We start from the raw sequence: 72,089 nt of genomic DNA on the forward strand, positions 1-72,089 counted from the left end.
TCTTCTCGTCAAATGCGTCAACTTTTGACTTTCCACTGATTTACTCATATTTACCACTTAGTTTCTTCAAAAACAAATTTAAACGGCACTAAAAGAAATAGAGATAATATTGTGTAAGCAAGTTATCCATATTTAATATATATTCAATGCTGGTGGAAAGAGTTAGCAAAGTCAACTCCACATTAAAACACTGTGTATACATATACTAGTAGTTTGTTGTAGACCGTATAAACATAAATTGGTGGGTTTATAGCTTGAAAATAAAAATATTATATATGTGGTCTAGGAATAATATTTGAGGAAATTAGGTGCGCGTATAATCAATGCTTCATATCTAAGTTAATTAGAACAAAACATAAATCATATGAGAAGTATATCTGAAGTGAAAGCCAGGTGAGATTGAGTGTCAATTATACTAGTAGTATAAAATATTGTATTGCTACAAATTTCAACATGTATAAACTAAGAATTGATACAGAAAACTAGATAGTAGCGTTTCTACCTATTTATAACCACATCAAGAACCCAATATAATAACATAAGTTGTGTTTTCCCACGTGATTATCTTTTGTTGTTGGATAGAAGTTGTAAATCCTAGGAAATTATATCTAGTTTTGGATGCTGATACCTATAAAAAAACTAATAAGCTCCCTCTCTTCTCAATCACAAACCATCGACGAAAATTGTATGAATGAAGATGTTAGGAGTTTTAGATTACCAAGGTCCTCGAGAACCGAATCATGTAGTTGATTGTAAACAATGATTTCATAATCCATTACACTAATAAATAAAGTTTAGAACGGTTTCAAATCAAGTAACTGATAACGGTTAAAGTGCATGCGTTTTAATTTTTTTTTTAACTTTTCATAAAATAAATTAGATAAAGAAAAAAAAAGGGTTCCTCCTGACTTTCTCATATTTTGTGGGAAATCTAAAAAAGGAATCGGATTCGCAAAAGTTAGAAAAAAATAAAAAATTAAAAGCTTTAGTATGGAAAGTTGATCTTAAACCACCGACACCCTTTGACCGGTGGACCCAGCAACCGTTTACTATGAAGAAACTGTGCCAAACACGACGACGACGTATTAGTGCGATGGCGTCATCGTTCCTTCAACATGAGAGTTTCATATTTCATACACTTTTTTTTAAAAGATAGATATTCTCCGCGTATTATATAATATAACGATTATATCCTGGATAAAAAGGAAAAAAAAAGAAAAAATGAGAGTTGTGTTTATCGTTATATTCAGTATAAGTCCATTTTCTGTGGTTTAGATTCTTGTTCTCACAACATTTGAGGGTGATAAGATTTTACTACATTCACACGCACTCTGCTCAGAATAAACTGAAGAGGAAAGAAGATTATGAGAAACTCGTTGTTTCATGGCGTAGGAACTTTGAAAATAACAGAGATAGCATGAATAATTTCACTACAACCTTGATTTATTAAGATATGAAATATAATGAAGAGACGTGAGATCACAGGATGAATTGTATAAAAGATTTTCGAACATGTGAAACAGGTAAAAAAAATCTATATTTCTTATACGGATAGTGGAAAAAGATCCAATTTTTCCAGATAGATAAAAAAATTTCCCACATCAGCATCTTGATTTTGTAGAGTGGATGAATTGTAGGGTGCACCGTTAACCGTTATAAAAGCTTTGATTGAAATATTGTAAAGTGTGCACAGCACAATAATTGTATTTGATCTAGTTGAATTGTGAGAACTAAGAACAATAAGTAAGGGTCATTGACCTTTGGGTTGAGGGCATTTAATTTTGATTGCATGCACAGTGCACATGGAATTTGTAACATGAGCGTCATCAGACATCAGATAATGCTTTGGTAAATGTGACCTTTTAAGTTTGAGATCAGTGATCCATAGGTCAGTAAATGTGTTCATCCATAGGCTGAGTGAGAATAATTCTGTTAAGACCACAGGTTTAATGATTAATTAGATCTTACTTATTTAATAAAAAAAAGTTAAATTTTAACTTTAATTTATTAATTCAATAAATTAAGTTTGGTGGCATCACAAAATCGCTAGGGATGTCAGTTAGCCGGTTTCATTTTTCCTCATCTCGCATCATTAGTCTGCCAAAATAGTCAGTCGTAATAAGTGTGTTGTTTTTAATAATGATAGTTTGATTTTTCTTTTAATTTATTATTTTAGTACTTTTTAAATTATCTATTTTAATTTTTTTTAGTAATATAATATAATAATTTAAAGATAATTAAAGTGTTGAATTAAAAATAGATTAAAAAATATTGTCAAAATATTAATATTTTAAATTGTTTTACTCGTTCTTTGATCCACAAACATTTGACATCTAAACATCTGTCATGCATAAAGTTTCAATAATTTTATTTTTATTTAATTAAATTAATAAAAATAATAAATTTTTTAAATTCATTTTTTAAAATAAATAATATTCATAATTTATAATTTTTAAATACAATTATGTTAAATGTATATAAATAACAATGAAAATTAAATTTTGTCAATAGAATCAAGAATAGATAAAAGATCAAAAGTAAACTTAATTAGTAACAAATTTAGAACACATTTTTAAGACAAATTCACATAATATATATTATTTCATCTTATCTTATTCATTGTCATTTATAAAATATATTAATTTCTAAAATATGTTAAGTTGACTACATGTTTATTTGTTTATGTATGACAAAAAAAACAATAGACATATTAGAATTTCGTACATAATATTTTTATAAATTAAAAATATCCTATTATAAATAAAATAAATATTCAAGATAAAAAATTATGATTTTAAGTAGTTTTTATTATTGAGTTTATAGTTTATGACAAGTTCTATTGAGTCTCTTAACTCACTATTAGACTCTTTAAAATTTTACACTATAGCTATTTAAATCTGTTGTGATAAAAAAGACCCTATAATACACTAAATTCGGCTTTCGGAAAAAAGTTACCTGTAAAAAAAAAACAGTTTTCATATACTAACATCTCAAGTTGAGTATCATTTTTTTTTTATAACAAGTCTGGATTTATTTATATAAAGTTCAGTTTGATTTACTCTCATCCCTACTCGTCTTTTTCTTAATAAAAAAGAAAAAGAAAAATATAAAAAAGTGAAGATAAATGAAAACCAAAATAAATAGATAAAGATGACTATTAAGAAAATTGTTCACCAATATTATTAAAATGTATTGGTGAGCACTTAGTGCATAAACAAATCAAAGAACAAGAAAAACACAATATTAATTGTAAACCACATTAAAAAAGGACATGAATAAATAATAGACAAAATAAAATAATTATAGATAATAGTGTCATTATTAAACAAATAACACACAACACACAAAGATACTCTATTCTTCACGTTAGCCACAATAAGTATAACTACTTGTGTATAAAATAACAAAAAACAAATAAATATTAGTTAAAGAAAAAAGAAGGGCTACAAATATATAGAATATTTAGAATGAGACTGCTCGAAGATTATATACAACTGAATCATTATATATATTTAATTTGTACTATGAAATGCATCTGTAACTACACAAACTAACACACAAAGATACTCTATTTTTTACGTTAGCCACAATAATTATAGATGATAATCTCATCTATTAAACAAATAACACACAAAGATACTCACTCTATTTTTCACGTTAGCCACAATAAGTATAACTACCAAACTAAGCTATATCTATGGAATCCGACTATAATATTTACAATTTAAATAACAAAAAATTCTTAATAGATAAATTACAAGGAGACACTTTAATATATGAGTAATATATGAGCCATGTCACTATTTATATCAGTTGCTTTTATGATTAATGTAAAATGAATTCTAAAATTAAAATTTTATTCTGCAAGTTTTCTGTTATTATACTCACAATTGCAATGCAAAATTTTTATTATATTTTTCACTCCTAAGTGTGACGATTCTTCTTTCCCACTGGCACATCCACTATATAATTCTTTTTCTACGCTCTTCTTCTCTTATGTGACTTCGTCCTTTTACACCACGTCTTCCACCACCATCATTGTCTTTATATATATATATATATATATATATATATATATATATATATATATATCCAATTTACATAAAAAATTAACATACTTTTAACTTAAAATCTTAAAATAAATAAGTTTATATAAATCTCTTATTTTATAAAATATTTAACTTTTTCATATTTATTTAATATAAGATTTAAACTCACATTTAATTTCTCAACCAAATTTTGTTTTTCTTGATCACATTTGGACAAAAAACAACAGCTCACGGTAGCACAAAGTGACAAGAGAATACAAGTTCTACGCATTGCCATTGATTTACAACCACTATATATAGAATGAAACTATCAAGAATTAATAAGCAGACCTAAAATACATTATTACCCAACCCAAACATATCAGACCTAAAACACTGAACATATTATTTATGTAAATAAATTGAATTCAGACATTTACATTCCCCTACACGTGATTAAGTAACGAGAGTAAGTATCAGAATTTGCGCATATGTTTAAACTATGATTCTACACAGATTATGCTTTTTATTCGAAATAAATATTCATGAGAGACAAATCTTTGTTTAGTTCAATTCGTACAAAATTATAGACAACAAAGTTCTCTCCAAATGTTTCATATTGAAGACGAAAATAATTTTATTTTAACTAAAGAGGTTATGCGAATAAGAAATGAAGGAATATTATATATTGCGATGGAATTATTATGTACGACATGTGGTGGCATTATCAAATGAGAATTTGAACAATGATGAAGCTGATGATTGCGAGAAGAATATAAGGCTACAAGAGAAGAGGGGAATAGTGTGGAGGGAAACAACCATGATTAGGTTTAAGGTAGCTGATGACTGTCGCGAACATTATGATATTGATGTTGGAATTAGTGGTGTCATTTTCCACCAAGGCAGCATTCATTTTATATTTCCTCGTCGCATTTTCACGTTAACAACACTTAGGATACAAGTGAAAAAGATGTCAGTCTTTTTCGAATTAAAATAACGAAACTCAATACAAACTACAGCATGTGTTTGTTAGGTTAATATTTTTGTTTTCACCGCACGTAAACTGAAACATCACTCTTTTCAATGCATGACAGATGCACCATTCCTTTGTTGAGACACAGTACTAAATTAACTAAATTAGGTTACTGTGCTTAAGAGATTTTAAACAGAAAAATTTCTTAGATCGGGTATTTTGGTACAGTAATCATAGTGTTGATTTTGTGATGTGCACTATATGAAGCAGAGAAAGAGCCAAATGGCAAGCACTGGAAGACACAGGAATTGAAACGAAACTTAACCTAACTGTTAATGGGGACCAGCTAGGTTGGGAAGCCATGCTAGGTCAATATTTGAGAGATGCAAGGTTAGTGCTTGTGACCCATTGTGAAAGGACGTGCCTTTTCTAGTTCCTCTAATTATTCAGAATTGGCGTGTGTGTTGACTAGACAAAACCCTTGTCTGAAGTGGGACAAAGTGCAACGCAAACACAAATCTGATTCTCTATTTCTCTTTCACTTCACAGTGTATAACAGTGTTGTTATATTTGTTTTCGAAACAGAGCTAATTAATAATTTTCATTCAGAAGAAAAACATAGATAGGACAAACGAAGTTAATTTAAGTAAAATAAAAATGAAGAAAGTGGAAGAAGAATATGTAAGTTAAATAAACTACTGCAGAATCCAGCGCTTTATGCGAAATGATAAGGTTTTAGGCATGTTAGTGGAAATACCAAAAGTGAAATGACATAAAAAGATTAAAGATAATAGATCCCGGGAGAAAAGAACTTAATTCACATTCTTTCAGGCTTTTAATGTTCTCCATTCCACATCCGTTTCATTGTTCTACCTATTCCAGTACACAAAATTTTTCAGTCCTTCTAAAAATCTTTCTTTCTGTTTTCTTCACTGTTTACACCTTTGTATCGGCATGCATTCATCATGCGCCAAACCATTATATTCGCATTATTAGAATTCAAGCCACAGATATATATAAAAAACTCTTTCTGCCACTCTTTTCTATCCATACAGGTAGATATGTTCTTTCCCATATAATTAAAATATATATATACTATACATTGCTGCCACACTTCTTGATTCCCATTAAAATTTATAGAATATTTTTTCGTGGGCATTTTAGATTTCTGTTTGATTACAGTGTGCAGAATGACTCAAAAGGATGAAATAGAATAGAGAGGGAAATATCTATAAATTGTATAAATTCTCAATCTTTTCAGAACTCAATTAATGTTCTATTTGACCTTTTTCTGCCATTGCAGTTACTTGTATCCTTTTTAAGTGCATATTTTGATCTGACTTTTCACCTCATACACGTATTTATGGTATCTAATTCGAAGCTAAAAGAGAAAACAAATTATTCTGACAGTATAATATTTCATCAAGTTACCCTTTTGTTGGCTCATCATTGGTGCTGATCAAGTCATCTTAAATAGTAGCAATTGCAGAAGTAAACTGTATGAAGCTACTGTTATTATGCATGTGTCCTCCTTTTCAAAGTTGTATTTTTTATATAACAAACATCTACATTTAGCTTAACAAGGTGTTTTCAATATTCTTTTGTGATAGAAGAATCGGTGCATTCTTGTTAAAAAGAAATAAACCAAGACTTTAGCCGTATCCGTCACGGGTGTTTACCTTCCAATTCCATGTTCTAAACAGCAACCTCGAGCTACGAGAACAAATCTCAGGTCCACTGTGGAAATTCTATGGAGTTTGATTCTCTGCCTGCAATGCTTTTTCATATACCGACTTAACCCACTTATGGATTTTCTCTTGCACGTACAATTATGCCCACCTTCACTTTTTCTTGCCCAATTTCTTTCCATCATTCACTTTCAATGTGCCACAATTTTGATAGTAATGTCTCGTTAGACACAACAAATATAAATTTTACATTCATTTATATTTATATATTGTACATTCATATAAATTGAGTCTTATGTTAGAAGTGGGCTTTCAAGCTATGTTAGAAGTGGACTTTTTAACTTCACTCTGATATCATGTGAGAAGTGGGTTTTAAGTCTAACTCAACCCCTACAAAATCGGCTTGTAAGGTGAGGTTTGCACCTCACTTATATATTATGAATTAGACTTATCTCTAGTCGATGTGGGACTTCCAACATCTTATATTAAATAAAACTAAAAATGTTTAATCACATAAAATAAAATTTCTCAATCCATTGTTTTAAAAAGTTTAGGATCGAAGATGATGAGATTTTCTTTTCTTAATTTATGCAAATCATACTCTTTATCTCCCAAAATCATAAGAAAATTTAAAATAAGATTTTCAAAACATGATTTTTATTTCATTAGTTCTTGTATTTCTGTTGAAAAAAATAAGCCAATAGGGAAAAAAATAAAAATAAATATTTTCAAACTTTTTTTTTTCAAGTTTTTCAATCATACATAACTTCTCTTCTCTCAGCGGGACCAATGGTATATAATGGTAATAATTGGAGTGATGGTCCTAACACACCATAGCATAGCAAAATAAATACGACATGTCTTTCGGCCTCTTTTATTTGGCAGGATTGACTTTCATTCCTTAAATTCTGTCACTTTATTTAATATTCGAACTATATTAGTAATTAATCATCAATTTGAAATGAGTTACGTACATTGGAATCTAACAGCTTTTTATAATCAGAAAAATTATTTGTTTTTTTTATAATTGTTAAATTATTCTCTGCTTGATTGTTTATTTCCATCAGACCGCTAAACTAAAGTTCCCTGCTTATGACGTTAATTTATAACACTTATTCAGATTTTTGTAATGTAATGTTTATTCCCTGACTTGCATGGTGGCAATATAATAAAAATTTGTAATCATTCTCTAATATTATAATGTCAATCATATAATAAAATAAAAAAAAATAAAAATATAATAAGATAAAACAGTTATATATTAGTCATATAAATTATTTTCTCACTCTCATACATTTTATGATTTTCATAATAATTTCTTAAAAACCCATGTTAATCGTATTTTTTATTGCTTCACTGTATAAAATATATAAATTAATCTTACATTAGCAATAAATTTTAATATAATTTTTAATTTTCTTTACAAATCCTAAATTTGTATTAAATCAGCTATTAATATTAATGTGATATTTTCTTGATGATTATATATATAGAAAATTTGAATTTGCAATCAGTAGAAAAAAAATACTTTAAGTCAATTGGTCTATGATATAATTATATTATAAGTTTTGACTAGCATAGCATCGTAAGGTAGATACTTGTTTTGTTAATAACAACTACCATGTTTTCAAGATATTATTCGATTTGAAGTGAGGAATTCTTTTGCAGTTTTGTCCTTAAAAAGTACCTCAGAGAGTAGAGGGAGGTAGGAGTATTTAAAATGCACTTGACCACAACTCCTAAACGGTGTGAGACTTATTGGGTGTACTGGAACAAACCTCCTAGTCGAGGGCAAGGAAAGTTGTCGGTCCCCACAGTGGGCGTCAATGTTCCAATTCGACTAAGTTCGTCCGGCAGCTATCTTTAGGAACAACCACCACGTTGCATTTTTGAGGTATTGTCTGTTTTGGAACTGTCACGGTTTTATCTTTAAAAGGCATCTCAGAAGGTTGAGGGAAGTAAAAATATTTAAATCGACCACATGATTTAAATACCTCGAAAACACGATGATTGTTCCTTACAATGACCGATCGAACTTAGATCGAATCGGAACAAATTTCATTCTTGAAAAGAAAATTTTCAAAATATCTGAATATAAATTTAAATCTAATGTTAAGTAAAAATGAGAGGAAGATTTAATGACATATAAGAAAGATGACCTGCAAACCTATTATTTATAGATTGATATCTTATCTTATTAGTAGTATCTCTCTGATTATCCTTTCTTAAAAGACTCACAAATTATATATATATATATATATATATATATATATATATATATATATATATATATATATATATATATATATATATTTATATATTTTGCAAGGTCCACAGAGAGACAAAATGGTGTGCTTGTGCATATGCAGGTGATTAAAGAAAGTATATAGCAGAAGGTCAAGGTCACCTACCATGAATGAAGTAAGGCATATGTGCCCTAGTCAGGTTTGGATAACGACAAATAATAGTGACCCACTTCTGCAATATCAACAACTTGCCACAAAATCACTCCTGCTCGATTCTATATTCTCTATGCAAAATTCCACTCATAATTCACTTCAAACAAAATAATTAAGATGCCTCCTCACAATTTTAAATATATATTTAATATTCTTTCTCTTATTTATTCCTAATTATTACCATTCGCAAAAATAATATATATCTGCCTCCATAATGGAGATTACTTTTTAAGACAAATTAGTAAACTCAATCATTCATTCATAAAAATATACATAATAAATTCCAAATGTCTTCAAATATTTAATCTTCTTATCAATCATTAAAATTACTTTTTATTTGTTTTAGAGGTGTTACATTGATTTTTAAAAACAGACCATTGAATTAAAATGAATAGCAGTTATAACCAGTCGTTAATTTCTACTTTGAAACACAGCAAACAATGGAATAGGTGACTCTGGGTTATCACCGTGTAAGAAATCTGAGTGAGTCAATATTATTCCTTTTCAACTTTTTAGAAGTTATATGTAATAAATGATAAGTTGGGAAAATGTGCATGAATTTGAGAAAGTTGGTGGAAATTTACGAATTGTTTTTAGGGTGAGTAATTAAATAGAAAAAGGTTGTAACTGGTGAAGGTGTGTGAGAGGGTTGGGAAGGGGACTCCATATCTCACACACATCAAAGGTTCAGAACTGTGTATATCGGAAAAGAAGAAAGGGAAATGTGTTTCATTTCTTGTCGGCATTTATCAACGACACCACCAAATCACCAAATTCCAAACCTATTAAGTATTCTTAATGACGTATATCATTTTGTAACCTAATTAATCAACCTAGGAAAATTAGAAATAGGTTGATTAGTTAGCATATTTGTGTTTTTTTTTTAACAATTACTAGTATTTTTCTAAGGTACGTACGGCTACCGTATGTTGTCGCTAGATACTAGCTAGATGTTGATGTACTGGATTTTTAGACGATTTAATTAGTATTTTCAACTGTAAATAATATTAAAAACTAGGAGTATCGTTAAAAAAAATTAATTATCATAAACACTATTTTTTGTGCATATTTTTACGAAGAATATTTTATTTTTAAAATAAAATAATTGCAGAAAATAAATGTTGGAATTAAAATTAAAAATAATTGCAGAAAATAAATGCTGGAATTAAAATTGAAATCCATTGAAATGTATTTCAACATTGAATGTTTTAATGTAAATTTAAATAAAAGTATAGAACAAGGATGATAAAGAATGCATAACAATTGATCAGAATTAAAGTGAAACATAATAAATATATCAGCAAAGGAAGAGATTTTTAACGAAAACATATATATGCTCTCTTGAGTTATATATTTTTCCTATTTTATATGGAAGTTACTTTTATGTGAACTCTCCCGCTTTTTCCTGTCTTTGTATTCTATGTACTTATGTTTTATTTAGACTTCATCTACCTAATTTTATAGTGATTATTTTTATCTGTTTTATAAGTTCAAATTTACTTTGTATAATGTTTCTAATACATTACAAGAAAATGCTTTGTTAGTAACCAATTTTAGTGACCAAAAGTTGTTAGTTACTATAATTACTAATTTAGATACAAGTTTATAAAGTAAAAAAATTATTGGTTACTAAAATAGTTACTATTATGAATAAAAAATTTATAATTGGTCACTAAATTGGTTTTTAAAATTAGCTACCATAGTTTTGGCTACCAAAGAAAACTGATCACTAAAAATTAACTACCTAAGTTTTGTCTACCAAAATAACTTAGTTACTAAATGACTCTCTAATTAATTAATGACAAATTTAGTGACCAATTATAATTTTTTATTTATATTAGTGACTATTTTAGTAACCAATAAATTTTAATTTTGTAAATTGGTATCTAAATTAGTCACTATAGTGACTAACAACTTTTAGTCACTAAAATTGGTTACTAATAAGACATTTTCTTGTAGAATATTCATTTAAACTAAGAAAAATAGTTGTTGCAACTCGCTGTCATTATAAATCTCAGTGCCTTAAGTTTATTTGACCTGATGAATAAGGTTTTTAATAAGGAATACAAATTCAATTAATTAAAAAAAAATGGATTTAAATGAATTATTAAAACTTCAAACAAAGTGGAAACAAATTAGTACACATTCTAGGAATTGATACATTATATCACTACGCTGTTTATTTGAAGTATTCACCAACTTGTGAATTATTAATTTTTTCAGAAAATGTGGTTTATGATCTTTGACGAATTCATTCTTAAGTAATAACAATTTTTGCCGTCTTTAAAATTTGAATATAAAACATTACTTAAAAAACTAAACTCAAATTCACTTAAATAAAATACGTGTCACTCAATTGAAAATTAGTTGTTTGTTATTTTTAAAATTAGTTATTATAAATATCGATAATTTTATAAATACACGATGATTCGTAATTAGGTTCAGGGTTCAAAGTTGATTTTACACTATATTCGTTTAAAAGCATTTCATTGTAGAGGTGCACACACGTTAAGATGACAATAAAAAAGTTAATTACTTTAACAATATGATTCTCACATTTGAGACAACAAAATCGCAAACCTACTAGAAATGATATGAGCACAATAATGTAAAATTATTATATGTATATTTAACTTCAAATCAGAAGTTTTATATTCAGAAAATTAATATAGAATTACTAAAGTGGTATTCTATTAATTAGTACTAATTATTCGCTAAGCACTTCCATAACTACATCTTCATGTTCTAGAAGAAATTGACCTGCAAAACCAGACAAGAATGACATGAAGTCACATTTGCACTGAGAAGTTATGAGAAATCGTAATTAAGAGCCCTTTGCATATGCATATATGATCGAAGCTTCGTGGGACCAAAAGATACACATTTTTGTATCCCTTGGAAAAGTGTGGAAAAAGAAGAAAAAATGGAAAGTTAAAAAAAAATAAAAATCTAAACTTTGGTTTGAAATTGATGGCTCCTACTACATAAACTTTTGAGTAGGCTCACACGTGGCGAGTGCCGACATCAAAAAAGCCTCAAATAGAAACTTGAGTGTGTTCATGAATATGAATTGTGGTGAGTGGTTACTCACGTGTTACAAAATCACTGGTTGTAATAACTGCTATTAACATTAAAAATAGTTATTATATAATTATACAAAGGTGGTTGGTGGGTGCAATTAGGCACACCCAAGTAGCTTTTCACTTTTTAGTATAAAAATTAATTTGAATAATGAGGTGAATTTTAATATTGTTTGAATTAGTTAACTATATTTATTTATTCGTTATTTTTTTATTAACAAAAATCAGTTTCTCAAACCTGTTTCGTCACTGGAGTGAATTTATTTGTATTTTCTGGATGGGAATAGATAAAGTTTTGCACTACTAAAGTTTTGGCCGGTTGAAAGCATGACACCTTACTGAATTAAGTTATATGATTTTTTTTGGTAGTTGAAGATAACAGTTAAAGTATATGAATTGATCACCCCATTTACTTTTTTTAATGTAAGCTGGAAAAATGTGATGAAATTGATTTTTTTTTTTTTATATCGTACCTAAGGAAAGAGACCTAAACCAACTTATTTTTTCCAAAAAATAAGAATTAAAAACTGTTACGACGAAAGCTCAAATTAGTGAAAATTAGAAAAATTGAAAAGTTTTGAGACAAATGTATTTTAAAGAATTTTATTAACGAAAGTAAAATATTCAACTCATTAATTTTTTTAAAATATTATGTATTTAAGATTTTATCTGACTAATTAGAATAATTTAATAAAATAAGCAATAAAAATGTATTCATAATATATATATATATATATATATATATATATATATATATGGTATTTATTATGTTATAGATATTTAGAAGAAAAAATAATCTTTATTCATGAAGACAATTCGTAAAAGTTAGAAATATATAAATATCATAACTTGTTTCCTTGTAATTTTAAATACAGATTTTAATGTAGTTTAAATAATATAATTACATATTTATGTTTTCATGATATTAATTATAATGTCTTCACATGATTGTTTACTTTTATAGATTAAGGATTATCTCAAAGCAGTCTCTCTTTCTATATATATTAAGTTGATTATTGGAATAATCAATATAAAAAAATGTTCATTTAATTTATTACTATAACTAATATAAGATTGTTGTTACATTTTTTAAAATTTGAAAATTATTATTTAACTGAGGTACGTTTTACTTGCAATTTCGGTTCCGAATAGAAATCTATACATACAAGGAAATCAGATTTCAAAAAGGTTTACTTTTCAACTTCACCTCTTTTAACATTGATTTTGAGATGGATATCGAATACCTCCACGAATCATCACTAAAAGTGTTATATACTGTAGCTGCGTGAATGTATGACTTTCCTAATTTACATTTGGACAACTTAAGTACCGTTAATCATATAAGAAATTATAACTTTTGATCAGTTTTACTTGAAAAATATACTTCAATAATATATTTTATTTAATTATTAAATTAAAGAAAAATTACAACCCATTTTTTAATATTTATGTAGTAACAAACTAAAAATGAGAATGACAAATGCTTGGAGTGTTAATTGATTTTTTTTTTATTTACATGAAATTTAGTTAATCTTGTGCCATATATAAATATATAATTTATGAATCCGATTCGTATGTGTTGGAGAACAAAATGGCATTGCTAAGCCACTTTTTGTATGGATACAAGAAAGACGTGATAGGGAAGAATATCTTCTTCCTAAAGAAGCATAGGTACATATAAATAACAACCCACTTTTAAAAAGGTTCAGGCAATTATCAACTTATATATTCCTTCTCAATTTGAGTTAAATCACTCTAATGTCATGCTACAATATTGTGTGTTTTTAAACCCTGCACATATCCTTATCTGATAAAGTTTACCAAACAAAGAAACTTCTTAACAATCGAACAAACACAACATATGTGTGTTGTGTATACGACGAATTTCAAATCGAAATTTTGTTCTCTTTATGTAGGTTCATACGCGTTTAATTAGTTATACCCTCCTTACCAATTTTTTTTTTTCTCAAGGATTAATAAGATTTAAACTCCTTAAAAAAAAACATTTAGGTATTTAGGTATCAGACAGAGTGAATAATCTCATACATATGAATGAGGAATCATGTGTATACGTAGGTATATATGTGGTGAATGCCACAGAATTCAAAAGTTGTTAGTTACGTGTGATTATGGTTTCTCTGGAAGGGTCTTGGAAAGTTAATTAATGTCTGCTGTTGATGACAGTTATACCTTGTTTTCAAGGTGATTCCTCAATCTGGTAATCTCCCAAACTATTCATCATCAAAATTGATGTTTTGATGTTTCTTATGTTAGGCTCCACCATTTGATTGTGATCCGATTTGTTTGATTTCTCTCACGGGATAATTGATGTTATCTGTAATAATTTTTTTTTAAATAATTTTTCTACTAAAAATTTCATTTTTGAACTGTGATTTGATTCGTCTAATCTCTGTCATGAGACAATTATGTAACCCTCAACATCTGATATCCGTCATAAGATAATTATGTAACCCGTAAGATCTTATTATTTGGAGAATGAGAAGCACATCGGCACCATCTTTTGACCAGATTAATTATAATAATGGTCGGTGGAAAGTGGATAAGAGATTAATCTTACAGTTTTCTGAGTTTTGGTGACACTCATATTCATTAGGTAGACTTTAATAGAAGAAGAAAAAAACTCAGAATCTATACCTACATATCGTCCTACAATGGTATACGTACTTTACTTTAATCTATGAATGAAGAAATTAATACTACACACGTGGAAGATGGAGTCAATTACTACTCTTCTGTGTCAACGGGTCAATTAATTATGAGGAGTCGAAGACTGTGTTGGAGATAACGTAGTTTACTGCACTATCATCACACAACATTCATTGTAAGATCACTGCTTACGTAATTTGGCGTTGGTATCATAAACTTATCCTTTTGCCATGAATGTTTAGTTCTTGAAAAATACGATGGATAATTAATTGTAGATAACCTATTGTCGGTAAATTTTAGTTCATCTAATTCGAAACCTTCTGTGCCTATAATTAAAGTATGTTGGTGACGGAAGCCCCGGAAAAATAATTGGAGGTTAGAGAAGAGGGTGAAAAATAATATTATCTTTCAACAAAGCGTGTAAATTATGGTTAATAATCCCGTGAAGTTAAGTTTAGAAAGATTAAGCATGATGGAACAAGTGTTGTTCTCATGAAAAATGAGCATTGTCAAATTTAATGAAAATTCATGAAGTACGATGTAAATCAATTAATGTAAAATTGTTTCAACTCAATCAAGAATTGAACCTTCATTCTGGATAGCAGAATCGAAGTAGTGAATTTTTTAATATCTTCAACTACCATCTTGTCAAATCAATTTACATGACCACATCATGTATGGTTGACTCTATTAGATAAGCTCTCCCAATAATTATTAGATGACGAGAATTGCCCGAACTCACACCTCAACCACTTTAACTAGTCATGAACACCGAGTCAATTGTGGTGCCAACATCTACATCAAGGTCATAAATAGTTGTTCCATGAACTCTTGTTTTCATAGATCCTCTTGAATAGGTAGGACAAAGAGTTTCTATGAAATTTCTTCGCATATATCCACACTAGATGCAACAATATTATACAATCAAGGTGTGCATCAGTGCTAATAATCAAGGTCAATATGTCTTAGGCCATGAGAAACAAAATATCCTTGTGAGCTTTGATCAATTAAGACATCCTATAAACAATAATGTTTGAAATTAATAATAACATATCATAAAAACTTGTAACTTAAGAGATAGGTGAGATTTGTGAGGTACAGAGTCCTTTTGGTATCGTATGTGGTCATTATCAAGGGATGGAATAAAATGATCTGAGACAGAAATATGCATATAGATGCCATTACAGATCTGATGCGATGAAGTTGTGAAATGGAGAAGGTGGTGGAGGTAGTTTCCACGTAGACATGACATTAGTTTTGGTAGAATAGTTGTATATACTGCATGTGTATCGTGGAGATGAAATGGTAGCATATATCTGATGTTGTGACATAGGTGGTCGGCGATTAAGAATGTGTGTTACGTTACGTTGAGAAGTGATTAAGAGGAGAGGAGAGGTATCAGGTTCTGAGTGAGTAGTGGTCACAGCGCACTGTTACTAACCTATGTGGCTTCTATATCAAGGCTTCACCATTCATATCTTAAGAGGTAAGTGAGGTATTTTTCAAGGATGACTTGGCCCACTCTGCATCACTTATCTCACACTGCTATTCTGTATCAGATATATATTTATATCCTTTACCTTATTCATAAATCACAGTAAATAATTGATAATGTTACTGGAGAGTGATAATGCAGTAGGGTTATCATCAAGACAAATGAAAGATATTGAATGAGTTTAGTTTGGTTTAATTTTAGACTTCATAGAATGGAATAGCTAAGGTTTCTTCTGTTTTCTAAGCAATTCATTGCAACTTTAGTTCAGGTTTGGTAATTAAACTGATTGATTAAATAATAATATTTTTTACAGTTTTTTTTTTTTTTTGTCTCAGTTTAATTTTAAATTTTTATTTTAATTTCTAAATAAAATATTCAGAAATTTTAATTTATTACACATACATTTTAAAAATAATTGTTCTACAACGAAAAAGTATCATAGTGTCAGTAGCTGACATTTATGTGAGTCATCATATCGTTAACTTATCCGGAATAATTTTGTTTGGTAAACTAAGTTTTCGATTTAGACTACTAATATATAGTATAATATTAAATTAATTTAGAATCTTTTAAACATAAGAAAAACTAGTAGTTTGACTTGTGTACTTTTTTTAATATCATGTACATCAAATATAAAATCAATTTATAATATATAACTTTTAATTTTAAAAACTAATTTTATGAAAATGAATTAGATTTAAAGTGAATTAATAATGACATTTATAATTTAACTAAGATCGCTTATTTATATGTGAAAAAAAAAAGGAGAAAAATAGTAGAGATATTCTTTGATTCGCTAGCGTAACATAAAAACTAAATTCTATTTGATTAACCATTTGTATGAAACTTTGCTATTGTGCTTCTGAAATGCATGTTCCTTGGTACATTGTTAAAGGACAAGAGAATAAGGTGTAGCTAGATTATACAGATAGATATATACACTAATTCAAACAAGCAACCTTTAAAATGTAGATGGAACCTGTTCCTCTTCAACATCTCATCTTTCTCTTTACTCGTCTCTCCATAATTATTAACCTTACAAAATTTCCATTATTATTATCAACAAAAATAAATCAATACGCTAAAACTAACAATAAAAGCAATTTATCACATAAACAGTCTATTTTCAAAACCTAGATCCGACGCTATGATTCAAATTTCAGAGACCAATAATAGAGTGTTCTTAATTAAAAAAGAAAAGAAAAAAAATCAGGGTTAAGTCAACAGCTAATATTCGAGAATAGATCCTACATGGGGAGTGCTCCATGAAAAAAACACCATAATGTTATAGTAATTAACTATTTTGATTTGTTGACAATAACTCTCTTAATATTTTGTTATTCTTTGTTTGGTCAGATATAAGTTGGTTTGATCTGTTATTGATGCCCCTTTGTTAGGTGTTAGGCAAAGTTTGGAGATTACTCATCTTCTGTTGTATTGAAGCATATCAATCTGCTTCACATTTTTCGTATTTAATGAAATTCATTGTTCGATTTGTAGCAGGTTAAGGTTTGGTCACGATGATTTTATTTTTAAGAAGTGTTTTGAAGGATGGAGGAAGACAATAGTATTTAAATTGCGTTTGATTTCAACTATTAAGTAATATGAAACATATTAAATGTATTAAAATAAATAATTTTATTAAAATTGATCACATTATTATAAGTTTAAATTAAAAAAAAAATACTTAAAGCTTTTATTAATAGAAGTGGAATCAAATTGAATATAAAGAAAAAATGAAATTAAAGAATGATTAAACTCTATTTTATGTATGAGAAAGGAAGTAAAATAAAAAGAAACAAGAGTAGTGATGGAAGGTGGGTGTGGATAGTAGTCTAAGGTCCAAAAATGTGATATTGGTTTTTTGAGGCTCCCTTTTAAAGGCCTTGCCTCATTAGCCTGTAAGCACCTGTCAAATTATTTTCCAGAAAACATTGTGAACAGATAAAAGAATACATGATGATGATGATACCAAATGTTTATTAAAATTCATCAAATGTAAGAGAAATAAGGATATGCATACATGTACATATTTAACAATAGGTAAATTAATTAGCCACATGTGTATGTAATTCGGAAGCTTGAAAATTATATTTGATAGTTTAATGCTGATATTTCCCATTTATCATCTGCGCTGTCACAGAATTAGGATCAATATATATTTTATAGTATGTTAATTTGAAAACATTTACTATTCAACGAAAAGAAAGAAAAATAGTTCTCTCGGCACTATTTTGTTGTTTTAATTATAAAAAAATCAAAAATATTATTTTAATATTTAAGATCAAAACTAGTTTGTTTTTTCTATATAATTTATAATTTGTTAAAGATGAATTATTTTGATAGTCAAAAATTTTGACTCTTATAAACTAATTCACAAATTAATTATAAATTTTTACTGATAATAAAAATTATTTTAATTATCATAATTTTTAGTTTATAAATTATTTTTTAAATTGATCACTATAATAATTAATTATTTTTTAACTAAAATTAATTATTATTTTAAAAAAATTATAACTTTTTAACAATTCGAAGATTTATTTTGATGACCGTGAGTACAATATGAGTCTTACGTTTTATTTTATTTTCTTCTAATTTCTTTTTTGTTTTGGACTTTTCAAATGTTTATAAGAAGCTAAAATTTACTTCTTCTTTTTTTAGGTTTGAAACCAAACTTACATTTATGTTTATGTTTGAATATTTATTATTTGTATATTTCAATATCTTTTTTCTTTTTTATTTCTATTCTTATTGTGAGTTAATCTTTATGTTTGATACTTTTTAGTACGAGGATGGGAATCCTTTATAAACCTAAATCTGAAGTTAAACTCCCAATAAATCTAATGTATCTATAGATAGAACTTGGTTTATTATCCATCTTTAACCTCAAACCTTTATACAAATCACTTAATTAATTTCTGAAGAAGTCCAAAAGGGAAGTTAGGTTGCTAACCAAGAAGTAAAGGGATGAAATGAAAAATTACTTTTTGACTTATTTTTTAACAAATTTTACAAAGTTTCCATAAATAAAATTAATATAAATTAATATTTTATTTTTTAATCAAAATAAAGTAATAAAGTAATATATTTTTTACTTAAATAGATAGTTTGTCTGTAAAAAAAAACTTTGTTAAACTTTTATTTTCTGGATGAAATACTATTGTTATAGGTTGATGTTATTGTTGGAGTATGAAATGAATGGCCATGAGAGGTATACGTATGGTGAATTCAAACCCCCAACGTCTTATTATTATTATCATTATTTTTATTAAACATGTGTTTTGCTTCCTAGCTGTATGAAAAATTACACAAAGAAGTTTTCATTTTGAATTTCATAATTTCATTATTACAACATTTTATAACGTTAACAAAACTAATATATGTTATTTAAAAATTTTGAATTTTTTTTTAATAAAAGGTTATGATTGATCAAATATCACTATAGAATAAATAAACGCAACCAACATCATCATAACCCAAAGTTTATTCACTATTTACACGTAGAGACTATATAAAACGTAAAAAAATAGAACATATAATCGTGAAAACTAATTAAGAGAAATTGAAAAGAAACAAGCTAATGAAATGATCCTACAAGACCAAACTTTTTTCTCCGATTTTTCCGGCACCTTTATAAATCATATTGTTGGATATGTGTTCCTGTTCAATGAAGCCGGAGGGGGACATATATCTGCAAAAGACGTTATTGATGTCATATAATGTAATTCAGTTATCTGATTATAATTTTTGAAGTGCTTCAGTTATATTTTTAATGAAAATGATATCATGAATTATATTTTTTTTACTTTCATCTTTTATTGTTTGATGTGGTTTAATATGAGTTATTGATTAGTGTATTGTTATTTTTTTTTTAAGAATCAATGTCTCATATTAAATTAAATCAAACAACAAAATATGTAAATCAAGAAATGGAAATCATATCACAATTTTTCATATTTTTAATGTCAAAGTTATTATAGTAATTAACATATAAGAAAATAGAGTAACAGAATATGTTGCTTGCGGAGCATGGCATCTAAAAAAAATTGAATATGTTTATGTGGAGAGAGACACAGAAACCTGAAATTACGTTTGATATGCTGTCAAAGGCACAAAAACAGAAAAAAATTACGTGGGAATAATCTCTTGCGAATTAGGTGGATAGTTAACTTCATGACATAATGGCTTTTCAAAGCAGGCAACCTTCGAGCTTTTCATCACTTTGGATAATGTTATTGTTTCCCTCTCATGCTTTCAACAGGAACACACACCAACAACACGCATCTTTTAACATTTTGGCATCATCTCTTTCAATTGCATAAAACTTAATCTCATCTTCTATGGATTAATTTCATCACAATCTTTATTAGGTAAACCACATATATAGAGGGAAATTTCAGAATACTGTCCTACAATCTTATATAAATGTCATTTTTATATATCTGTTTACATTATCTTCGTGAAAATCTCACATCAATTATAGGTGAATTAAGTTCAGTGCATGGGTCCTCTCTCACTTGATAGTGGCTCAGTCTCGCAACAGAATCTTATGGACAAGCTAGCAAAGTTTTTTGTTTGTTTTATCAGTCGCAAGAATAATCTAGCAAAGTTTAAAAAATAGAAGCTTTATTTAAAATGTTCATATAATGTATAACATGAATACGTAAATGTCGCAATTATGACAATTATTTACCAACAACATCTGTATATAGATAATGGAATAAATTTTGCAGAAGGAGACATGGGCTTCGATGCAAGGATGATATATACCTTTTTTTTACATTCTTTTGTGCTCATTCGGTTGTCGTCATATAGGATTTATGAATATACTATGTCTGAGATGAGATCATTATAGCATTATAGCATCTGTGATTTCTTTCAAGTGGAGTGGAATATATTGTTGCAGAAGATATCGATCTACTCTTAGAGGTAAAGTGGAATGGGTAACAATTGAATCGTGATATTTAAATTATTATATTTTTAAATAAAAAGAGTTATATCATGACTAATAACTATAATTTTTTGTCTGGTTCGTTCTTAATTAATATATATTTATATATAAGGTTAAATATGATTCTGATCCCTCAACTATAAATAAAAATTGGAATTAGTCTCTCTTTGAAACTTGAACTCAATTCAGTCTTTCAACTTTAGAAATGTGTGAATTTAGTCATTTTAACCAAATTTTGTTAAGATTGTTTGACATTTCGAACACATTTCTTAGCTAACATTCAACTAACATTGAGGTAGAATTGTGTCAAATGGTGCAAACAATTTAAATGTTATCATGAAATGCATTCGAAATGTCAAATAAACTTAACAAAATTGGATTTAAAGGACTAAATTCACTTGGATCAAAATTTCAAAGAAAGATTAATTCCAATTTCTACTAAAAGCAGGAAAAAAACATATTTAACCCTTTTATATATATATATATTAATTAGTAAGCATTTTTTACGTACAGAATAGAAGAATCTCTGACATGTCCCAACTATGACTGGAATTATGTCTGGGAATCAGTTTGTTTTGCATCAGGTTCTCATGTTCTATTAGGTTCTTGGAGCATTCTTGGATATTGGATTGGAAGCAATTATTCATTTTATTTTTGGCTATTTCTTCATCAGCTTCCATACCTTCTATTCGTACCTCCATAACATAAAAAGATAGGTTATGTAAGTTAAAATATAATTTTGTAGATTTTTCAAAATAAGACTTATGATCTAGAGAAAAATTATGTAATCGAAGGAAATAATATACAGCAATATTTAAAATTGTGTAATCTAAAGCATGTAAGTTTAATTTATCTATGATATATTTTCTTATTACATTATAGAATTGTTTATTTAAAAAAATGCAGTTTCGAATTAATTGTAAAGATGTTATGACAAAGATATATTAATCATTTTGTATATTGTATGAGAGTAAAGAATAAAATATGGCAAACCCTTTATTTCTTTATGTGGAGATAAGAATGAGTAGGGTCACAATAGAATATTAAAGTATACCAATCTACCTACTTAAGTTTTAAAAAATATACCAAGTAATTTTAAGCTCATCTCCTATTAGTTTTTTATATATCCATTCTCGTAATAGTTATCCTCACTGTATTATATATAAACTTAATAAATCAATGAAAAATATTAGTTAAAAATTTACTATGAATTTTCACTCTCACACTTCCTAATTTTGTTAAAATTATTATTAAATTATAAAAATTATTTTATCATTCCTAATCTTATATAAAAAAATATAAAAATTATACGGGAGATTTTTTAAAAACATAAACTAATTCTGAAGTTACGAAGAAATTAATTTAATTTTTTTTCCTTACTTTTTTTTTCTTATTGGAGGAACTTGTGGTGAAATTCGTTTAAAGACAGCCATAAAGTTTTGATCATTGTTAACTAAACATGTGCTACACATATGCATCCATTTTATATGTGCATATTTTAATAAGTAATTTTATGTCATTATAGAATAAATATATATTTTCTTACTTTTATTGATATCAAGTGCCAAATGTTAATTTATGTATTAATAATTTCTTTTTCAAGATTTAAATGCATCTTGTATTTAGATATCCTATCTCATTTTTTTAAAAAAAGTACTCCTATCTCAACCATTATATCGAACAATCTGTTTATGATCTTTTTATTATATACAATTCAATTGGTTCAGTTTATAACCCGTTGGTTAAACAAATTATTTAGTACCTGACTAAGTCAACTTACATGCCAATTTTAATAACATGGATTAGAAAATAGAAAATGCCTTACACATCAACATGAAAATCGACAAATGAAGAGGACACTCTACATTGCACTTCAATTTAGAACATGATCTGTTAAACTAAATTAAAACTAAATATTTTTATAACATGAAAATCCAAGCTTTAAATAAATAAACCAAACTTCAACACTTTTCTTGACTAAGATTTCACGCACCGAACTGCAAAAGATTTAAGAAAAAAAATACTATAAAAAGATCAATAATCGGTACATAGGAAACATGGGGATTTCTTCCTACACCCTCATGTTTCTTCTTGCACCCGATGGTCATAGTGAAATGACTGAATTGTCCCTTATTAAAAAATTTACACCTGTCTGTTTACTTTCAAATTTGCATTAAGGATTATACCATCTGAAATATAAATTTGAATGAAAGATTATACCATCTCAAACATAAATTTGGACTATGATTGTTTAATCTGAAATGTAATTTGGATTCCAGATTTTTATTTTTCCAAATTTGTATCCGGAAACATGTTATGTATCAGTATTTCTTTCAGTGTTCTGTTTATGCAAGAAACATCTATCACGCTATCTATAAATATTTGCTTAGGAAACTCCTTTCCCTTCATCTGCTACTGCCTTCTCTATATTCTTAATTGATTCATATATGTGTATATATACACACAAAAGATTGAGAGAAGAGAAAATTATAGAAGAACAATTATTATATGAAGATGTAATCTGTACATATACATCTAATGAAAAACGGTGACCCCCTTTGTCCCCGCCCCATAATCATCTACAACAATCTCAAAAAGACTATGGCTCACATCATATCACTCTTGCCATGGAAATCAACAAACATTTCTCATGGCACACAAGAAACATAAGGGAGCACTTACCTTGAACTCATTTAATTCAAGCATCCCCTGTTGCTTAAAGACCAAGATATGCCACACAACTATGAACTTCCAATGTTATCCACCCTATCAATCACATCCAAGGCCTTCATTCGATCAATATCAAAGTCAATGACAGGCACAGAAGGTAGCCTCCTTGTTGAGAATATGTCATTTTTGTTTTCACTGATTGGGGAGTGACTGCTACTCTTGCTTAGCCTATGGTGTTTGCTCAACCTGGTTTTGGCAGTGTCAAATTCTTGGCTCTTACTAATGCCTGGTGTTAGCTTCCTCTTGCCGACATCTCGGAGCATTTGTTGATCTTCAACTGTTAGCATGGGGGAAGAACATGTTTTCTGTGTAAATAATTGCCCTGTCTTTTGCGTAGGAGAACGGATTGGTGATTTAACTGGGGACCTTATTCCTCCATTTCCAACTCTTACTTGGCTGACAAGATGATGGAGCCAGATAACAAGTTCAAGTATATAAGCTTCTGTTTTGTCTTTATCAGCATGGTGCAGTGTTTCAATTCTCAACAAATCGGTCTGGCCGGCGGGTTTCCGGTTCACCTCAGACCTACACAAGCTGACATTAGAAAACTAGGTAGAACATACAAACATAAAGGAATAGAATCCGGCGATCTGTCCTCACCCAGTATTTGCCCATTCTCCAACCCATCCAAAGCCATGATGAGCTCTGAATTAATCCAAAGTGAAAAACAGATAGTTAAATTTGAGAGCAGAACATGTAGAGGTTAATGCTAATTGAATAGTAGAACATAGTTTATGAAAGCTAATGCCTAATAGTAACACGGTTAAAGCAATGGTGTCTTTAGAACAAGCAACCTGAATTGCTATTCAAAAATAGAATGATGAGCATTGTTGTTTAATGATCATAATGGAAAACAAAGTTAAACAGATTTGTTGTACCAAATGCAGTACTAGGACATCTAGGAATTGCTTAGTAGGGATTAGTAAATATACTTCGTTGTGTTAGCAGCAATAGGGACTAGCCACTGCAATATTTTCTCCATTTCAGCTTTGATTTGTGGGACAGTAAGCTGCAAGAATGTTTTAGATTTAGAATATTAATGATCTTACTTGGAAGAAAGTGAGATAAAAATTCCAATTAGATTCAATCTTTCTAAATGAAAAATTAAAGGGACAGATATCAATAACTAATCAAGTATTTATGGTATGGATACCCAACTAAGAAAATGTATGATGGAAATGGAATATGCACCTCTTCTTTAACCTGAAATGACTGTAACCTTGAGCGCAATGCTGATTTTACATTAGGCGGAAGCCCTTGATATAAGGCATCCCTTGTATTAGGAGGCACAGAACTTGATCGAGACACCTGGTTAAATTAAAATGTAAACTCAGGGCTACCTTCCTAATAGTCTTGCTATCATTTTCTTTAGAAACAAATAATAGTGCAGTTGTGACCATTTGTGTCTCTCTACCAGCTTGAATAGCATTATATATATAAAACTATAACACAGCCTTTTCGCCTTATAGAGTTGGCACCATTTTTCTATTCAATAAAAATATATGAAATGATTAAAAATATTTTTTCATTGTATGTCAGATGACACTCGTTTATTGGAGCATGGCTACTCATTACGTAATCATGATCTTATTCGTGCAAATATAAGAAAGGGCTTCTGTGTTCAATCTTACTTCTCAAGGGAAGTAGGTAATACCCAAAACAAGAAATGAAAAAGAATTGCATCTCCTGATTGACAGCTTTGCTTCCTAGTGTGTGTATCAAAAGAAACGAGAAGTGGCCAATCAAATTTGATCAACTTTTAAAATTTTCTTCTAATGGACAAGCTTAACTTAAAATATGCAAAAGAAAAAAAAAATCACTCATTTTATTAACTGCATTTAGTTATTAAAACTTCACTTGGATAAACAAATGACGAGAACCCAGATAGCCATAGAATCAAACTGACTTTAAAATGCGGTAGGAAAACCCGAGATGTTCCTACAGTACCCAACTGATCAGTTTCTTTTTACCATAGAGGAGTAGTATTCTTCCTTCTGGTAACATCTTTTAAATAAAGTGAACAGAATGACAGATTAGGTCAAATCACATAAAGTCATTAAAGAATTCAGAATAGAGGAATTTTGCAATATATAAAATGTCTTGTATTAATAATGATTGAGTTACAATACTAAAGTATTTACAAAATCAGATACCTTGAGCTGCAAGATAGTCAATTAAGATCTAACTGTCTACAACAAACTCCAGCTATCCTAATAGAATTACAGGTGGCTCAATGCTAAGAATAGTATAATACTAATTATCGTAAACCATCATTCATACCATTGTGACAAATATGAAGAGAGAAGAGAAAACGAGATAACTGTTTCATTTCATGAAAATAATATAAAAAGACAAGTTGAAAGAACCAATACTATCACCATATCCCCAACATTACCATGAATAGGAAGCTGATTTTGAGGTGATTTTTTTAACACACTATTATGCTTGTTTGTGACCTATGTAAATGCATTTAATTCCCTTCTTTTCTTTCTTTCTCCAATTTTTGTTATTAACAACAATATTTTACAGCCAACAATGACGAAGAAAGATAATTGAACTTCCAAGACCATGACAAATATTAGAGATTATGTAATTTAAGTAGAATCCTAAACTCACAAGAGTGTCAATTTGAGTGATAATGTTCGCATAATGCAAAGCAAGACCGGCAGATCCCAACTTCTTGTGGTTACTTTGAGAATCTTTCGCTTGCTTATCAGTATCTGCAAGGAGGAAGAGGTATAAAACAAATGTTTTATTGACCTGGTATTTTAGCAATGGCAACGGATGCTCTACATTTTGTCAGTAAAATGAAAGGAGGAGCAACTAAATTGAGCGGGATTAAAGAACAAAATAGGTCAGGACAAGGTGAACAGATCAGAAAATTCATTCACAAAAAACATAGGATAAGTTAAAAACAAATTATGCGAAACAAATTATTATTGCATCAAATTGATGCACACAACTTCACATCAAACCATTGAAAGTACATGAGCTTTACAACTATAACCATACAAATGAATTGGCCCTTGTGCCCTTGTTGAATACCATATTCAGACTATATCAATGATATAGCAGAGTTTTTTTCATCAATAAATTAAATACTGTTTATATAAACAAAACTCCAGCGTGTTTGACGAATACATGACAGGGAAATAAATAGATATGTCAGGTCCACCCTAACTCATTTGTCCATACTCGGAACAAAAGTAAAGAATATCAAAAACTTAACTAAACACAATAAAAAATACTGGAAATTCTTGAAAGCGTACCAGAACTACCAAATGCTTCATGGATCTCCAAGTATAGAAAATGGACGATGTCTACAAGCTTTTCCATCACCTGCAAGTACAACAATCAGAATTTATACTTGTATGATGAGAAAATGCTCAAGAAAAGGAGGCTGAAAGAATTGGAAAAGTAAATTTTATTAGGGAAAAGGGGGAACAAACAAGGGGAAATGAATTTAGTTAAACTGAAACAACAAAATACAATAAAATTAATTCAAGGATTTCAGAGAAAGCACGTTTCAGATGCCAAATCACCAATACTACAAAACTAAACAAATAAAAAATATTAAATCTAAGATCACCTTCTATTACAAAAATTGCATTAACTGAAAATATTTATAGAAATAACACTGTTTACCTCTTCCAAAATCTTGGACCATAATGATTTTTTCTTCAGATTTCTTACATGCTTCTTTTGACTCTTCAGTTCTGCTCTTAAAATTGCAAGGCTGTCTCCTACACAGTTTATAATCATTGATCACTCAAAAATATGAATATTATTGTGATAAAAAAGACCAACATAGTTATAACAACAAGAGGAATAAGACTTAGAGGTAAGTTTCATATCACAGGTTAAGTTTAAGTAACTAAGATAATGATAGGAAAATGAACTAAGATGTCACCCACAACATACAAGCTCAGTAGTTAAAATGGAGAAAGGCATCAGAGGTTATTTGTGACAACAAAGTACCAACCAAACTAAAAAGAAAGCTTTATCATATTGTTATATGGTAGTGAATGTTAGGTTTTAAAGATATATCACGAGAAAAAGGTGAGAGCCGAACAATTGAATACGTTAAGATCAATGTGTAAACACACAAAAGACAATACAAAATAATTTTAATATTGTATATGAGGAGATATTGGCTGGATATCTATTGAGAAAGAAATGGAGAAAATTGGTTAAGGTAGTTTGAATACAGGCAAAGAATGCCACTAGAGGATGAATCAACATATTTTTTTGTTAAAACTACTATAAACAAGACATTGACTCAAACAAATAACTTTTCAAATGCATAATACAAAAAATGGAATTTGTTGTAGCTATATGTTATTATTCATTATTTCCTTTATTTATTTTTTTTAGATATAATTACACTTGCTTCCTCACTATATGTAACTATTACAGTTTTCCTTATTTGTACTTAAAGTAATCATGGTTCTGGGATATCATTTATAACCAAATCTGTATACATCGTAACTTGCATTGTACAGTTTTCAATTATCAGAACTAATATTGATTTTTCTTCATGTCTCAAGTGGATTTAATGACAACTGGATAAGTAAATATAGGCCAACATCTACCTCTTTGTGTGGCATTTGAATTGTCCTCTTCTTGAAGCTTGCGCCGATAATCTTGATCAAATCTATCTAAAGCATGCAATTCATGGTATAATTCCTGCACGCAAAGAAAAAGGTCTAACTAAATTAAGTCAAGTCTTAGATTATAATATTTTTGTTAGTACCTGATTAACATGATTAATAAGAATGTAATATTTGATTTGACTAAGAAAATAATACAATTACCATTCAAAATATATGTCCAAATTAGAATATACAATGGTGGTCTCAAATAAAAATGTTTATGTAAATAATGACGCACAAGTAACTTAGATTATAATATTTTTGTTAGTAGTTGATTAGCATGATTAATAAGAATGCAGTATGTGTGTATGATCAAAAAGGAATGCAAGTAATTCAAAAATATTAAATTGACAAGCTATTTACCCACAAATAAAAATTGATATCCAATTAGTATAGCACAGATGTTGCTTGTGTTTGTTGAGTTCAAAGTTGAAAATTAAAATGAAAAGGTGATAAATGCCACATTAATGTAACTAAAGGTATGTAAAATTGTCAAAGCTTAGTTTGTAAGGATAATTTCTTATCGAAAAAGTCTAATATAACATTAATTACTCTTTTGTCAATTACAACCTTACTCTTCACCTAATCTTTAATTATAAGCTTTTATTGTAATGTGAAATAAAAAAATTCATAACTATTTTATTAAGAACTAGAAAATTGTGTTTCTTGATTTCTACAAAAGAACCTTAAACAATTGACAAAATAAAACGGCGGGAATATTTATCTCAAACTACATAATCACTTTATAACTTAATTGTCCATATCTGATTCATGATTTCTTTTTTTTATCAAACTTTTTTTCATAATAAAATAAGAATATTTGGAAATCAAGCTTAACTTAAATCATACAATTGTTCATAGGTTTCTTAATATGCATAACATGACGGATGAAAGAAAGTGGCAATTTCATTGAGAAATAATCCGTAAATTCAAGAGTGTAAAACCCAGAAAGCACAGGAAAAAGGTCCATCTAATTATCTCTCAATCTCAATGTGCAAATGCATGACCTGTTTATACACCTTCTTTCTTATAAGAAGTGCAATAGCATAGATAGCTAAGATTAAAGTTTCAGATATAAAGTGGAAATATCCTAGACAGTAAATTATCAATCTCTGAAATGAAAGTTTATATCTAATTAAAGATGGACGGTGACAGTGAATCTAAATAAGCTACCTTTACAAACATGGCTGCAGCATAAAACAGAAGTGAATTCAAGTAATAACATGCAATTACCAAGCAATTGAGACAGCTTTATTTTCTTCATATGATTGTAGTTTTGTTTTAAGTGATATTCCTGGCAAAGAGAATGAGGGTGATAAAAGAATTTCAAACTACAACAGAGGTTTGTTTGAATAAAATTCTTCATAAACACTTTTATAAGAGAAAAAAATAAATTAAAAAGTGAAATAAATCTCTCTACGAGCTATTATATAATAGCTTCTCCAAAATCTGTTTTTTATACTCTAGCATAAGTTAATTTAAGTTTATGGAGAAGTTTATTTCATTTTTTTCTTGTTTTCTTCTCCTAAAAGTGTTCATAGAGAAGTTTACTCAAAGAGACCCCAAAACACAGTTTCCCATTAGTTTAGTGCAAACTGTATGTTGAACAAAGATACAATACTCAAATACACACTTTAACAAAGATATAAAATGTTGAGTTTAGCATACAAATCCGAAGAAGATGACAGGCATATGCATTGTTCCGTTTAACAGGCTTACTCACAGCTGTATATTGAACAAAGGTCATTAGTTGTTGCATCACAATTTCTGCCTCCTCTTTCAATTGTTTTTGTGGTGTAAGCTCTGAACCTAACCTAAACATCAACAAAGGCAAAGAAAACCATAACTAACACAATGTTAGATGTTACAAGAAAATATATAAATAAAGATTAAATCCACTCAGCTATATTTGTTCTTAAGAAATATAAGATTAAACCAATTCAACTACAATTACTTCTCAAAATAGCGATCTAGATTGTGCCACTGAGGATCTTTACAACGATTTCCAAAACGCACAACTTCTCCCGAAAATATTTTCAACTCTTCTCTGTCAAAAAAGAATAAGAAAGCGAAAACTTTAAGAGCAGTAGTAGCTGAAGAAAATAAGCTCCAAACTAAAGCAAGAGTTCTACTAAGTTGATCATGCAAATATCAATTATAATCTACCTCTTGTCTGCTGCAGCAATTCTTAGGAGTTCATCCATATCTCTGGATATCAAATTTTTCACTCCTTCAGATGGCAGAACCACCTCTTTTAAATGTCTGATGTTATCTTTTGAAAGGGATTGCATCAGATTGGCACCCTTAACAATTGTGTTTGCAACTTCGAAGGCCAAAATTGAAATTTTATTCCCTTTTGTTGACACACCCGACGTAAAACCACTACTGAGATTCAAATTTGTCATACTACTACCTAGTGTGTCCAAAACTTCTACTGCCTTGCCAAGCCCAGCTGTACCAGCTCTTCCTAAAAGTGAACTCACTTCTGATACCTGTAATACACCAAAAGATAAGATAAAAAGCCAATCTAATCCCTTGTTTGCATATATGGGAAGCCTTAAAGACCCTAAAATGAGGAAGGGGCGGGGGGGGAGAAAGGAAATGGTAAAGAATATAGATCCAATCTAATCCATGAGATCAAGAATAAGTTCTTCTTTAAGACCAATGTTTGGCACCATGTGAGGTATTAGCTCATTAGAAAAAAGGAGTCTAATTAATATAATCAAAAGCACAACATATGTAAGCACTTCTCTGTAAACTCACATATCTTCTAGTAGAAACTCCAGCCTTCTTATGACAAAGAACAGCAATTATCTAGACATATAACCCCACAATATTGATTAGCAAGAAAAAAGGGAAGGTCCTTCCCATTGCACCTTCCAATCAATTGGCTGACATTCACTATAACTCTCCTCCCTAAAAACCTCACAATGTGTTGCCAAGCTGGGACTCTTGCACATCCACCATCAAGCCTCTGGGGAATATTGCAATTGCAGTTTGTTATTATTTTCTCCTATTCATAGATTGCTTATGCATTATTTGTAGTGGGACACTTTTCACACATCCCTCTCATTCCTTCCCTTGTTTGTTAGGACACTTGACACACATCCTTGTTATTCTCTTTCTTGTTGGTTAGATCCAGTTTTCTATACAGCCCCTTGTACTGATCTTTTCTGCAATGAGAATGCATGAAATCATTTCATAAGAAGTATCTTCAATGCTCACTGTAGGTTCAAATGTGCTTAGGTTTTACCTTCACTTTGATACACTAATTTTGTTGTATTGGCCTTAGCTAGTGATGAATCTTAATCACATTTCCAGAGAAAGATAAAAGAGAATTTGTATTAATGTTAAATGAATACAAAAGTGACTGAGTCTCTAATTTACAGGCCTATATATACTATCAGGACTCAGTAAAGGGGTCCGTCAAAACTCCTAACAGATACAGCTCAATACAAAATACAGAGAAGAGTATTCTCTTAAATCTGAAGAAGATTCACTGAACCAATTTAGAGAATTAAATACAAAAAATAATAAGAAATGTCCCGTTAATAATTAAAATTAGCATAGTTTTGTACATATTGGAATTTTTTATGGATATTGTTTTACATAAATACACACTAAACTTCATGAAAAATCGCAGAAAAATGTGGAATATGCTCCCATTGCCCAGCAGCAGTCTTGTCAATGCAGGGTGAGGAGTGCAACCTGGCACAAACTATACGTACTGCCATAATCGTTTTTAGTTACAAGGATGTCCACTAATGTACTCAGCGCTCCGCAGCGAGAATTCCGGAAGCAGCTCCATAGCAATGGTCTGATAGCATTGGGCAATGAATCAGCTGCTGCATATATAGCATTTTGCACATTTTTTAGGAGACTTTCTGAATTTTTTGGATTTTTGAATGGTCTTCACATCCTAAGTTATTGTTTGTGTTTGTTTTGTTGTTGTAACAACTGTATTATTGTTCTGAATTTGTTCGTTTGAATTTTAATTTCCTGCTTTTTATGCGTCAATTTTATTTTTCTGTACCTAATGTATTTTGATAAGGTGGAAATCAACCAATTGTAGCCAGATTAGGGTTAATGAGAGAGAGATATAAGATTCCGAGTCAGATATATGAAAAATTGAGATATATGATTTATATAGGCTCTAGAAATGGAGACGTATAGGTTGTGTGCACTGTTAGAGAATCTTATGCTCAATGCACAAGTGCTTAATGAGTGCATCTAAAGGAATTAGAGTATTTTCTTTGACAACTAGGACATGTTGTCAAGAAATTTAGACAAGATTGTGAGGAAATTTATTGTGAGGTAGAGGTATGACAGAAAGCCAAGGAGGTAAGACACGAGTTACTTTATGTTTTTTAAATGTTTGTAGTTTTTGAGTCATTTTGAGTCCATTTGGCGAAATCCAAAGTCCAACTTAAGTCCAAGCTAACCCTCACAACTAACCACTAACTGTGATAACTTAACCTGGATTCACATAACTAATGCCAAAATTGGTATTGGTACTTAACCTAGTCCGTGTGGGATGATAACTCACTTTATTACTAGTTAACTAGTACACTTGCCGGACAAGGTTGTGATAATTCTTAGTTCACACACATTCACCATAGCACTCAGTGACCACCTTTCACCAATGATTAACTGAACACAATTTGCACATCACAACAAAACATGTCAGTTGAACAGCTAGTTCTGGTGAAGAAGGTGCTAAGTTTAAGTATTACCAAGGGAAGAGTGGGGTGCTGACAAACTTTAGTTGAAAAATCATGATCATAATCAGTCACCAGAGATGAGAGATGAGAGAAAAAGCAAATCACAGATTGAGCATGAGACCACAAGAGGAGATAACTGGAGTAAGATTGAGAGAAGTGGTAGATACTAAGAGTGACCTACGTTCCCATGATGATATAACAAGATGAAGAATCAGTCATGCAATGACACAGAAGGCCATAGCCCAGGGCAGAAGTGCCAATAGCGCATGGTGACCATTGTGAATAAAGGAGAGGTCCAGTGGTGTTTGCATAAAGAGAATTGCAAATGGGTAGGGAAAGACGTAAATAAGAAGTGATTTTAGGGATTTTGGAACCTGGTCAAACAAACACAAACCAGTCTTTTTTACTTGCTCTGTCTTGCTGGGGACCAACGATCCCACAATTGCACATGGAATGTCGCAATCCAGCTCCAACCTTACTCCTTGACAATCCCAACAACAATTCAGCTTGCCTAGGCGTGTTCGATTGATAGATCATATGATCCTATAAGGTAAATCACGATTTTAATAACAATGGTACAGATGACTTGGGATCACTGGAAAAATTTTCCCATGTCAGCTCGATTAAAAACTATAAGTTTGGTTTTACAGGAATTCCAAGCATGGAACTGTTTATGTGGTAGAAATTGGAGATGCAGTCTGCCCGAAAATCAATATGTTGTCACTGTATGCAAATTTGGCAGCTCTTTAGCGAATTTCATCAGTGTATGTTATCAGAAGCTCTGACCTAATAGCTTAAGCATTTTGGAGAAATAATCTTGATATTGTATCAAAGCCTCAATAGGCAAGAGCTCAAAAGTTTGATGTTTGATGCCACTATTCTAAATAAATGTGAATTGGTGTGTTAGCAAGGCAAAAAAAATGCCTGAGTTCCCACACAATAGCTTAAGCTTATCTTTGTCAGAATGAGATACTTAAATTTTTAAAGGTATACCATTTTAGCTAAATATGCTTTGAGATTTGGTTCATGGCTTCACCTAAGAGCTCTATTCATGGTTTTTTCAAGAGAGATTCCGTTTCTACTCTGAAGACAGTGTGTTTTCTTTCTCTGAGTAGTAACTTGTCCCCCCAACTGTACCTCCCCTCTTTTCTCTCTAATGAAAGTACTTTTTCTATAATAAAACTTCTTGGTTTTCCTTCATATTCACACAAAAAAACAGCTTTCCAGCCAGAGGCATCTTTGCAGCATATTGATTATTCGCACTTCCAAATACAAAATAAGCTAATCCAACCTAGAAGAATAAAAAGATCAAACATGAGAAAGGTAACTCAACTTAACAGCAGCTTGCTTGGACTTAGATTTATGCGATAAAGCCCTGGACAGGCGAGGAATCCCATCATTGATATCATCTGCCATTGACCCATACGAAACATTTTCCAATCCAGTAAACGAAAACGACTCTCGTTGATGTTTATCCAAGTCATCATCATCAGGAAGCACATTTGAATTGCTATCTATACTTCTGGGGGGTCCAATAGACTGATAACCCATTCCAGCTTCACTATTAGCATGACCATTAGCATGCCTCGAGCTTCCACTGAGTGCATTATCCACAGCTACACCATCAACAGTGCCTTTCCATGACCTCGAGCAAATACCTCCCATATTATGTCCAATTGCTTGTGACTCTATAGTTTTACTCTCTGTACACAATGCCCATACAACACACCCTATAACTCAAACAAAACCTCAACACAGAACCTTCAATTCACAGGAATGGTATAATCGAGGCACAAAATTTGATGATACCAATTTTGATCACCCTTACTGCTCCACTCCATCAACTCTGTTCAAGTCACAAAATCTTTTCCGAATTAGAAAAATAAATTAAAAATCCATAAAATCTAACATAATAAAAAAATAAATCCAGAGGAAAATTAGAGAGACCCAATTAACTAAATTAGAGAGAAAAAAACGGAACACCCCAACCCATGAATCAAAGCTATTCTACAGAAACCCAATAGAGTGGTGGATCCATTAAAGGTAATCGACAGGGTAGAGAGATACCAGAAGAAGAGATCTGTGAGAAGTTGCATGTGTGCCATTCTGAGAGGAAGATAAAAGCAAAAGGGGTGCAAGAGAAGGTGAATGGCAATGGAGGGTCAAAGGGATCCAAGAGAAGCAAAGAGAAGTTGAGTGAGCTTTTTTGCGCTCTCTCTCTCTCACTCACTCTGTTTCACATACACAGAGTCCTCTGCCCCCGAAGTGAAACAGCAGCAGCTGGCACACGCAACACAAAGGCACAGAGGCAGACTCAGTGAATCAGCTATTCTCTCTCTATCTTTCTCTCTCCACTGTGCTGTGTTGTTCCATTTTCAGCGATGGTCAAAACGCAGAGTTCACACACACATCACAACACAGCACAACCCCACTAACTGTTGTTTTGTTTTATTTTGACCGTGGGTGAAAATGAACATCAAAATGTTCTCCCAACTACCAATGAAACACATCCATTCATGGGGTTCCCTTCGTCTTTTTCACTGCCTTCCTCTCTCTCTCTCCTAATGACAACAATCGCCTTTGTGTAATAAAAACATTTTTCTTGACAAACCTGAAATTTCTTATTTCATTCCAAGATTCGGAAAACACAACATTGTCCATTTCCCAAATCAAATCACATTACACGTGTCACAAGCTTTAATCAAAACCTTTCAGAAAAAAAAAAACATGTTTTTCTACAGAAGAAAGAAGAAATATGTCAAATGTTACTTGCTAGTAATGTTGAGGGTAATGAAGCGATAGAGAAAGGTATTTTAGTGTTGACTTTATTGCATATGGAAATCATATTTCATTACATAGAAACTATCGATGGAAAAATACTAGATCAATTCCTAACGGTTAAAATTTACTCTTTTAATTGAAATAAAATATACTAACAAGAAAGGAAAATATACTAAAATATTGTTAATTTTGCATCAAAATTATATCAATGTGCTATTAAAATGTTCAGTTATTTTAATTTTATATGATATTAAAGCTTGTCTCCACATGTTATATTAACTTATGTATGTTACGTATATATAAAAGGTACGAAAATTAAATAATTTTTCAAAATATAATTAAAAAATGAGTAAATAAATTTTTATATAGATATACATAATTTTAATTAAAATATAAAGCTAACTGCTTAAATAATTATATTAATGTGGATTTTTCATCAGAATATTTATAGTGACTCTATATATTACTATGTTTTTATGTAAAATATTCAATCTTGAAAAGTGGTATAGTTATATTTTATAATTTAATATTAATAAATTTTACAATTATTAGTATGTTTCTAAACTTAAGAAGCATGCATTGTCAGCAAAAAAAAGTTCGTATGTATTGCCTATTGATAAAAGATTAGTTTTTATGTGATTTTTAAAATAATTATAAAAATAAGCAGATATATTATATGAGATTTTCACATTATTCATTCATGTGTTTATTTGTGTTTTCTTTTTAATGTTAGATGCTCATACATTTTTTAAATATTTCCATGGTTATACTGTCACCATTTCCTTTTTCAATAACTTACGTATTAATTAGTTTACATGTAAAATATTCATTTATGAGTTTATATATATATGAAATGGATTTCAACATTTGTGTGTGTCAAAATGGATTTTAATATTCAGCTATTTCGGCTTATCACGAGTTTAAGTTAGATTAGACTGAAAAAATTTTATTTTTTCAAGAATGGATTGAACTGAACCCGAATTTATTCAACTCACAGGTTTGAATTAGGTTGGAAGTGAGTTGACTCATAACCCACCAATAATAATACTATTAATTTTCTTATAATTAAAAAAAATTATAATTATTTACTACTCCTAATTATATAGGTTCACAATTTGATATTTTTAAATACTAAGATATTGTTAAATAAAATTTAAACAATTTGAACGTTTGATTTATTTATCAAACTATATATATTGATACTATAACTTTTAATTGTTATCTTTATCATACATAATATTTCAAAAGGTAAAAAGAACATTTGTAAGTAAACTAATTCACTAACCTACTAAGAAATGAGTTAGATTCAGTTAATTTTTTTAATTTAATTCGAATGAGCTAATCCAAATTGAATTGACTCGTATTGACAATCTATATATCGTACAAATATTTGTTTAATAGTATTTTGCTTGCACGTTAATCATTTCTTTGTATAATACAATGATTATATATAAATATTTATTGGTGATCGGAACTTATATCATTAAAAGAAGACAAATTATTTTATAAAATAAATAAAAAACTTAAATATCCAAACATTTATATATACTTCATTACATATCAGAATACTCAATTTTAAGTATGTCAATAAATATAAATAAGCTAAAAAAATAAAAGAATAAAGATAGTTTAACCTACCTTTTTTATCCATTTTTAATCCATTTCTTTAATTATCATTAGATTATCTATTTTGATTCTCTCAAATAATGTGATGTGATGATCTAATGGTAATTGAAATAGTAAATTAAAAGTGAGTTAAAAAAAGTGGGTTAAAATATCATTGTTCAAAATAAAATTTGAAATTAGTTTTCATCTTCTACATTTCCTTCATCTTAAATAAATCTTTAAATGTTAGTTATTGTTGATAAAATTAAGTTTAATTTCTTGTGCGAGAAATAATTTGTATTTATATGACAAAAATAGGTAAATAATGTGATCTGGACAGCAACATTATGTTGTTGTTGAACGAAAAATACTGCATATAACACCTCTTCCAATACAGAATCGAAAAGTAGTTCATTAATTTTTTTTGAGAAAAATAAAATTGATTTGGATGATTTGGAAGGGGAAGTAGGAAAAGTTGTGAGCTCATCTCTCCTCTAACAAAAATTAACTAAAAAATATATATAATTTTTGGAAAACTAATCCCCTCTTCCATTTCCAACAAGCACAATACTTTTAATTTAACTGATAAAAAAAACTTTTAAGTTCATTAATATGCCTTTAATAATCACATCAATTTGTAAAATGCAAAGTAACGGAATTGTTTTATTAAAGTTATTGATTAAAAAATAATTTTTAAAAGAAAAAATACAATGAAAAAGTAATAAAGTTCCATACAGTTTTGCTTGGGATATTTTGAGAATTTTTTAATGCTAGAATAGAAAATAAACTTTCATGGTACATTTTTTTTTTCTAAAATGGGATTACAATATTTTCTGTGTTTGGATTAATCAACCCATCTCCATCTCCACAAGTGATTGTGGGGGAATGAAAAGAAGATTTTCACCATCCTCAATTCACATCCAAAACACACAAACATGTATATATTAAAATTCTCATTTAACTAAGATCACAAAAAAACGTAGTATATAAAAATGTATTTTTGTAATTTTCTACTGTTTTGAACTGTAGTATATAACTCCTTTTTTTTTACCTACTTAGAAATCACTTTTGTATCCTTGGATTCTAAAATGTATTTGGCTCCACCTGGTGAAATAACGAGTCTACGTTGGTTTTTGCCGTGAAAAACAAAAGTAATTGAAGAGGACAATCCAAATGCACGGTTAAATCTTTCAGTGTAGGTTAAGCTTTTCAGTTGTCTTAAGCATGTAAATTTTCTGAAAACTATAACTACTCATATTCCAACGTATTAAAGCAACTTGTTAGACACTTTCTTGTGCGAAAGCTTGTTGAAATTTCAAGGAAATTTCTTAAGCATGGATGAAAAACCAAACGAAAAAATGGAAAGAAAAACTATATGCAATGAACATAAAAGCAGCTCTTGTCGGTTTGTAAAATCCCAAATGGCTTCAGATTTTTGCTTGTTAAGGTAAGCAGGGAAAAAATGCATCTTTAGTCTTGACCGATGGGTGCTAATATTTGTTTATTTTCATATATAGCCATTGACAAACACCCATTTAGAAGCTTCAAAACTTGTCTGAACTAGCTATTCAAATGATATGGTAATTTTTCATTAAAAAAGAAGTTTTCCAAAATGGTTTGGTAGTTCTTTAAATAGTTAAAAAAACTGCATGAACCTCACTAGGGAACCCCTAAAAGCATCATTACCTAAGGAGTAGAGTGGCATCCTGTAAATTAAGGTTGGTCAACTTGTAGGAAATGCAAACAAACAAGGACTCATTGATTAGGTTTCAGCTACAGTACCTAATCATTCCCCTGATGGATATGTAGCATAAACTAATCATTGCAGTGAGAACTTAGATGGCTAAATGAACATATTCAACTTCAGTGAGATGTTGTGATTAGATTTATGCTATGAATATGGTAGGATACTGACAGAAAAAACAAGAAAAGGATTGTAAGGAAGCTGGAAAATGAGTCTTTGAATATGTTAGTCATTAAGCACTTATGTTCCATAAACAAAATTGTATTAGTATGATGACCAGGGTACTCATATTTCGTAAATTTTAATTAGCAATAAACGAACCCAAGTACTGTAGATTAAAGTTTAAGAATAGCATTCAGTTCAGCCAAATTCATAAATATCATTCAAGCTAATGCTTCAGACTCGGCTAAAAGTACAATTTTTTTATATTCAAAATGTACTTAAACTATCTTATATAAATTATTTGATACTTTTGTAAATCATCATAGAAACTTTACTAAGATAAATTTTAAATAAGTCAGACGAATTCTAAAGTTATTTTCAATAATTCTTTCAGATCCTTAGACAGATGTTCTTATATCATAATATATAAGTTCAAAAAAAGTTGTAAATAAATTACTCCAAATAAGTTTTAAAAAAATGTCTACAACCTATTCTCAACTTTTTTTAGTAACCACTTTAGGACACTATAAAAATGGCTCATAACTCAAACAATTTAGCCTTATTTTTCCGTCTATTAAAATACAACTCATACATAGGTGCTTATAAATAAACGGGTATTCAGTATTTTTTTATAATTAACTATTTATCCTATAAATGTTTAATTAGGATATGTTCCCAAATGGGTTTAAGGTAATTAAGTATATTTTATATTTATTTTTTAAAATTAAATCATACTCATTCAATGCATAGATACTTATTTGTTCTTGTAACAAAATAGAATTTGCATTCTTGTTAATGTGGGCGTATTATTACACTTTTTTTTCACTAGAACTCGTATTTACAATAATATAATTATTATTTAATGGTAATAATATTTTGAATTTAATAGTTATGCACTATCAATGTAAACAAAGTCACAATGCCAAGTAATCAGAAATCATCGTTAATAAGATTTTTAAGACAATACTTGCTAAAAATAAACTTATATATAATACTGTGATTGTATGACTGCTTTATGCTGTCAACGCATGGTTTATTTTTCTAATATTTTTCTTTTCTTAAACGTTAACTAAATATAAATATGCACCAATAAATAACCCGATAAATTTGCTAATACTCTTTTATCTCAAGTTGACTAACCTTGAGACTTAAGCACATAAAATGGGATTATTTAACTTCAGTAGGGCAATGGACTTTTGATTATTGCAGCTATTAATAATTATGCCATTCTGATCCCCAATGTAATTCTAACAATATAACCAAAAAGATGCTAATATCTGTGAGCTTTCCCCTGCCTGCAATTATACATGAAAAGCTAGAGAATAACAGTCAAATTCATAAAATATCCAGAATGCTAATGTTTCAGTGTCAGCTGCCGGGAGACATAAGCATTGCATGAACCAAAAAAAAGGTCGAAGAATTGGAAGTTAGCTTCAAAATGAGCCAAACAGCTTAACATCCTTCCAGCTCTGGATTTACATCACACACAAAACACAACAATTCGTCAAGCTAGCAAAATAAAAACTTTTAAAAGGGTATAGCAGAATTAAAGAATACAGGAAAACTCAAACAAATCCTATCCAGTATAAAAAGAATTTGAGGACCTAAAATATTTATGCTATCTGAAGAACTTGAAAAGAAAGCAGAAGTACGTACCCTTCTACTGTTGAGATACAAGGTCTTCCAGTTCATCTATGATAGCTTTATAGCAGAAAATGTACTGATCCTGATAAAGTGCAGAATCACCAAAAGGTTCAACTAGTAAGCATATAGAAGAAAAAGGGCCAGACGATAATAATAACAATACTTATGGTTTATGATTACAAATTATGGGGATGGAGGGAAGGAATATCAGATTAAGATACGGAGCCAGATCTGTACAATAAGCTCCCAACTAGGATCAATTCCCAAGAGTCTGGTAAACTGAGGTCACCTCAGCCAAAAACCCTACTGGATGAAGAATACAATGTTATCTTCCTTAAGATTTTCCTCGATTACATTAATCTCCTCTCGTTCTTAAAAATTATAGAAATTTTCCTTATCTTTGATTTTTGGTCTGTTAGGAGGGTACATGTCTATACAAAACTTTAGTCCGGGGGTATTTATCTGATCAGAATTTGAAACAGGTCATTTAATTTCTGACAGAAAGCTAGAAATAAATTTCCAATGCCCCTAAGCTCAAAGATTAAAAAAAAAAACTTTGCACAAAACATTTGTGCTAGAAGTACTGAATAATACAATTGTGTCATGAAGAATCTCAATAGTGTTGGGAGATTAGGCTCAAAAAGATAATTTCAATTCCATAAGTTCAATGGCACATTTTGGTGGAAAATGCATTAATTGTCATAACTTGAACTCACAGACAGTACATTAGTTGTTGATAGTTGTCAACCGTATCTTAATTGTCGTGTGCTTCTATCTCGATTGTCCATTCAACACTAGTTATTTGATTTGATGGAAAAATGTTTTTGCTGAGTGTGTTCAAGACCATGCAAATTAATTTTCCAAATTTATTTCTCTTCATTTTATTCTTAGTTTGAGAGCAAGTCGTACCCCATCTTATTTCTTAGAGTACTTATGTCGATTGCTAGAGCCTCCACAAGTTTATTTATTTTTTGCCTTAATTACCTCTATATTCCACGTGAAGAATAGTAATAGGAGCATCGATCCTAGTAATAAACTAGTTGATAGAACACACTTCTCATGTAATTAATAAAACGGATGGATACTTTCGAAGGAGAACACAGTTCCTCAACAGAGAGTTTGATTACATCCTATCCAGCCTAGTTCCTTGCAACAATCTGCCTTCATTACCATCAAAATGTTACTATTATTAGGAGTTCCAATCTGGGCAACACAATATTCCTTTTTTTCTAAACATAAAGGAATTGATAGATTATCCACTGAAGAAGAATGATGTTCTTTCAAACTTCTAATTTATACATGCTTGCCTAGCCAGCTAGCCTAGATCGTTGCGATAATCTGCCTTCTTTACCATCAAACAAAACAATATACCATACCATCACTGTTTTATATTTCAAAAGCTCCTGTGTTTTTATTTAGTTAAGAAATGGAACTTGACTAACAAGCAGCCCACCTGAATCTTGCCATTTCATAAAAAATCAGTATATTCATTAGTCGTACTTAAATATTAAATCAACAAATCTTGATACCTGGGTCTGAACCATTCCAATACGCTGGGCCCTGAACACGGCTACTGTGTTAGCAATATCTACAGCAGACATATCACCACCAAGTATTCTCTGAATTGTGTTGTGAATTGTGCAATATGTTCCAGTTCTACCAATACCTGCACTGAGTGATAGAGTTTGTGTCAGACATACGTACACGTGATTTATTGTCATCATCACTGCCATAAAGTGCATAAACACAGAAAAAGAAGTAACGAAATGAACCTGCAGTGGACCACTATTGGACCAAGGTTTGGTGGTAAATGGTATAATCTTTTCAAAATTTCACGCACAGCTAATGTATCTTTGGGAACTCCGTGGTCAGGCCATTCGGGATACTGAATATGCAAAACAGATATTGGAGCATCTTCTACCTGCAACAATAGATAAAGATTAGCATGAACAGGATGCAATAAACATTGAAGATATAGAGAAATTGAGTGCATTCCAAAATTATAACAAAAAATTTGTGATGTTTTTTTTCTTCTTTTTATAGAAAAGGAAAGTTTGCAAGGGGGAAAATATGATATATTGCAATAAGGTAAACCCCAGATATATAGCTTGGGATGAATAATATTTCAGGTTAGTATACATAGATGCAATTGCCCCCATCAACCTAAAAACCAAATTAACAACTAAATAATAGTTTTCCCATCAATCAATGCCAGATGGGTTTCGATCAATGGTTTCTTTCAAGTTTCTTGTGTCTATCTAACTCAACACCAAATTGCCATCTTAAGACCACGAAAATAAAATATTAATAAAACAAAATAGATACCCTCCACCCAACTTCACTTGATATGCAGAACATTTAAAAAACAAAAAGATGAAAGGTTATCGTCATGGAATTTTTATCTTGGTGCAAAAGAAATTTAATTTGAAAAAAATGGAAGAATATACAACCAAGGACAGTAAAAAAAAAAACTCCAAATTAGAACAAACTAAAAAATCGAAAGAAGGTTTATTTTTTATACTTATGTTATTTCTCCTTCCTCAACGTTTAATTCAAATCACCTATATATGGAAGATTATATTAGCAGAATAACTAGGAACTCTTCCAGAAAACTTTACAAAGCTATGTGTTATTATAGTTAGAAGGGTGTCATTTATTTCATGTTGATAAAAGTTCCCATCGTTATTTTTCTTAAAATATTTGAAGAGTACACAAAAGAATACCCTAAACTTCCAAAAACAAGACTAAGAGTCAACTGCTATATTTTAACCATAATCTAGTTCTAGAACCACCATCCCCGGTAAAGCATGAGCACAATCCACCATTTCGTTAAACTTCCATAGTTAAATTTGTAGTGGCCAATCAGGTTCTAGTGTTAACATAGTTGAGAGATATATTATTATTAAGGAAAGAACTCAGTTTAAGCATTAAAGTGAAGGCTATCTAAGAAAGTTTCTGATATCCTAGGGTTTAGAGTAGGTTCGTATGTTTATAGCAATACAATTACAAAAGGGCCAAGAATTAGATGAAATAATAGTTTTCAACAGAAGGGGACCTCTTCCTGAATCTCACATCCTCCCATCTACAAACTAGTACCCGTGCCAATCTGTAAAGAAAGATATATAGTCTGAATGTCACAACCATTACAAGAGGAAAATCATCTGACCTCTCTATGGTTCACCTCTAAAAGGCGCAGCACCAATGAAGTTTCAGTAGTGTTCACCCATTTACCAATAACAGAAATATTACCAACTTCTCGAGGTCCATCCTCCGCTTGAAAATAATCTCCACACTTTACCATCTATAGAGAAAGTAAAAGAAAACGTAATTAAAAAAATACAACGAGGAAGAAAAAACTCAATATGTTAGCGAATAGGCTAGGAAGGGCCAAGTGACAAGTACCTTATAATTATCCACCAACCTTGTAAGCATGATAATTGCAGGGCATCGATATTGAATAATCATCTCCCAGAAATCTTCATAAGTATGTGGAAGTGGACCTTGTGTGGCAATAAACTGTGACACGTTTCCAGAGGAGGAGGTCTGCATAATACATTGAAGAGGCATATGCAAGCCAATTTAACTATCTATCTAATCCCTCTAAGTCTCCTTGCACAACAGTTATTTAATTAAAAGCACATTAAATAAGTTTATACCGAGACCAAGCTTGCATTGATATACCCCTGTGCCGCAGGTCTATAATCCGAACTCGATCTGAGAACAACCCTGTTATTGTCAACTGAAACAAGAAGTGACAAAATTCAATTTCTTTTCCCGAAAATAAAACAATAATCCAATAAACCCTCGGCAACAAATTTACATGGCAAAACGTCCGTGTATCTGTTTTTGTTCAAATTGACGCCGTCAAGAGCGACGGTGCATCTTCTCCTCATCTCACTCGGCGTTATTCTGTTTGCCTGAAACCGCAACACAACACGGTGCGTTGAATCTTAGTGTGTTTGATATGAGAACAATGAATTAGGTTAGGGTGCGAACCTGCAAGTGTGCAAACTCCCGAGTGATGGTGTGAGGAGCCTGGAGTTTGTCCTTCAAAAGGTTGAGGGCTTGGGTGCAGAGGCTGACCTGATCCGCAGTGAGGGTGATCGGGGAGGGGCTATCGGGCGAGAAATTGAAATTCTCGGGAGGTGGTGCGGAGGAGGAAGTGGTGGTGGGGTTGCCGTCCATGGTGGATCTCCGGCGGGGACGAGAGCGAGTAGCGACGAGGTTCCCCAGCTCCAGCTACGGTGTATTCCTCACTTCACTGCAGTGGAGTTGACCTGACGCAATAACAGAATGCGCTGCTTACGATTCGTTTTTCCATTTTTATTAGACTGAAAAGTGAATGGCGTTATTGAATTTATATTGCCTCTCTAATTTGATTTCTGGAAAACAACTAAATTAAGAAAAAAAAAAAAAAAGATCTTGAAACTTTAACATATGTCTTTCGTGTTATTTTTTTGTAATCTTTGTTTTCATGTCTCACGTATTCCTTTCTAGATATGGCAACGGGTTGGGTCGGGTCGGACACGGATAGTGTTTACCCACAATCTGACCTACCAAAAGAAAAATCTATTCGTTATCTGCTTGTTTATTCGTTGGATATCCGCTTAAAAAATATTCGCGAATATTTTTAAAATCTGCAAGTACCTGTGGATACCTGATACCCACAAATATTTAAATAAATATGTATTTTATAAATTTTTTAATATAAAATTATAAAAATAAAATATAAATTAAATTAAGTTTTAATTATAATTATAATTAGGGTTAAATATCTTTTTGGTCCCTCAAGTTTCAATCAAATTTGGAATTAGTCTCTCTTCAAAAATTTTGACCAATTTAGTCCTTTATCTTTAAAAATGCGTGAATTTAGTCATTTTAACCAACTTTTAAGTTTATATGACGTTTCAAGCGCATTTTATGATAATATTCGAATTGTTTACACCATTTGACACATTTTTTCTTCAATAGTAACTCGAATATTATCATAAAATGCGTTTAAAATATCAAATAAACTTAACAAAATTTGGTAAGAAGGACTAAATCCACATATTTTTAAAGATGAAATTGGTATAAAGTTTCGAAGAGGGACTAATTCCAAAATTCACTAAAACGGGACCAAAAACATATTTAACCCTTATAATTATAATTAAATTTGACATAATAAAATATACTATTACTTCTAATTTTAATTAAATTTAACTTAATAAAATATAAATTAAATTTTAATTTTAATTTTTTGCGGGTAACGGGTACCCGCGGGTACGGATAGTATGATACCTGTACCCAACCTGTTTATAAGCGGGTATTAAAATACCCGTTACCCACTACTCGCAGGTAATAAATACCCACGGATAATAACTATCCGTCACGAATTTTATCCGCAAATATCTGCGGGTACGGATATTTTTGTCATCCGTATTCCTATCTTTAAAACTGGATTAGGAAGCCATATGTTAGAAATAAATTTTTGTACAACGAATTTTAACACAGAAATTTAAAATAAATAAAATATAATATTTCAAACTCAATTACGTTTAAAACATATTTGGTATTTAAATAAATAATTGAATTACGTAATAACACGATATTTAAATTTATTATGACTTGATTATAAAAATAAATTAATTATTTTTTAAATGAATTAATTTTAAATTTATCAAAATATAAAAACTAATAATATAGTAGTTCTAATATTTATTTATTTTATAAATGAAACTTAAATTTAAATAATAAATATAATAATATTTATATGATAAATAATAAAGTTTTGTTGGACTAAAAAAATTTTGAATAAATATTTGTCTGACATAAAAATATTAAAATGTAAAATAAAAATAATTTAAAAAATTATTTTTTATATAATTATAAAATAAAAATACACAATAATTTTAATAATTGATATCTACAAATTAAATTTTAATTATTATTATTATAAAGTAATTTAATATGTAATTACTTTAATTATTTTAATTTAATATATTAAAAAAAGTTAACAAAATATAATATAAAATTTATACAAATAATTAATTTAGTTTCAATTTAAAAAGAGATATCATTGTTCCATTTTTAAAAAATTGAAAATGAATAATATATATATATATATATATATATATATATATATATATATATATATTGAATTTAATATAATAATGATATTTGATATTAATATTAATACGTGGAATTTATAGTGTCATGTGACACATTACATATGTGGACAATGATTTTTATTTTTTAAAAAAAAATTAAAAAGTTAATTATTTAAAAAAATGGAGATCCTAGTTCATATGTATTTAGCATTATTAATAAGGTAATAACAGGAATTAACTAATTGAGTTAATTTTAAACTTAGATTGAAATAAAAATTGAGTTCAAACTTTTCAATCATACTTAGAACGAGTAATTAAACATGTATAAAAATGATTGTTGGGCCATGTAAGTCATATGAATGTGGTCAGATCCTAGGATTTTACAAAAACAAGGGGCTTCTCCCTGCACCCCAAAGCATTTTTCCTGTACCCCCAAAACTTTTTTTGTTTCCAATTTTACCCTTAAATGAAGAAAGAGAAAATATAGTAAAAAAATATTAACTGCACTACACTCTTGCACCCGGTCAACACGAATCTGCTTTTGTTGTAGGCCTCTGCACCCCAAAAAATGCCAAAACGGATGAAAGAATCCGCTTCAAGATTTTAAGAAACGGATTTCACTATTCGTTTTGCTTTTTTTTTCCGTTTTTGTAAGAAACGGATTTTACAATCCGTTTTATATAAATTAAATTAAATTAAAAAATACTTAAACTTTAAATTGAAAAATTATTCATTTTATTATAACTTTTTCTATTTTATTTAAAGTATATGATTTTTAAATTTTAAATATATTTTTTAATTTTTGTTTTGTTTATTTATTATGTTTTCATATATTTTAATATATCTAAAAATAAAGTAATATATATATATATATATATATATATATATATATATATATATATAATTTGATTTGTAAATAACTTTTCTAAAAATAAATGTAATTATAAAAATAAATAAAACTAAATGATAATTAAACTTTAAATTAGGTAAAAGAACGAAAATTTATTCCAATTCTTTTTAATTTTATTTTAAATATAATACTTTTTGAATTTTAATTATTTTTTTAGTTTATTATTTTTTATTTTAATCATATTTACGTATTTAATGTATATTTTAAAAATAAAATAATATATTAATATTTTTTAACAAATATTTTAAAATAAATATATGAAACGAAGGTTGAAATCCGCTTCAAAAATTTAGAAATTTATAACTTTTTTTAAGTCACCAACTTGCATGAAATCTCACCAGCCAAGTTGCTTCATTTCCTAAGAAAAAGAAGGTAAAAAGACAATGGAAAATTCAACAGCTAATAGCAACTTCTGTATGAAACAACATGGCATTGGACAACAAGCCATGATGTTCCCTTACATATATATAAACATTGTTCCATCCCTCCCATAACTTCTCAAGCCACCACTACTTTTTATTTTCCCTTTCCCTACAATGGCTTCACTCTTTTCACCTCTCACCACTATCTTCTTCTTCTTCCTGATAGTGCTATGGCGTGGCGAGGCATGCGAGCCTTTTGTGTGTGACCCAAAGAACGCCGCCACAAGGGGCTTATCTGATTGGAAGGTTGACGGTGGAAGAAAAAGTGAGCTTGTTGGTGAACAATGTGGCGGCAGTTCCACGGCTTGGAATCAAAAGCTATGAGTGATGGTCGGAGGCACTGCATGGGGTCTCAAATTTACGAAACGGATTACATAAAACCTTATTTCTTCTACCAAATTCTGTTTCAGCACTCTGGAAAACGGCTTCCACGATCCATTTCACCTAAAATAAAATAAAAAAAAAGTTTTTTATGGGAAACGGATTACACAATCCGTTTCCTTAAAAAAAAATTCTTCTCTGCTCTCTCGAATTTAAGGGTTTAGATGTTGGCTGCATGATGTCATCTACAATACCATCTTAATTTGTTTCATTCTTAATGGCACAACAAATTTGTACTGATAGTAACATTTTAGCTAAATTATTTTCCAAACCACAGGTATCATTTTATATGATTAACAAAGGACCACCATCCACATATTATAGTTAGTGCAAACAGTGCAATAATGGTCTCATCCCATTTCTTTATAAAGAAATTTCACCAGTTCCAAAATTGCAATTTTATAATTTCTTCATCTGCTTCGATCTTGAAAGTCTTGTACAGAGAAATTGAACAACTTACGCATTAAAGCACGGAAGGAAAGAAAGAAAGATGAAGGGGAAGAAGACATAGACATGCATACCCTGGAGCGGTGCAGAGTGAGGACAGAGTTTCCTGAAGCGTCCATAAGAATGACTTCATTGGGGTGGCCGATGTAATTGTCAACCCTATAAGCCAGGTTTCCATACGAATCAATCACGGTGAACCCTTTACAACTAATCACTAGGGATTTTTTCCAAACAGTTAACGTTAAGGACGTGCACAAGCTTCCTTCCGTTAAAGGATACTTGTTTCTCTCCCCATCATGCTCACCCTCCTGTTCCTCGTGCACTGCTCTTGACAGAAACTTGAACCTCGGAAACACCCTCATGATCTTGCTTCAACTATGTTCTTCAGTCTGAGGTTAACACTGTCAGCAATCACTACCATGGAATCCTTTTTTAAGGAAACGGATTTTCCCATAAAAAACATTTTTTTTATTTTATTTTAGGTGAAACGGATTGTGGAAGCCGTTTCTCAGGGTGCTGAAACGGAACCTGGAATCCGTTTTGGGATGTGTTGTTTGGTTTTTCAGCGAATGTGAAATCCGTTTTGGGCGATTCTTTTTTATTTATTAATTTTTATTTTATTTTATTATAGATATGGTTAGGACACAGAAGTAAGGTTTAAAAGTAATAGGGTGAGGTGTAATTTTGTAATGAATGAGAAAAGCAAAATGTATGGGAAACGGAATACAGATTCCGTTTCATAACACTATGAAACGGATTTTGTAATCCGTTTCAGAAATTTTTTTTTCTGAAACGGATTACAGAATCCGTTTCACAGTGTTATGAAACGGAATCTGTATTCCGTTTCAAAAAAAATTGCAAAATTTTTTACGAAATGGATTACAGAATCCGTTTCATAACCATGTGACACGGATTCTGTAATCCGTTTCGTAAAAAATTAAAACTCTCAAACCGATATTGGGATGGAGAACAAACGAAGAGTAGAAGAAATAAGGTTTTGGAGGTGCAGGACGTTGGCGACGCAGTAAATTTCATTTACTGCGTCCCACCCACTTTCACCCACTCTTTCATTCATAGTAAATAAGGATATAACAGTCATTTTTGGAGGTACAGAAGAACTATTGAAGGTGCAGGGAGAAGCTCCCCAAAAACAATTCTTACAAATAAAAACACTTGTCAAAAACTTTCAATAAACCAAAACAAGTACAGATTGGGCTATACAAGGCACCCAAGTCATTCTATCGGCCCACTAAAGAAACAATCTTACACTTATTTAAGCTTCAATAAAATATAACCCACATCACTCATTTAATATTAGGTGGACTATTTATTTAATTCAATATAAATTATTCTAATTACTTAATTTAATTTTTGACTAAGATATCGATACACATAATTATAAATCCTTAATAAGCAACATTTTCAACATTTAAAGTTACTCATTCTTTTACATTATGTTTTCAAAACTAATTAATATAATTTCTTTCAGTGATGTCAAAATACAATTGCAGCACAACCATTCATACTATTAAATAGAATGGTAAAAAAAGTAAACAAAATACTTCTTTATTTATTTAAAGATAAAATAAAATGAAAAGATAATATTTCATATATCATCTCCTTTTAATTCCTTACCGATTTCAAAAGAAATTATGTGTTATAGCAAATAAATAGCTTGGGAGCACCATGAGTTCAAGACTCAAAGTATTAGGTTGTTTATGACACTGAGGAAAGAAGATGAAACGGTTACACTGAAAAACTGAAAAGACATTCTACATCGATTGGCTCAGATACGACATAGTAACACAGCTTTTACATTGAGAGTTTAGAAGACAACAATTCTTATGATAGGATATGCACCGTATGGCCTACCGTCATTCCTAACTAGATCATCGTGAGACGGTCCAAAGACAAACAGTCACAGACCGTCCGTTACAGACAGATAATTCTTTGGATTGTTGATGTAGCCATTTGTAGTTGGTTTTCTCTCATTTTTTTAGCTATAGTTTACACATGTATATGGTTTTTTTGCACACATGATTTAAATTGAATAGATTAGTATACTATTATAGGAATATAATGATATGTTATGTTTGTGAATCAAGATATTGATAGAAAGTTAGTAATTTTTGAAGTGTTATAGATTATTCAATTTTATTTAAGGAGCACAAGATGGAACGAAAGGGGAGCAAATAATTTTATTTTTTACTTAGTAGATTTTGGATTTGACATGAAATTTGATTATTGAGTTGAACATTAATGAATTATGATGAATTGGTTTTTTGTAAAGTTAATCCAAGTTTAGAGATTTATTGTAACTTCTTTTGAAGGATTAATATGCTTGACTAAATGAACATTTGGATTGGTTTTATCTCATTACTTTAAGAATGTTATGACATGTAGAACTTGGAAAAATTAATGTTTTATCTTATTTATGTTGGAGATTGATGGATTGATCAAATTTAATTTGGTTTTAGATCAAATTTATTGATGGTGTTGAGATGTTTTGGAGTACAATCTCTAATCATATCCTTTTGTGCAAAGTACACAATTTATGTAACACAGCCACGTCTCACTGTTAGAAGAAGTATATATAAAATATATTAATAAATTCTCGTCCAACTTGTTAAATTTTCCACATGTAGACTGTCACTAATTTTCTACACAATGATTAGTCCGTATGGAATTAGTAATAAAATAGCAGAACCACTTTTCCAATTCTCACTCAAAAGTGAGTACGCGTTGGGCGACGACTTACCGGTCCAAATTGATCCGGACAAATAAATGTAATCCTTTTATGCAAAGTACACAAGTTAGAAGAAGTATATATAAAATATATTAATAAAATACTCCTCCAACTTGATAAATTTTCCACATGTAGACTGTCACTAATTTTCTACATAATGATTAGTCCGTATGGAATTTGTAATAAATGTGAGTACGCGTTGGGCCACGACTTACCGGTCCAAATTGATCCGGACAAATAAATGTGACTTAGTGCTGTGTAATCAATTTATCAAACTCTAGAGTTACCAACACATTAAAATTATATCATAAAAAATTATTCATCTTTCTTCTATCCTTATTCAGTTTAAAATTAATAATATGTATTTATATAATAAAATTATTTTTTTGTGTTTTTGACATTAAATGTATAATATTACATTTTCCTTGTTGTGTTTTTTATTTATTTTAAAAATATTTAATTAATATTTGAATCGATAAAAATATACGAGTAAACTTTTTATCCAATAAATATATGATACAAATTTCATATATACTTTTTTATATGGAGTCAATAATGATGATAAATTTTTATCCTAAAAGTAAAGATTAGAAAGTAAATTTCCCACCTATTTCACCACACATTGGTGTAATGGAGAGTAACCTAAAATGAGAAAAAAGAGGACACAAAGTTCCTCCATTTGGAATTAAAGGCACACTATTCGGACACACGTGTTTTCCGTTGTAGAAACTACAAAAATAATGGACCAGAGAGGACTCCTTTAGAATGAACAACCAAATCTTCAACGTAGAGTTTATTACACGTTTCAAACAGTCAAAACGTGATATTGATTTAAAGAAACTGCGCCTAATTTCAAATTTTTTTCGTAGAAGTAGAAGACAGGAAAGACGATGAATTTACTACAAATTTATTTATGTTTATATTTTATTAAAAATATCCCTACGTTTAAAAATATAATTAAGTAGGAGTATTTAAATATTATTTTGGATATTGCTGACAATATAATCTCAGGACAAATACCCACCTGCCTACATAATATCTCATCTTTAGTTTTCAACAATGCTTCAAAAAGCAGCCTTACTTTTTCCTTGTGCAATTTTCTTTAATAGAAAATGGAGGCATGCGTACTTCAAGTTTCTTTATAAGATCAGAGATCGACTTTATGTGATGATACTCATCAAAATTAACTCTTCTGGTTGAGGTCAAACATATACTGGTGAGTGAAACCTTTCCATCGTAAATTTCTCTAAAAACTTCAACTAGGAAAAAATAGTGAAATAAATTGAATTTTTGCATGATTTAAAATCAATTTATGTACTTAACTTTTGTATAAGTTGATTGCTTTTAAAAGCCCTAATTATTCTATTTTTATTATATTTTCTTACAAGCAGTATAGATAAGTATTTATAGATAATTTATCTAAAGAAAATATTTTCTTATAAATGTGTTGACAAATATAGAGAAAGAAGAATACTTATTTTCACATTCTAATTTTCAGTTTTTGTAAATTTGAATTAGTTATTATACAGTAAAATAAGTTGTATTTCTGTAAAAATTCTAAAAATATTAAATATGTTCTTCAGATGTTTTTCATCTTTTAAACTTTAAATACATTTTGTAGATATTTTATTATAGATGAAAAACCCATATAAAAAACAGTATTAAATAGTGTTCATTATGTATCTAATTAAGAGAACCTTTAATTATAAAGTTCGTATGTTAAAGTTGTTGTCGACATATATTTTTCTTTTGTCGTCATTTCTAACAAGACTTAAAAGAGTATGTTTCAATTTTAAAGAGATAAGAATTAAATGAATATATTTTTTAGAACATATTTAATCTCTTTGAAATTTTACAGGATGCAAAAAACATAATATTCATTATTATAATAGTTAAGCACACTTAATAGGAATTAATAGTAAAGTTGAAATTAAATATTTTGAAAAAAAGTATGATTTAGTTAATTTCATTACTATAATTACATTAACTTATAAAATATATTCCAAAGTTAAAACGTATGTTATATATATATATATATATATATATATATATATATATATATATATGTATATATATATATGTATATATATATATATATGTATATATATGTTAATGTATATAATACTTTTCTCAAATTTCTCTATTTTTATTGTCATAGTACTTATACAAAATATACTACCTGATTTAATAATTTCAAATAATTCGATAATTTTAATAAACTTTCTTAATACTAGCGAAAAAAATAAAGACGTTCTCAGTTCTCACTTTTTTTTAAGTTTAAAAAATAATCTATGTTAATATTAGATACTGGAATAAAAAGATAAAATAAAATAAAATCATTTAAAATACGTTTTATTTTGTCTTAAAAAGAGAAAAAAAAACATAAATTTTCTGGTAGAAAAGATAGCTATATATAATGTGTCTTATATATTAAAAAAGATAATTATGATAAAAAATAAATTTCAAAAGTGTATTAAATTGTAAATTTTCATTATAAATTATTGTAGATGTTATTTATATAGAAATACAAAATCATACTTGAATTTTAAGGAAACTAATTTTTTATTTAATCTTAAAAAACACAAATTGTTTTCTGTTTTTCTCCAAAAATATTGGCATGGTTAATGAAAAGGAAATATTACGCTTGCAGCACTCTGTTATTACGTTAGATATCCACTCTAATATAATGACTAACTACAATAGACTTACACATTTTATTATTTATTTGATCTATTTTATATTTTTACTTGTTAAGGATATTAAAATTGAAAAAAATATATTTTAATAGTTCTTAGATTAAATTACAGGTCACTCTCTAGTCAGTCAAACCAACCTCTCTCACGTATGATATGAGAAGGCAAAAGTAATGTTAAAAGTACATTATTATTATTTTCTTAAAATCTAGGAGAAATTTATATAACTTACTTTAATTGTTCTTAAACTTACGTATTCACAAGAAATGTTTTCTTTATTAGTCTAGAACCATAACAACTTTTTTCCAATCTTTTTGCCATAAAAAAAAAGATTTCCAATCATTTATCCACAAATTTGGCTCCTTTAAAGTAACTCACTTTTTGAGAGTAGTACAAAACAAATCTTAACCATTTATTAATAAATGAATCATGAATATTATATTTGTATCCATAATAAATCATGAATATATTGGCATATATGTAACATTGATTTTCTCACCAATAATTAATATTTGTATTACTCTTGTTCACTTTAAATGAGCAAAAATTTTCTTCCACAATATTTGACACATCGGTTTTTCTTATTTCACCTAGCCAGAGACTATTTTGGACAATATTTCACTTTATGATAATTAATGCATTTTATTATCTTATGTATTTAGGGTTTTATGATTTGTGAAAAAAGAAGACTAAAAAGTGATCAACTGCAAGGTAATAGAATGAAGCACTGGCAGCATTTATGAACTCGGTATTTGGATTTGTTTATTATTAGTTGCTCTATTTTGTTGCTTTGAGAAACACTGTTATGGCTGTGTTATTCTTCGTTTCTCTTTTGTCATTTGTTTTATGTTGTGTTAATCATTGTGGTTTTATTATACAAATATCCTCCTTTTTGAATGTAAGAGTATTGCGTTGATTTTGTTCTAAAATAAAATCTTCTATATGATAAATACTATTTATTCAAGAGATTATTTTCTTATTAAAAAAAATAAAGATAAACTTTTTCTTGATTATAATTGCTGGGTTCTTAGTGATATATTGTTAATGTCACATTGTTTTAAAAATAATAAAAATCTCATTGATTTGATTTATTTATTGTTTGATGTATTAGTATATTATTTCAGTGAAAATTTAATTAATTTAAATGATAAGTGCTCTGAATGAAAAAAACAATTAGTTAAATAATAATAATAATGATTAGGCTTACACGTTCATTTTGAATGTTTAAGTAATAACTCTTGTATTTATACACTTACACATAACTCGTTTTGTATCATGAAATACTTGTCTTTTCATCCCATACTGAAAACTTACAATCTAAATGTAATCAGACTATGTGAGCTAGTCTACCTTGTCTCGTTATTGATCCTACAAATTACAAGTGAGACGAAATGGATCAAAACGTTAATAAGTTAAAAAACTCACCATGTCCCACATTTTTTTTTTCTCATGTTTATAAGTCAGCCCACACGGTCATTGTTATCCATAATATTATACCAACAAAATTTCAATTCAACTGAAATTTTGATGTTTACGCATATTTATAGCCATGTGTTTCTATGTATACAGAGAATGTTAATAGGTACATGAGAATTATGGTTAAGAAATAAGTAATGTGTATCGTTTTTATTTTTTCTAATTAAGTATATTAATTAAAATAATATAAATTTATATAACAAATTTTGTAAAAACAAAAATAATCTTTTAAATTTTTAGATAATAATTTTTTATACAAAACAAAACTTTAAAATTTGTAAAGTCTCTATTAAAAGGTAAAAAAAAAATATTTCTACCAATTTTTTCTTAAACTTTTTTACATGTTTAACATTATTTTTTTTTGTTGATTTTTTCTGATAATTTAAATTTTTTTATGTTTAATTATATTTAATTTTTAGCAACATTAAAATATAATTAAAATATAATTTAAACACATATGCACAATACTTATAAGTATTTTTGTTATTTAAATCAAATAAAATTGTATTAATAGTTATTAGATCATATTTTATTTACTATTATACTTAATTATGTATTTTTGTAAGTTTTAATGTATATTAATTATCTTTAACCGATGTTTTAGGAACACTGATTAACAAGACTCTTATATTTATTAGAAGAAAGATATAATATTTTTAAATATTTTAAATTTATCTTTTAAGTGAAAAATTAGAAAATTTATTCAAAAATAAATTTTAATTTTATTTGTAATGTACAGTATTTATTATTTATATTCTCCAAAATTTAATTTCATAATTATCCATTGTTAATTTAAGTATTAGTTTGATGAATTGAAATAAATTATTTCAAATTACTACTACTTATTACAATAATTTTAATATATTATTTTTAACTATTGAATTTATTTGAAAAGTTTATTTGTGAATTGTAAATAAATGTTAAATTTTTATTATAAACAAATGTTGAATAATTTATTATAAATAATATATAATAATTTTTATATACAGTTATTTATTTGTCCAGTTTATTTCAATTTAACACATTAAATTATATCAGACCATTATAAAAAAATTAAATAACTATCCAAGTTAATATATACAACATTTTAATAAATTTTTTATTTATTATTTTAATTATTATTATTCTAATTCAAAATATATTATATAAAAATAATTAATTATATAATTTTTTTATATTTAAATATTAAATAAAGTTATAAAAAAATACCGTGCAGTACCAGTGAGGATAAAAAAGAGAAAAGTTCATCTGCTTCCTATTTAGGTGTGTAATGATACTCTTTTGGAAAATAAAGTGATAAAATGAAAAGAGTTTAAGAATACAAAGCTCCTCTGTGTGAACTTAAAGACACATTATTGGGACACGCATTTCCCAGAGAGAGGATTTGTTTAAAATGAAATGAATAACCAAATATGGTCTGTGTTTACTGCACATGTTTCAAACATAGTAAAAACAGCGTAATTACAACTAGGAAAGTTCTACCACTATCATTGATTTAAAGAGAAGCCGCCAATAAAGTTCAATTAACATTACAAAATATTTTAAAATATATCCTTTGAAACAGATATTTACATATAAAAATTTTGATAATATGAGTGCGTCTTGATAATATGAGTGCGTCTTGATATTTAATACTAAATGTTTATATATTTTTATTTGTTAAGGTGTCTCATTAAATTATTATTTTATTAATAGTGGATAATATTTCATTACACTATTTATTCATATAGTTCAACATCTATAAGATTCTATAAATGTATATTTTTAGTATTTTTCCATCGAATACACACTTGAAATACTCATACTCCTTCTTATCAATCTAATTCTTTTACCGACTTGAGGTGGATTTTTTCATGTGTGTTAAATTTGTGAAAATTTTTATAAAACTCATTTAGATATTGTCACTTGTCGGAAATAAAAAAATTAATTTTAAAATACATAAATTTAAAACTATATAAAATAAAAAAATTAGTTAAAAAATAAAAAATTAAAATTAACAGCTTTGTTATATACATTTATTTAATTCAAAATAGTAAGTGTAAAATAATGAAACGGGAAGATAGTTAATATTAAAAAGTGGCTTTCATTCCGATAAAAATAAACACTTAACTTTTATCAAGTAAATATAAAAAGAAAAATTTAGAGCCAATAATTCTTTAAGTTTTTTTTTTTTTTTCTAAAACTTACAGAATTACACTAACTATGAAAATAAATAATATCAAATTCACATTTTTCTAAAAATCCTTTCGAGTGTCTTAATACGAACGTTATAACCGTTTTTCACTGGTATGGTCTTGAATCGACACCGCGCCATGAAACTTTTTTGTCCAAATCGTTGAAATACATTTTGGAACAGAATTCTATGAAGACTAACTTTCAATTCTATAAATAAAGTTCCTCTCAATCAAGTTCAAGTTGAAGTTCATCCCTCCTACCTTGCCTTTTCTCTCTCGTAACAATGGATACATCTTCTCCATATGCACTCATCTTTGCATGTTTGCTATGGGCAATGATGTTCGACGCCGGCACTTGCAACTTCAATAATCGCTGCCGCGAAAAAGATACACAAGTTCTCTTAAACTTCAAAACAGGAATCATGGATCCATCAGGCATACTTTCTTCGTGGTCCAATCAACAAAATTGTTGTGAATGGAGAGGAGTTACGTGTGACAGAATCAACAGTAGAGTCACTCACCTCAGTCTCCCATGTTCTACAAGTATTCCAAATTACATGGACAAAGAAGATAAATCACACTGCCTCACAGGTACCTTTTCCCTTTCCCTGTTAATGGAGTTGGAATTTCTAAGCTACTTGGATTTGAGAAATAACGACTTCTTAGCTATCCAGTTTGATTCTGTGCATAATCACAATTATTATTATAACCTATCTGTATCTAATCGTCCTCGGCAATTTCTCAACTCATCAACACTTCGTCATCTTGATCTGTCCTTTAACGAGAATCTTGTCATAAATAGTCTTCAATTTCTTTTTCGTATGTCCTCCTTGGAAAATCTTTACATCAGTGGCGTTGATCTTCACATGGAAACTAACTGGCTTCAACTAGTCACTATGCTACCATCGCTTTCAGTGCTCCAAATGAGTTATTGCCAACTTAAAGATTTGAGTCCATCTCTTCAACATGCTAATTTTACTGCACTCAAAATTCTTGATCTATCAGGAAATAAATTTCACTCAGAGTTACCTAAATGGTTATTCAATCTTAGTTGTGGTGTCTCTAGTGTTTCTATTGGTTTATGTTCTTTAACAGGACAACTTCCTAAGGAATTGTTAAATCTTCGACACTTGGAAGAACTGATTTTGCTACACAATGACCTCAATGGACCAATACCAGACTGGATAGGTGAACTTGATCATCTACAATATCTTATGCTCGATGAAAACATGTTTTCTGGAATTATTCCCAAAAGTTTGGGAAATCTATCATCCTTAACTCACTTGAGTCTTGGCTCCAATAAATTCACAGGAGTTGTGTCAGAGAGAAATTTTGCCAAAATGTCAAAATTAAAGAGCTTGGATATACAGTCTTCACCACCATTAATCTTTGATTTTGACTCCCACTGGATTCCACCTTTTCAACTTGAAGAACTATGGCTCTCATTTTCAGGTCCTCACCTCCCTGCATGGTTATATACTCAAAGATCTATTCAGAGTTTATCTATTTATGGATCATGGTTTCAGGCCCCAGACAAATTTTGGAATTTTGTATCAAGGGTGCCCGAACTCACTTTAGAAGATAATTCGATAGTTGGGAACCTATCAAACATATTGTTAAACTCTACAGTCATACGTTTGTCATCAAATAGGTTGAAAGGTTCCCTGCCTCGATTATCCCCGAATGTAGCTGTTGTCAGGTTATCAAACAACTCATTATCAGGAAGTATCTCTCCCCTCTTGTGTGATCGTAAGATGCTGAATTGGAAAAGCAACTTGGTGTACTTGGATATATCTCTGAATCATTTATCTGGAGGACTTACAAGTTGCTGGGAGAAATGGAAATCATTGATTCATGTTAATTTGGGAAGCAATAATTTAACAGGCAAAATACCCCCATCAATGGGTCTGTTATCTAATCTTACCTCGCTACATCTGCATGAGAATAAGCTCTACGGAGAGATTCCTCCATCGCTACAAAATTGTCACTCTTTATTAATCTTCAATGTTCGTGAAAACAACTTTACAGGAAATATACCAAATTGGATACCGCATGCTGCAAAGGCTCTCCAATTAAGATCAAATCATTTTAGCGGTAGCATCCCAGCACAAATATGCCAAATGTCTTCCCTCTTTATTTTGGACATTGCAGATAACACAATCTCAGGACACATACCCACCTGCCTATGTAATATCACAGCCTTAAACAATGTTTCCCACAGGGAGTTTTCAACAACCCTACTATACAATTTCTCAAATAGATCTTTGTACTTCTTTGAAGAAAGTCTTAAGCTGGTTACAAAAGGCTTGGCATTAGAATATGAAAATAACCTACAGTTTATGAACTTAATCGACATGTCAAGTAACAATTTATCTGGAACAATTCCTCTCCAAATGTTTAGCCTCTTTGGATTGGCTTCTTTGAACTTGTCCCACAATAAATTAACAGGAAAATTACCTGATGAGATTGGCAACATGAAAAATTTGGAATCCCTTGATTTTTCTGTGAATCAGTTTTCGGGTGAAATTCCTGAGGCCTTGTCCAAATTGTCCTTTCTCGGATTCTTAAACCTATCATTCAACAGTTTCACTGGCAAAATCCCATCTGGCACACAACTTCAAGGGTTTGATGCAATCAGCTATATTGGCAATTCTGATCTTTGTGGACCTCCACTTACAAAAATATGCTTCAAGTCCTCAGATGATAAATCTAGAGACACAAAGCCAATAGATGAAAATGGAGATAAATCTGAATTTTTTTCATGGTTTCATACTGGACTAGAATCTGGATTTGTGGCAGGCTTTTTGGGAGTTTTCTGTGCCATTCTCTTAAATAGAAAATGGAGAGAAGCTTAGTTCAAGTAGTTTCTTTATGACTTAAGAGACGGACTTTGTGTCATGTTGTCAACAATATAAATCCCTTCTGCTAAACATGGCCATGAGGTAAGTAAAACCTTTCAGTCCAGATTTCAGTTGATTTCTAGAGGATGTGTGATCGTGTTTGTATTATAGTATATTTTCATGATGAGTGTTTTCTTTTTATGAGATTTACAAGAATTACAAGCCGTTGCTGTCAGAATATATAAGAACAATAATGCTTTTATTTTATTATTATCTTACATCTTCTGGTGTTTCTCATTTTTATAAGGGAATAATTCATCAACTGCAGGGGATAATAAGAGCTAATGCGATGCAGTTTTGTTAATGTCTATAGCATTGAAATACGAAATATACAGTTTTTATCATTCTGTGTGTGCTGTCAAATAGAAAAAAACAAAAAAAAAATTCTCTTTACTTCAGCCAAAATAAAAAACGTTAAAACAACAATCAAAGCTGGCTTCTCTTAACAATCAAAGCACTAAAAGAACTTTTTAAACGAAATCAAACTTTAAAAGAAAAGAAGTAAATAATTGTCCACTAATCCAGGATGAATTAAAACATTATACCTAAAGTTCTTTTACTAAATTTAAACTACAAACTAAAACTAACAGTTTATTAGTATGACTAACATTAGGCTATTCATTAACTAAAATTTCAAGTTTGAAACTTCTGAATAATCAAGAGAAAAATAATTTTAACACTTTTTAAGAAAGATCAATGATAAAAATTTCTACGGACAAAAGATATGAATTTTGAGATGATATTAAGCGAAGGACAAAAGACACATTAGCATCTTAATTTCTACGGAATAATGGTAAAAATACAATGATACAATAAAATAAACCTGTCTTTTTACTATTCGCCAAATCTATTTTATTGTGATATGATATGTTTTTAACTGAAATCCGTATAGAACAAACATGCATCGATCCAATAGGATAAAATAGATAATGTGAGTGCTAATAATTGTAGCAATGTTACAAGAAAAACATGGTTTTACATTCCTTATGTGAGACACTTGTGTTAATTAGAATGAAATGTTCTCTATGTATAAAAATATGATTAGCAAAAGTGAATCACCCTTTGTTTAAATTAAAAATGCTATAAAAAAAATCACGATCAAGCTTCTAATAAATCACGATCAAGAAAGGAGTAAAATGTTAGAAGAAAAATGATGATAAATAAAACAGAGGTTGAGTAGGTGTTTGATATGAAACAAAGTTTTTTTTTTTTCTTTCATATTGCAATCATAATCGCATTCATGATAAACATTGTGTCATAACATTTTTAAAATATTTACATAATTTTTGAAAAATTTAAAAAGCAACACGATATTTTTATTATAAATATTAATTATTTATCTTATTAAATAATTTAATAAAAGTAACATAATATCTTTATCGAAGTAAAATATATTTTTAGCATATAGTTATAAAAAATAGATTTAATTAAATTTTAAATCCCGTATAAATTTAGATATTTTTAATTAAAAATTCTATTAAATATTAAAAAAATTATATTTTTTAATTAATTTTATTTTATTTTATTTTTATGTTAATTAATGAGTGACTGTTATATAATTATCGTGTTTACTTGTTTTAATCTCTTAAGAAATGTGAGATTAAAAAATGTAAAATTTTATTATTAATTATGAATAAAGTCACTTATATCATTACATTAGCAATAATATTATTTATGTTAATTATAAAAAAGTAATTAAAAAATATAAAAATTTGAATACTCAATAAATCAATAAAATGTACTGTAAATATTCGTTTAAATCCGCATTTTGATCTTTAGAGTTTAATGTAGATTTAATTAGAATACAGACTTATGAAATTTTAAAAATTATGTTATAATATAGAATATTATAGGTCATACAATTACAGTATAAAATATTATGAGGATTAAAAATTTGTAAGAATTATAAAAATATGAGAAATATAAGATATATAATAAATATAAAAGATATGTTACAGAAAAAACTTATTATCTTATTTTATTCTTGTGCTTTCCCTTTCTCTGAATATAAAAAATAAATGTAACATAATATAAAAGTTAACTGACTTTAAGTTATCTTTTATTAAAAAAGTTATAAAATTGTTGATTGAAATATTTTTTTTAATGCAGATTTAAATGAGATGTGAACTTAAATGAATGCGGATTTAAGCACTATAACATTAAATTTATGATATATTTAGAAATTTCATTAATATTTAAAATAAAAATATCAATAAATAATGTATCACCTGAATGATTTCTTTTACTAAACTTTTCATCAAATTATTTTCGTTTAAGAATCTTAATTTTCCGAATTAAAAATAAGTTTAAAAAAAAATATTTTATTGAATCATGAAATGACAAATTAAAATTTTAATAATCATGACTTTCAAATCTAATATAATAATTGACATGGAATGTCAAATAAGTTTTATATTTTGGATCCTCTAAAGAGTTTTCATAATAAAAAATATTATGCTATTATAAAAATGAATTTAACTGTACAAGTTTATCGATAAGTCTAATAATATATATTACATTAATATATTTGTACACTATTTTTTTTTACTCTACATATTTTTACATATATTTATATTTTTACATATATTTTATCTTTTATACTTTTACATAGTTTATTATTTATATTTTTATAAATATATTAATCTTTTAAATTTATAAATTATTTTAAAAATTAATTTTATTCAAAAATTAATTATAAATTATAAATTTTTTTTTCTGCGGTCTCTAATTCTCTTTTAATAAATACATAAATTTGTATACAAGCGATTAAAATTAATTATTTCTAAAAGTGCAAACTATCTCAAATTTTAAATCATAAAATAATTTTTTAAAATTAAAAAAAAAAATCTTGAAGATATAAGGAATGGCAGAAGGTATAATAAGTGTATTTATATAAAAATAAGAATTTCTATGTCCATTATTGTTTAAAGAACCTAGATTACCTCCTCACCCATCTACCCAGGCCACCTCGCCGCACACAGCAGTATTGTGACTGCAGTTCGCAACGCCATCGCAAACCCAAACATTCCTCACAACGTCCTCCGCCATAGCGTAGCCGTCAGGTACCTCTCTTTCTCTTTCTCGTTTCGCATGAATCTCTTACTCATGTAGGGTTCCGGTATCATAGTTCAATGTTTCGTGTACAAATTAATCAACCCAAAGAAGGCATACAAATACCTAAATTAGTGGCTTTCCTTTTTGTCTATCGAAATTAATGGGTTAAAGATGTTGAAACTTGAAAATAGTGATAGGTGAGTGTGTCCCATGTTAGCTTTGATACTTGTGCTATTCTCCAATTTTACCGCGTACAAGGCGGTCTTGTAAATTAAATCGTGAAAGGTGAGTGTGTGCTGAACTAATTGCGTATTTTGTAAATTGAACTCCATCAATTCTGTTTGATGAAAGTCTGCATCGAGTCTGGTTATATACCTTCTTAAAAGTTGCTTGGACTGAGAAGTTTGATCAGATTGTGCATACTTTCAATGTGGATTTTGAAAGGCCGTGGATTATGGAGCTATTGTTACAGACATGTGTTGGGATTTTAATGTATCTGTAGACCGAGAGAAAGATTTAGCTAGAATTGGACTGGAATATGCTATGGATGTGTTATAGTTTATTGTTTGGAGATTATAAACAAAAGAACAATCGATGAATAGTCCGATTCAAATATTATACTTTTACTATAATATCTCCTAGATTATGGAATCTGTGAATGAAATCAAAATCTCCTAAAAGTCTTGCACCCAATTCGTGGGCAACATAATTTTGTCGTATCTTCAAAACTCTCCAATCAACTCAAAAAAGATACCACATGTATTTGGTCAGTCCATGGACTCTTTATTCATTTTCTGAAACAAACTTCAGTATTGGATCAGTCTTCGAACATGTTATCATTCTTTCTTCGGATTCGGTCGGACCGAGCAACCAGGATGTATTAGGTTGGTTCTTTTGAAATGCAACGGAAATAAAAGACAGAACAAGCATAAGCAAGGAATTGGATTGGTGTAAAACAATAATAAACTTTGTCGTACAAGTTACTTTGAAAGCGGTGCTGTTCAATGTAGTAAGTGGCCCAGTTTCTCTGGGTAATCTTTAGATATTTCTTGAGTAAATTTAATTCTAGCTGCCCTCTCAGATGTTTAAGTTGCGAGTTGTTACTGGCTACGTGAAAGAAATTTCATGATGCTATGTCTATCATAAGGTTGTTATGACTGATTGATTGCTAATATGTGATAATAATGGCCACTTAAATGATACTCGCATAAATTGTTTACTATAAATTTTCATAAGGATTTATTTTAAAGAAAATTAGTAATTTAGCACTGGTAGTTGATATTTGTACTTTGGTAAAAAATTCTTGCCTTCTTTTTAATTGCATTTATTTTTATATTGCTTATAAATTTGATTTGTTCAAACTTCTAACCCCGTCAAGAAGCAACTGAAACCTGACAAATTTGATTCAGTGGAATTAATGGGGATGATGTTTGATTGTGTTTATTTGTTTTTTGAAATTGTAGGGCTTAGTTTCAAGTGCTGCTGCTGATATTCTGACTTGTAAGCAAAGATGAGACTGCTAACACATAACATGCTGTCATCGAACATAAAGGGTGTGGTGAATGGATTCCCATTGCGCATTGAAGTTGAGAAAGTGGTGGAAAAGACTGTGGAAATGAATGGGGAGTTTCTGAAAAAGATGTTTGAGAAGGTTGATTGGAAGGCTTTGATTGATGCATCACGGGCCATGGGATACACTGAACTACCTGAGGAGGCCGACTCTTCCATGCTGGACTCTGATGAATTTCTGAACAGGTTTCACCATGCTCTCTTGGAAATCCACCTTGAGGAAGGGGCTCTTGTTTGCCCCGAGACTGGACGACGCTTTCCTGTCAACAAGGGCATTCCAAATATGCTTCTTCACGAGGACGAGGTCTGAGTTTTGTTATTACTCATCACTTCTACCTGTTTAGTGGCACTAGTTTTCTGGACGCTCTAGTTAAGAATGCTGGTAATGGAACTGCAGACTTTAAAAGTTGTGGCTGTCAAGTTTACCTTCTTTTACTAGCACATGATGTATCCTTTGGCTGGGCTGTTCTTGGATAGTTTGACTATTCCTGAATGCTGGTTGCATTAGACTGCAGCATTAGAAATTAGCTTCAAAGATTTCTTTATATGCTTGTTTTCTAGTACTATTTACTGAATTTTGTGGTGATGCTGATGTACGAATACGATACGAGTATCAGACACGACACATATGCGATATGGTGATACGTTTATTTATGCGATATGGTAATACGTTTATTTTGAAAATGATAAGATACGATACGTGATATATGAATATTAAAAAATGTATAATAATGCTTAAAAACATAATAAATATGTGATTGTTATTGTCTGAATCCAAAATAAAAGTATATGTACTAAAGTTGTCAACATAAAAATTATAAAATATTATCATCATAAAAGTATTATTACAAAAAAACTTTTAAATAATGATCAATTTTAGTAATCAGAAATATGTTAGAGACTAATTTTTCAATTATAAACCAATCTACAGATTAATTATAAACCTAAATTGATCAATATAATTTTGATTAATTATATATGAACTAATTATTTTGACGGTCAATATCTTAGTAGTTAATGTTAGTGACTAATTTAAAAATTAATTCATAATAAAAACTATTTTAATTATTAATTTATAGATCAATTATAATTTTTTGGAACTATTTAGTAATCAATAATTTTTAGTTTATAAGTTGATCATTATATAATGATTAATTATTTTTTATCATTAAAATTTGTCATTATTCAATTTTTTTTGTAGTATATTACGACTTTATAAATTAGATATTTCATTGATAAATATCGATAATATATCTTAAAGTATCAGATATGGATATATGTCAGACATGAATACGTGATTCCAAATTAAAATATCTATGATGCTAATTACTATTCATGGGAGTGTTTATCTCCCCTTTTGAACATGACATATACCCCAAATGCATAATGCTATTTTTTAACTGATATAGACTATTTTTGAACTTTATTAACTTGACTAGACTATAAAGAAGTTGTTTTTCCACCAATTAGAACCTATTCAAGTACAATCTCTTAAGACTAAATTCTGGTCATGCTTTTCTAATTTTACATCTTGGAATCTATTTCTTTTATGAACAAATTTCTAACAGTTTTTTTTTTTAGTTTTATAATTTTGTATATTTATTTATAATAAATTATTTAATTAAAAAAGTATATTTTTTTTATAAAGTCATGTGAATATAAATTTAAAAAATAGATTTAATTTAATATTTATACATTAATCGGAAATAGAAATTTTGAAATGTGATTATAATAAATAAAATAAATAAAATAATTTAAATATATTATAATTATGATAATAGAAAAATAAATGAAGAAAGAAAGTGAATAAATAAATGATACATAATATTTATTGATCAGTTGTGAACACAGGAAGATTGGAGTAGAGCCATTGTACTCCCAAGCAAGACTTGCCGGTTGACTTCATTAATGCTTTTGTTGAGAAAGGTCACATATCTTTGCATTGCGGGACATAAATTCATTAATGTTTTTGTTGAGAAAGGTCATGTCTTTGCCATGTGAACTTCAACTCCTTATTCATGGATGCACTTCCTTCATTTTATTCTATCAAGACAAACTCTGAATGTTAATCAAGTTCAGACCATCCATCCTTATTAGTTCTTCATTTCTCTTTTAATTATGAATACATTTCCTTCTCGGTATGCAATCATCTTTGCCTGGTTGCTATGCACAACCATCTTCAACACTGGAACGTGCAACTTCAATATCCGTTGCAACCAGAAAGACAAGGATGCTCTCTTAAAGTTCCAGCAAGGAATCAAAGATCCAGCAGGTGTGCTGTTTTCATGGTCCACTCAACAAGATTGTTGTGAATGGAAAGGAGTCATGTGTGACAATATTACGAGTAGAGTCACTCAACTCAGTCTCCCTTGTTCTACAACTTTTCCAACTTACACTGATAAGATGGATAAATCACACTGCCTCACAGGTTCCATTTACCTTTCCTTGTTTGTCGTGGAGTTTGAATTTCTGTATCACTTGAATTTGAGTAATAACGACTTCTCAACTATCCAATTTGGTTCTCATGTGTATGCTCAAAATTCCCATAATCTATCTACTGCTACTCCTTCCCATCGATGTGTAAACTCTTCGGTTCTTCGTTATCTTGATTTATCATTTAACTCTGATGCCAAAACTAGTCTTCAATGGCTTTCTCATTTTTCTTCCTTGGAATATCTGAACCTCGATGGAATTGATCTTCGCAAGGAAACCAAATGGCTTCAGTCAGTGACCAAGCTTCCATCACTTTTAGAGCTCCACATGCGTAATTGTCATCTTAAAGACTTGAGTCCGTCTCTTCAATATGCCAATTTTACTGCACTCAAAGTTCTTTCTCTTCCCGGAAATGATTTTCATTCAACGTTACCAAAATGGCTATTCAATTTAAGTAGTGGTATCTCTTTTGTTAACCTCGGGTCAAATTCTTTACAAGGACAACTACCTAAGGCGTTGTTAAATCTTCAACACTTGGAAGTCTTGAAGTTGGAAGACAATAACTTCAATGGACCAATTCCACATTGGTTAGGAGAATTTGAACATCTACAACATCTTAATCTTAGAAAAAACATGTTTTCTGGATCTATTCCCACAAGTTTGGGAAATCTATCATCCTTACTCTTCTTGTCAGTTGGCTCAAATAGACTGACAGGAGTTGTGTCTGAGAAAAATTTTGTCAGGCTGTCAAAATTGAAGGAGTTAGCTCTAGTCATATCGCCACCATTAATCTTTGATTTTGATTCCCACTGGGTACCACCTTTTCAACTTGAGCGATTGATTCTTGCATTTTCTGGTCCTAAATTTCCTGGGTGGTTGTACACACAAAAGTCTCTTGAATATTTAAGTATTTGGGAATCATCATTTGAGGCTGAAGGAAAATTTTGGAATTTTCTGTCAAGAATGAAAGAAGTGAATTTAGAACATAATTCGATAGATGGAAACTTGTCAAACGTGTTGTTGAATTCTACTTTCATATCTTTGTCATCAAATGATCTGAAGGGTTGGTTGCCTCGATTATCATCCAACGTGGTCGTTGTACGGTTGTCAAACAACTCATTATCAGGAAACTTGTCTTCTCTCTTGTGTGATGATGAGATGTTGAATGGGAAAAGTAATCTGGTGTACTTGGACATATCACTTAATCTTCTGTCGGGAGGACTTACAAATTGTTGGGAAAATTGGAAATCATTGGTTCATGTTAATTTGGGAAGCAATAATTTAACAGGCAAGATACCAGCATCAATGGGCCTGTTGTCTAACCTCACGTCATTCCATCTACATGAAAATAAGCTCTATGGAGAGATTCCTTCTTCACTCAAAAATTGTCACTCTTTGTTAATCTTCAATGTTCGTGAAAACAACTTTTCAGGAAATATACCAAATTGGATACCTGATGCTGCAAAAGTTCTCCAATTAAGATCCAATCATTTTACAGGAAATATCCCACCACATATATGTCATATGTCTTCCCTCATTGTTTTGGATATTGCAAATAACACAATCTCGGGACATATACCCAACTGCCTCCACAATATCACAAACTTAGTTTCCGGCAAAACTTCACATAACAAGCTTTCTTTTTTCTTTCCCACGCGTGATGGTCGCTTCTACACATTTGAAGATAATCTTGAGCTGGTTATAAAGGGTCAAGCATTAGAATATGGAAAAAACCTGCACTTCATGAACTTAATTGATATGTCAGGTAACAATTTGTCTGGGACATTACCTCCCCAAATGTTTAGCCTCACGGGATTATGTTCCTTGAACTTGTCCCGCAATAAATTAACCGGAAAAATTCCAAATGAGATTGGAAACATGAACATGTTGGAATCCCTTGATTTTTCAGCAAACCAACTTCGGGGTGAAATTCCCCAAACTCTATCAAATCTGTCCTTTTTGAGTTATTTAAACCTGTCATTCAACAATTTCACAGGAAAAATACCATCTGGAACACAACTTCAAAGTTTCAGTGCACTTAGCTATATAGGTAATGCTTATCTTTGTGGATCTCCACTTGCAAATATATGCTTCCAAGATGATATAAAGCAAATAAAAGAAGATGAGGATAAATCTGAATTTTGGTCATGGTTTTATATTGGAATAGAAACTGGATTTGGCACGAGTTTTTTGGGAGTTTGTTGTGCCCTTTTCTTAAATAGAAAATGGAGGCACGCTTACTTCAAGTTTCTCTATTGTTTGATAGATCGACTTTATGTCATCGGACTCATCAATATAAATTCCTTCCTTTTGCATAGTGGTAAGTAAAAACTTTCATTTATCAAATTGACTCACTAGTACTGTCATAATGATAATGCTTTTGTTATATTACAGCTTCAGAAGGGAATAAGTCATCAAGTGGAAGAGAAAAGAAATATAGTGATGCAATATTGATGGCAACAACTACCAATGTCCATTAGCTCAAGATTTACATTTTGATTTTATTGTTAGTTACTTTTATTCCATCGGGAGACTGTAATTATAGTTCTAGACTTCTCTTGTGTTTCTTTATTTTCCCACATAAGGATCTTACAGTATTACGTGATTAATAGCATTATCTGGGAAGCATATAGTTTGAATAAGTTTCTAAAGATGTATCCATTTTCATTTCCAAAAACTTTACTTTACTTTCCCAATTTAAGTTTCTTCTTCATTTACAATCCTATTTTTTTTGTATATGTCAAGTCTTTAATTTATCTGGCACATTTTATCCTTCTCATGTTTTTCATCAGTTGAAACTTCTTTAAACTTATATCTGAAAAAAAAAAATTATGTTTTAGGAAATTTACAATGTTTAAAGTTTGTATTAGTTTGATTTAAATTTTATTTTATTTTTAAATTCTTTATTTCAATAAATTAGTTCCATTTTTTTAAATTTTAAGTTCTTAGTTTAGAAACAATAATTTAATTTTTAACAAAAAAAGTTAAATAAATTCTTTAATAAATTGACATTATAATATTTATAAATAAAATTCAGATGATTTAAATATTGAATTATTAAAGTATTAGTATAAAATAAAATTTAATAATTAAATAATACATGACACTTTACTTCTATATTAATTCTAATGGAAGAGAAATAAAGAAAAAGAACATATAAAATGTAGAGAGGAGAGATAAAACTGACACAAAAAAATACAAAATAATAAAAGATAATATAAGTATATATTATTTATTCTAAAATATACGTTACATGAAGTAATAAGTTTTTTTTTTTTTAACCAAAATATCCAGCATCTTCTTGTTTTCTTCTCCCGTGTGTCACCTTCTGTACTTTCAGGGGAGCCTGAGGGAGAGAACAGTGAGAAAGCGATGGCTATGGCGGCGAAGAGTAACAAGAGCAGCACCTCCT

General features: G+C 29.4%; 6 protein-coding genes across 7 annotated transcripts in view; 4 read left to right on the forward strand and 2 right to left on the reverse strand.

Moving 5' to 3' along the window:
- Window positions 1–23,831: 23,831 nt before the first annotated feature.
- LOC114190691 (Ikzf5 (DUF668)) lies at window positions 23,832–35,999 on the reverse strand. Its single transcript, XM_085675839.1, has 14 exons — window positions 35,515–35,999; window positions 34,781–35,293; window position 34,530; window positions 30,893–31,218; window positions 30,681–30,773; window positions 30,450–30,540; window positions 28,667–28,760; window positions 27,720–27,817; window positions 27,344–27,413; window positions 26,691–26,794; window positions 25,266–25,382; window positions 25,007–25,083; window positions 24,675–24,719; window positions 23,832–24,599 (listed from the first exon to the last, which is right to left on the reverse strand). The coding sequence occupies exons 2-14, from the start codon at window positions 35,110–35,112 to the stop codon at window positions 24,086–24,088; spliced, it is 1,962 nt and encodes a 653-aa protein (XP_085531965.1). The 5' UTR covers window positions 35,113–35,293; window positions 35,515–35,999; the 3' UTR covers window positions 23,832–24,085.
- A 4,916-nt stretch (window positions 36,000–40,915) lies between these two features.
- PTP1 (protein tyrosine phosphatase 1) lies at window positions 40,916–45,719 on the reverse strand. 2 transcript variants are annotated; one of them, XM_028078121.2, is made up of 9 exons: window positions 45,380–45,717; window positions 45,204–45,300; window positions 45,040–45,122; window positions 44,786–44,926; window positions 44,550–44,684; window positions 43,156–43,304; window positions 42,913–43,054; window positions 41,396–41,465; window positions 40,916–41,208 (listed from the first exon to the last, which is right to left on the reverse strand). In XM_028078121.2, exons 1-8 carry the CDS (start codon window positions 45,566–45,568, stop codon window positions 41,400–41,402), a joined length of 1,002 nt encoding a protein of 333 aa, XP_027933922.2. In that variant the 5' UTR covers window positions 45,569–45,717; the 3' UTR covers window positions 40,916–41,208; window positions 41,396–41,399. The 2 variants fall into 2 exon arrangements, 1 of the variants encoding a protein (XP_027933922.2); XR_014996502.1 differs by lacking the exon at window positions 40,916–41,208 and having other exon boundaries at window positions 42,913–43,049; window positions 45,380–45,719.
- A 13,133-nt stretch (window positions 45,720–58,852) lies between these two features.
- LOC114190299 (uncharacterized) lies at window positions 58,853–61,961 on the forward strand. Its single transcript, XM_085675654.1, has one exon. It carries the CDS (start codon window positions 59,006–59,008, stop codon window positions 61,574–61,576), a length of 2,571 nt encoding a protein of 856 aa, XP_085531780.1. The 5' UTR covers window positions 58,853–59,005; the 3' UTR covers window positions 61,577–61,961.
- A 2,582-nt stretch (window positions 61,962–64,543) lies between these two features.
- LOC114190000 (multifunctional methyltransferase subunit TRM112 homolog A-like) lies at window positions 64,544–66,789 on the forward strand. Its single transcript, XM_028078736.2, has 2 exons — window positions 64,544–64,683; window positions 66,139–66,789. Exon 2 carries the CDS (start codon window positions 66,186–66,188, stop codon window positions 66,552–66,554), a length of 369 nt encoding a protein of 122 aa, XP_027934537.1. The 5' UTR covers window positions 64,544–64,683; window positions 66,139–66,185; the 3' UTR covers window positions 66,555–66,789.
- Window positions 66,790–68,223: 1,434 nt separating this feature from the next.
- On the forward strand, window positions 68,224–71,397 carry LOC146884872 (receptor-like protein EIX2). The gene is made up of 2 exons (XM_085675825.1): window positions 68,224–70,997; window positions 71,072–71,397. The coding sequence occupies exons 1-2, from the start codon at window positions 68,363–68,365 to the stop codon at window positions 71,155–71,157; spliced, it is 2,721 nt and encodes a 906-aa protein (XP_085531951.1). The 5' UTR covers window positions 68,224–68,362; the 3' UTR covers window positions 71,158–71,397.
- Window positions 71,398–71,950: 553 nt separating this feature from the next.
- The window catches only part of LOC114191858 (Exostosin family protein), a 3,364-nt gene continuing 3,225 nt past the window's right edge, over window positions 71,951–72,089 (forward strand). Inside the window, exon 1 of the mRNA XM_028081297.2 lies at window positions 71,951–72,089. This exon is cut by the window's right edge and continues 579 nt beyond it. Coding sequence (XP_027937098.2) covers window positions 72,050–72,089 — 40 coding nt within the window. The 5' untranslated portion in view covers window positions 71,951–72,049.

This window comes from Vigna unguiculata, chromosome 7 (assembly GCF_037176805.1).
Source record: "Vigna unguiculata cultivar grain cowpea cultivar isolate G323 ecotype 2 chromosome 7, ASM3717680v1, whole genome shotgun sequence".
Lineage (NCBI taxonomy): Eukaryota > Viridiplantae > Streptophyta > Magnoliopsida > Fabales > Fabaceae > Vigna > Vigna unguiculata.

Bases quoted from the DNA above. Each gene is read 5' to 3' on its own strand.
- LOC114190000 (XM_028078736.2), top strand. From the start codon at position 66,186: ATGAGACTGCTAACACATAACATGCTGTCATCGAACATAAAGGGTGTG.
- LOC114190691 (XM_085675839.1), bottom strand. From the start codon at position 35,112: ATGGGAGGTATTTGCTCGAGGTCATGGAAAGGCACTGTTGATGGTGTA. The intron at 27,818-28,666 runs GTAGATGTTGGC...TAAACTGTGTAG, and splicing joins TTCAAATGCCACACAAAGAG to GAGACAGCCTTGCAATTTTA. The intron at 27,414-27,719 runs GTAAACAGTGTT...TTGTACTTGCAG, and splicing joins GGTCCAAGATTTTGGAAGAG to GTGATGGAAAAGCTTGTAGA.
- PTP1 (XM_028078121.2), bottom strand. From the start codon at position 45,568: ATGGACGGCAACCCCACCACCACTTCCTCCTCCGCACCACCTCCCGAG. The intron at 44,927-45,039 runs GTATAAACTTAT...TGTATTATGCAG, and splicing joins TCAATGCAAGCTTGGTCTCG to ACCTCCTCCTCTGGAAACGT. The intron at 43,305-44,549 runs GTCAGATGATTT...CTATTGTTGCAG, and splicing joins TAGAGGTGAACCATAGAGAG to GTAGAAGATGCTCCAATATC.
- LOC114190299 (XM_085675654.1), top strand. From the start codon at position 59,006: ATGGATACATCTTCTCCATATGCACTCATCTTTGCATGTTTGCTATGG.
- LOC146884872 (XM_085675825.1), top strand. From the start codon at position 68,363: ATGAATACATTTCCTTCTCGGTATGCAATCATCTTTGCCTGGTTGCTA. The intron at 70,998-71,071 runs GTAAGTAAAAAC...GTTATATTACAG, and splicing joins TTCCTTCCTTTTGCATAGTG to CTTCAGAAGGGAATAAGTCA.